This window comes from Notamacropus eugenii, chromosome 7 (assembly GCF_028372415.1).
Source record: "Notamacropus eugenii isolate mMacEug1 chromosome 7, mMacEug1.pri_v2, whole genome shotgun sequence".
Lineage (NCBI taxonomy): Eukaryota > Metazoa > Chordata > Mammalia > Diprotodontia > Macropodidae > Notamacropus > Notamacropus eugenii.
In genome coordinates, this window is record NC_092878.1 from 163,210,799 (window position 1) to 163,282,887 (window position 72,089).

General features: G+C 39.5%; 1 long non-coding RNA gene across 1 annotated transcript; it reads left to right on the forward strand.

Annotated features, from left to right (window-relative positions):
- Positions 1-20,141: 20,141 nt before the first annotated feature.
- LOC140514251 (uncharacterized) lies at positions 20,142-48,926 on the forward strand. Its single transcript, XR_011970515.1, has 3 exons — positions 20,142-20,225; positions 21,263-21,370; positions 48,442-48,926. It is a non-coding gene; the product is annotated as an uncharacterized lncRNA (long non-coding RNA).
- The last annotated feature ends 23,163 nt before the right edge of the window (positions 48,927-72,089 follow it).

The window sequence follows — 72,089 nt, forward strand, 5'->3', positions numbered from 1 at the left end:
CTGAACAGTCTAATTGCTCACCTCCGACATTGAATTCTCTCCAACTATTGTTTCTCTAACTGGACTCATTTCTCAGTGGTTAACATATTCCATCCCCCTCCTCATTTTCCCCATCTCAGAGATTCTAAACTCCTTTTTACTGATGTACAAAGTCCATTTCCATCCCCAACCATCCACTCTCTTACTTCTATCCCCTTTAACCTTTACCTACTCTCCCCCAATGTCTCTCTCCAGATTTACCTGCCCTTCCAAAGTGTTTTCCAAAACACTTGCTTCATAATTAACACATGTTTTCATCTTAAACCTTTTAATTTCTCCTTGCTCCCAACTTCTGGCACTCACTGAGCCCTGGTTATGTCTTTGTTGCCAATGCATCTCTGGCCTTCCTTTCCAGGAATGGTTAGACTGATTGAGATAGTTATAATTCTTCCTCTCTATTGCCACATCCAGAATCTCCCTTCAGCATCATTGCTTAGCAACCTCTCTTCCTTTGCTATCCACAATTTTCAAATTTATTACCCAATCCAGGTCCCGACAGCTATTACCTATTGATCTCCAGGTTATTCTTCTTTCCTCAATGAGTTCAGTGTCTGACTTACAGCCTTTTCTCCCCAACTTCTGCTCTCCTTCTAGGGGACTTCAATATTAAGCACCAAATTAATGGTCTTCCAATCTACTCACTTTTCATGACCAATCTCTCTACAGCATCTCAGCCACAAACAGAAATGCCTTTACCATTGTCTATAAGAGTTCTATTTTCATTGTTATGAACTCCACAATTCTTTATCTGGTCACAATCTTTGAATATTTCATTTCTTCCTCTGCCCCAACTGTTTTTTATCCTCACCACTCCCTTCAATCCCACCATACCTCAGTTCTTTATGAGGCCATCACCCCTGCACTGGCTACCTTCTGTTCTCATCCCTATCTCAGTATCTGGGTTCAACCCTGCACTATACTTTACACTACAGTCTCTTGTCCCTTTGTCCAATTGAACATCATGACTCATCAAATTCCAACACTAGATTTCTACCTCATCCACCTTCTTCCCTTGTAGTCACATACTGTTCAACTGGTCTAGAGGAAATCACAAAATGTGCTGACAGGTTCTGCTGCAGATTTATGTTATCTGATCTCAACTTTCTCTTACTGCAGCAGAGTGATTCTTTTATATCTCCCTAATCAATTTGCTAGTCCTTCACCACAGCTGCTATTTCAAACATTTTCATTTCCTTTTAGTTTCTTTAGAGTACCCATCCACACAGTTGAGGACCTTATATCATACTCTGCTGAATACACTGAGGCAATTTGCAGAGCATTCCCTCTTCTCCCCTTCTCCTCATATGACACCGTTGAGACCTCTTCCCCCACTATTTCATCTTTTACTCTATCTCATATGAAAAGGTGGACCTTCTCCTTGTCGCAGTAAATATCTCAGTGTGCACCCTTGATCCGCACCCCTCTCATCTTCTCCTGCATCTTTCCCTTTCCATGGTCCCCATTCTTTCTTTAACCTTTCCATATCTACTGCCTAGGGCAGATATGTGGCACAACAGATAGATTGTTGAGCCTAGAGTCAGAAAGATTCCTCTTCCTGAAATATGAAGGCAGGAGTTGAAGAGGAGAGAGGCTGTGAGCCAGTCATTGAACTAATTGAATAAAGAAGAGTGTCTTGGAGGTATGTAGACAACAGTTACCAGAATATTGATAGGGTGGTATATATATGGATGGAGTAAATTTCAAAAGGGGACTGGTGACTGAGTGGTGATGGTAGAGGGAAAACCTAGAAATGTCAATGGGGAGCAAGGAATATTGCAAATTTCCAACCTCATCCAATGAGTCAGGGGAGTGAGTGAATGTGCACTCAGTGCTGGGAAGGGAGGACAGGGAACCTGTGTCATCAGGAGGGAGCCATGTCTCAGTGAGTACAAGAAAATGGAGGGATTAGGACTGAGGGATGGGGTGAGTAGAGGATGGTGGTGATGAAATACTATTAGGGAAATTTTGTCTTGATATCAATAAAAAAGAAAACCATATTTTGAAGATGGATTGCCACCAGAACACAGGTATCATGAAAACCATTTCTAAACCTCCACAAAAATGGGTAAGAAAAGATTCGAATTCACATTGTCACCATTTGACATGTAAGTTCTCAGAGGTCCACCATTACTGGCCTCCTCATCTATAATGAAAAGAGAACCATGGAGAAGTTTGAGAAGGAGGCTGCTGAAAAGGAAAAGGGTTTCTTCAAATATGCCTAGGTCTTCAATAAGCTGCACAGTTCACCAGCCTGAACCATCCAGGTCAAATCAGTGCTGGCTATGCACCTGTTCTGCATTGCTACACTGCTCATGTTGCTTGCAAGTTGGTTGAACTGAAGGAGAAGATTGATCCTTTCTCTAGTAAGAACCTGTAAGATGGCCCTAAATTCCCCAAATTCACTGATGCTACTATCAGTGACATGGTTCCAGGCAAGCCCACATGTGTAGAGAACTTCTCTGACTATCCTCTTCTGAGTTGTTTTTGGTGTTCACAATATGAGGCAGATCACTGCAGTTGGTGTCATCAGAGCTGTTGACAAGAAGGCTGCGGGAGCTGGCAACTCCACAAAATCTGCCCAGAAGGCAAAATAATATTCTGTACAACACCTGCTACCCCACATCTGGTGGGAAAAATGGTCTCATATCTGTTTGTCTCAGCTGGTCAATTAGGTTAAATAATAAAAGGCTGGTCAATGATTGTAATGCATCATAGAACTTCAGGAGGAAAGGAAAATTTTTGTGGACCATGTATCTTGCAGCAGTTTTAAGTTATAGGTTTTTAAAATCAGTAATTTTATAATGGAAACAACTTGATCAAAAATCTGTCATAGAATTTTGAGACCATTAAAACAGCTGAATGTGAAAAAAATCAAAATCAGAACCAAAACAACTACAGCAAAAACAATAAGAAAAACTCCCCAAAAAGCAAACAAAAAAACAACAAAACGAAACTTTCTACCAGCTAGAGCAAGAGTTAGCCAGGGTTCTGTGAACTTGTCTGGTGTTGTTGTTTTAATATATTTAAAGACAAATAATTTAAATATATATATATATATATATATACACACATACTTCACTATGATTGTTTTTCATTGTAATCTGATGTATTTTATGCATACCTTTAAAAACATCATTCGAAGAAGGGGTCCATAGGCTTTAGCAGACTACCCAGGGGGTTCAGAGCACAAAAAAGGTCAAGGATCCCCTAACTAGAACATTCCCAAAATGGAATGGACTAGCTCCAGAGGTAGACACGGAGTATCTCTCACTGAAGGTCTTAGAGCGAATGCTGGATGACCCCTCTTCAGGTATGCTGTATAGGGCATTCTTGTTCAGGATGTATTGGACTGGATCCATGGGATGTCATGACTCTGTGAAGTTCCTTAAGGATTTTGCTTTTGACTCCTTTGATTTCTTGTAGAGGCAATTGCTGTGAGTGGTGCTGCTTTGTGAACCCCAAAGAGAGCATGTAAAGGTTTTGTACTGTCGCTTATTGAACACCCTGAGTTAGGAAGATTTATTCTCTAGGTTCAGCTCAGCTATAAATTGAGTGGGGCTGGACAAATCATGGAAGCACTTCTCACATCACATGGTGAAACTTTAATCTCCCTACCTGTAGCAGGAGCCCTGTGAAAAGAAACATCACAAACTCTGAAAAAGACAGGTTATATATGTGATCCAAATTACAGTAAAGTTATTTGGTTCAGTATTTTTTACAAATGGCTTTTATTCATGCCTTTTGTATTTGTGTCAGTCCTTTCAGTTCCTCAATTAGTCTCCTCATTGTGAAAAAGAAAAGTAAATAAGCAAAAGCATCTGATTGGATGGTCACATCTGATAATGGATCTACAATTTTGTCCTAATAGTCCCCCAAGTTTCCACTAGGAGGTGAGGAGGTATGTTATATGATCTGTTCTCTGGGACTGCCATTCTTTTTTTCAGCTACTCAGAGATTTCCTTCCTTTTAGTTACCTTTTCATTTAAATAGTTGAGAGTCACATGCAATCCTCTTTTGATTCTGTTGATTTCGTTCTGCATCAGCTCCTACCAATCTTCCCATATTTCCCTGAATTTCCAATACTCAATCATTTATTACTGGAATTTAATGTTCTGTTACATTTACATACCTTACTTCTAGCCATTCTCCCAATCAATGGGAATCCACTTTGTTTCAATGTAACCTAACAAGTGATTCATTCATTTCAAATAATATCCTCATTATAGGTGGCTTAGCAACACAAATTTGTGGTAGAAAGAACACATAAATCCCTGACTTTATAATTAGAAGAGAAGAAGTAAAATAGATATTTTGACCCCAACATAACTAAGAATTGGTTCATCTCTGATGGCACCCAATGGTATTTCAAATATGAAGAGATAAAGTCCACCATCAAGAGGTTAGAGTCACACTTTCCAAAGGGAAATATTTGTAATTTTTTTCTGGTCAACTTTGTATTTGAAGTTTAAAGGTATAGAAAGTCTGGAACAGACATGATCTTTTGAATCAAACATAGATCTAGAGTTGATAGGGAGCTTAGAGGCCATTTAGTCTAAATCTCATTTTGTAAATGAGAAAACTGAGATCCAGAAAGGCTAGCCAGCTTCGTAGGATCATTAAACTAGAGAGGATCTTAAAGTTCATCTAATCATCACCCTCATTTTATAAATGAGAAAACTGAGGCATAGAGAGGTTAAGAGATTTACCCAAGGTCATATTGGTCACAGGATTGAGTACTGTCATGCATACTAACAGAGTTGAGATTTGAACTCACATTTCCTGACTCCAAATACAACACTTCTTCTGTATCTGAGCTACAATTTCTACGTACGAATCACTATCCTCGTCTATATCCGTCTTCACATTGGAGTTACCAAATATCCATACTGCTATTGCCATGGTCACAGCTAGTTAACATCAGTCAGGATTTGATCCCAGGTCCTTTGTCTCCAGAGTCAGCACTCTTATTATTCCAACAATTGATTATTGTTATGTACCAGACTTGGTGTTAAGTGCTGGTGATGCAGCCTCCTCCCCTGTGCAGACTTCCTCAATACTCCTAATTGTTAATAACAATAATGTCAAGCTCTCACATAACTCTTTAAGGCTTATAAAGCTCTGTGCTTTATTGATATTTTCTCACTTGATCCTCACAATTGTCTGGTGAGGAAGGTGATATCATCCTCATTTTATGGATTAGAAAACTTAGTATTTCCCAAAATGAGCGCTCTTTATCTGGGCATAGTTATATCCCTAGTTAAAAGCTAAATTCTTTGAGAAGAGGGATTATTTTCATTTTTTTCTTCATCTCTTTGTCATACCTCCATTCCTTTGCATCTCTTGCCTCCAGCATCATAGTAGGTGCTTTCTAAGTGTCTTCTGAGTTGGATAAACAAAGACTTTGTGTAGTATTAAAGATACGATCTGACCAGGACTGAGTACACTGGGATGATCACCTTCCTTGCTGCCTCAGTCAGTCAACCAGAATTTTTTAATATTTTAACTTATTATTTATTTAACATTCTTTTCTTTTTTAAATTTTGATTTCCAAATTTTCCCCTTTCCTCTCCCCCTTTTCCCCCTTTCCCCCTTCTTCATACCCCTTAAGTATATATCAACTATACATGTGAAATTACACAAGACATATTTCCTTATTAGTCATTTTTTCAAAAGAAGCAAGAAAAATAAAGAAAATGAGAACATTATACTTCAGTTTGCACCCAGAATTCATCAGTTTCTTTCTGGAGGTGGAGAGCATTTTTTTCATTACGAATCCTTTGAAATTGTCCTTGGGTCATTGTACTGATCAGAGTAGCTCCGTCTTTCACATGGATCATCGTTACGACCTTGCTATTTACTGAGTAAATTAAATTCTCTAGTTCATGGAATGATGCTGTCACAAGTAAGACCCTGTAGAGCCTCTCTGTGATTCTGTGCCTTTTTTTGAAGGTACAAGTGAGATGTGATCCCCACATCTTGGGCTATCTGAAGAGCACAAAGGAGTCAGTATTCCTTCCCTTATTTTTTTTCAAGTTTCCTACCTCTTACTATTCAGAATCTATCTGCCTGCCTCTGAGCTAATCTTATAAGTTCTTATTCTTGTCCCATTTTCTCTGTTCTTCAGGTGTCTGAAATCCTCAGAGACAGCAGAAGGATGTCGAGTTACAAAGCAGAAACAGGTATTAATTTAATTGAGTGTCTTTGGGCTGAGGTCTGCCTTCATCTGACAATTTATTGGATGTCTGTTACTGTTCAGTCTTTTTGTCATGTCTGACTCTTCCATTTATGGTTTTCTTGGCAAAGACATTAGAATAATTTGCCAATTCCTTCTCCAGCTCATTTTATAGATGAGGAAACTGAGGCAAACAGGGTTAAATGACTTGCCCAGGTCACATAGCTAGTCTGTGTTTGAGGCCAGATTTGAACTCAGGATTCTATCAGCTGTGTCACCTAGCTGCCCCATTGGAAGCCTATCTCTTGACAATCTGATTCTAGCTATATAATCACATCTTAAGGCAACATGCAGTAGTGAATCTTGTGCTAGGCTTAGAGACAGGAGAGATCTGAGTTCAAATCCCACCTCAGGCATTTGCTACCTGTATGATCTTTCTCTGCCACAGTTTCCTCATCTATAAAATGAAGAGGTTGAACTTCACTTTTTTGGTCCCTGCTAGCTCTAAACCTATGATCAACATTTCAATCAACAAAAATCCACACAATTTTTTTCACTATCCTTTTGTATCGAATTTTTGTTTCAGCTGGATGGAAAATTAAGGGGGAAAGCATTGTATCCTCAAGATGTTTTCTGCTTCCTGTATTTTAATATCCAGATTACTAAATAATGGATGGTATTCCCAATTACCAAATCATAGGATTAGATATGAGAGCTGGAAGGGTCATTAGTCTCAAGTCATTAGTCACATCCCTTCATTTTATAGAGGAAGACACTTGGTCAAAGTCACATATTCAACAGGACATTTGGACGAGGGTCATCTGGCTCAAAATCCAGTGATCTTTCACAAAATGTGGTTGGGAGCAGAAGTAGTCAGGACAGAAATAGGGGGATTTTGATGCATTTTTGAACATTGCTTCACAGTTCAAGAATGTAGTATTTCTTTGGTGGAATACTCCCTCTGCTGAGGCACTCCTGTGCTTTGTAGACCAATCCTTGTGAGTGAATTTGTCTATACATAGTCCATAGATTGTACCACACTTGTATTTGTCCTTTGTTGCTGAAGACGACCATGCTATCAGAGAAATGATGACATGACTTGCACTTGACTTTGTTTTGAGTGAGGGAGGGCTATGCAAGGTCATCAGCCTCACTTCTCCTCAGGAGCTATCTGAATCCAGTGACCAGATATTCCTCAGGATGACCCAGGATGTAGGGGGAGACCTTGGGTCCTTTAGGTCAAGGTCTTTGCAGGTACTCACTTAGGGTGAGGTAAGGCCCATTCGTTGAATAGGCCTGTTTAAGAAGTAGCCAGGGCAGGGCCCCTTTAATGAAGCAAAGAAAAGACCTCAGGTTGGGAGGGAAACAGCAACTATTACTCTGAAGCCAGGAGGGTCCAGCAGAGAGTCTTTAGGCAGGGGCCACTGAATTCAGATGACTCTGGAGAAGAAGTGAGGCTGGTGACCTTGCACAGCCCTCCCTCACTCAGAACAAAGTCAAGTGCAAGTCATTTCTCTGATAGCATGGTCTTCTTTGGCAATGAAGGACAAACACAACCCTGTGAGTAGGGCTCAGCTCCTCCCTTCCTGTCTGTCTCCCCCTCCCCTTCCTTCTCCTCGCCAAAGGAAGGTAAATTTGGATGGCCAAAAGATGCCCAGTTGACTTCGGTTTTACTGACTAGTCTCTCTCCCCTTCCCTCCCCTCCTTTTCCTTCCCTTCCTCCCCTCCCATTCTCTTCTCCTATTGAAATGTGGAGCTCAGACACCACACTAGATGCATGCCCAAGCTCCACTTCAGGGCTGTTTTCTGGACCCTCCTGGCTTAAGAGTGATTATCAATAGTAACTGTTGCTGTTTCCCTCCCAGCCTGATTTAGTTATTTTTCTTTTCCTCATTAAAAGGGCATCTGCTGATTAGTTCTTAATCAGGACTATTTACTGAATGGGCATTGCCTCACCCTAGGTCTACAGGGGCCAAGGTCTCCCATTGCATGCTGGGCCATCTCCAGTCATCCTGATGAATATCTGGTCACTGGATTCAGATGGCTCCAGGGGAGAAGTGAGGCTGGTGACCTGCACAGCCCTCCCTTACTCAAAACAGTCAAGTGCAAGTCATGTCATCATTCCTCTAATAGCATGGTCTTCTTTGGCAAAGACGGACGAACACAACAGCAATCATGCATACTCTGGCTCTAAGATTCTGAGGCAGCTGGATGATACAGTGGCTAGAGTCAGTCAGGAGGACTTAAGTTCAAATCAAAGACCTTAGATACTTATTGACCTTGTTAATGTGAGGCAGCTAGGTGGCATAGTGGATAGAGGGCAGGGTCTAGCATCAAGAAGACTCATCTTCCTGAGTTCAATCTGGCCTTAGACACTTACCAGCTGTGTGACCCTGGGCAAGTCATTCAGCCCTGTTTGCCTCTGTTTTCTCATCCATAAAGTGATGGAAAAGGAAATGGCAAACGATTCCATTTTCTTTGCCAAGAAAACTCCAAATGGGGTCACAAAAAGTTGGACACAAGTTTAAATGGCTGAATAACAAAACAACAAAAACCTTGTCAATAAGTTAACTTACTAACCACCTATTGACGCCAGGAAAGTCACTTAACTGCTCCCTGCCTCAGTTTCCTGAACTGTAAAATAGACATCATAGTAGCTTCTACCTCCCAGGATTGTTAGGATGATTAAGTGAAATAACATTTGTAAACCATTTAGCACAGTACCTGACACATAATAGGTATTCAATAAGGGATAGTTTCCTTCTCCTCTCAAAGGAGGTCTGGTCCTCATAGAATGGTTATGCTAGTCCCATCCTTGAGCCCATATTTTAAACCTCATTTTGTTGGGATCTGCCAGAGTTTTCATTCTAACCTTTTATATTAACTTTGAACCTTAGTTTCTTCATCTGAGAAATGGAGGTGATCATAATATAATAATAGCTAACATGTATGTAGCATTTTAAGGCTTGCCCTCTGAGGTGCATGCTAGTCATCTTGCAAACCTGTTAATATGAGTATCTCGAGGGGCACCACTGTGGGAGACACAGAGAGGAGACTTCTGATCCAGAAATACCTAACTTCAAGGTCAACCTCTGATCATCAACCGTGTGATTCTAGGAAAGTCTCAGTGCTCTGGAGAGAATATGCCCTATGTTCTTCCAAACCCAGCTAAAATCTTCCCTTCTGTGGGCCATCTCCAGTCCTCTTGACTTATGTCTTGCCACTGGACTCCAATGACCCTAGAGGAGAGAGTGAGGCTGATGACTTCACACAGCTCTGCCTCACTTAAATGTGATTCACTCACACATCAAGACATCACCTTTATGACATCATTGATCCTCTTCAAGAGGTATGAAAAACAATTTGTAATAGGAGCTACCTCCTGGGGACCCAACCAGCTTCCTCCTCCTCCTCCTCCTGTCCATCTGTGTACATGGGGAGTCATATCCTTACATAGGGGTGCTCTCTCTAAAGAAGTAGAATTTTAATTACTTATACTTTGCAAGATATCTTGAGGTTTGGAGGCTGGATTTTTCTTCTTCCTTATCTACTTATTCTATTATTTTTTTTCAAAAGACTTTGGTCTTGTGTAGTTTTCATTTATGATTTCTAGAACTATGACTCTAAAAAACAGGCTTTGGAAAACCTATTATGATTCAAATGGAGCTACTTGACTATGCTTTTAAGTCCAGATCACTCTGGCTTTCATTGATTAGTCAATTACAGGTCCTTGCCCAAGTCTGTCTTGTTCATTGTTTGGGTTTTGATGAATGAATGAATGAATGAGTATAAACAGCAATTGTTTTCTCTTTTGGGCAGAAACTCTGAGAGTCTTCTGTCCCAGACCGACACTTTTGTGAAGGCAAACTAGGTCATCTTTTGCCTCAGTTCTTTGCCTTTAATCACTGAATGGGTGCTGTCTCAGACAAACTGAGAGCTGGGAAAGACTTTAGCTTAAAAAGGCCAAGGTCTCACACTGCATTCTGGGTCATTGACGATCATGTTGACCTGTGTCTTGCCGCTGGACTCTAATGACTTTGGAGGAGAGAGTGACGTTGCTGACTTTGCATAGTTCTGCCTCACTTAAATCCAATTCACTCTCAAGTCAAGGCATTCCTTTTGTAAGGTCTTTGGTCTTCTTTGAGAATGAAGAATGAACTACAGCTCAAGCCTTGCCTCCTACAGGAAATCTTTCTGAAACTCTCTTCATTTCAGTGCCCTCCCTCAGTTGAGGTATTGTAGAAGTAGAGTTCAGCTCTTCTTGAAGAGGTCACCTTGTTAATACTTAAAGAAATAGTGTTTTGAAGGCTTTTAAAGGAATTCATTGTCCTAAAGATTCCAATCCATAATTCTCCAGGGATAAGGATAGTGATGGCTCAGGAGGTGGCATGCTGCATGTCACTCTAGGACGAAGGACACATAATATTTTGGCTGTCAGAGTTATGTCACCAGCAGTGACATATAGAGGCCAGGTCTGAGAGGACATGCTTGTCACTTGAAGGGACCACAAGTCCTCTTGTTCATCCTCGTAATTTTCCACCCTACTGCTTGCTGCCTGCTCCCAAATGGACTCTTCATACTGGACCTCCAGAGGTTTGGAGAGCCTGTGAAGGGGTAAGCCACTCAGCATGGTATTTCCTGAGACCATGCCTCCTTACCTTCACACAGCCATTTTTGGACCTGTTCCCTTCCCTCCTCCTTTCCCCACCCCATTCAATCTACTCTACCTCTTGTACTTTGAACTGCATCAATCAACACACCATGGTCTCTGGCAAGGGTATGTCAGTGGACTACCTTCCCCCCCACATTATTTTATTTTTAATTCGTGGAATAAAACAAGCATTTCCATAACATAGTATAATAAAGAAGGTGATTGCACATGAAACAGAAAATCTATCATGTATACCTTGCTATTCTTTTAAGTTATACAATAAAGTTTATCATGTAAATTTCTCTTTCCCCTTTTTTCTTCCTTCCCCCTTACCTAGAGATGGCTGCCATTAGACACAAATAGGTATATAAATTATTCTCTACATACTTCTATTTATTAGTTCTTTCTCTGGATGCAGACAGTATCTTTTTTCATTTGTCCTTTACAGTTAATTTGGATATTTATAATAGTCAAAATGACTTCTTCACTCAGAGTCATTCTTAAAACAATATTGCTGTTCTGTATAGCATGTTCTCTGGTTCCATTCACTATCTCACTGACTCTCTGGATGAAACTGCTCTCCTTTCCCTTCCATGTGTTGTCTCCCCCATTAGAGGGAAGGGATTGTCTCACTATTGGCTTTTTAGCCCTAGTAAGCTTAGCACAGAGCTTAGCATAGCTTTGTTGTTGATCAGTTGTGTCTGATTCTTTGTGACCCCATTTGGGGTTTCTTGGCAAAGATTCTGGAGTGGTTTGCCATTTCCTTCTCCAGCTTCTTTTACAGAAGAATAAGCTGATCCAGGGTCGCACAGTTATTAAGTGTCTGAGGTCAGATTTGAACTTAGGAACATGAGTCTTCCTAACTCCAGTGATGGCACTCTATCCACCACCTAGTCGCTTATGCTTGGCATATAGTAAGTGCTTAATAAATGCATTTCATTCCCTAAATGAGGGCCACTCAGGAAGAGCCTGACTGACCCCAGATGGGTGAGTGGTTGCATTCCTGTGTGATCTGCCATGCCATCATCTCTTTTTCCATTTCCACCAAGAACAGACTGCCCTGGAGAGGAAGGGTGGCATTTCGGCACCCCCCCCCCCCACAAACCCCAAACAAAACAAAGTTTAAAACCACCTACCACCCTGTGTGGCGACAGCCTGCTGGAAAAAAAGAAAAAGAAAAAAAAACCTCGCTTGGAGCATTGTAACAAATTAACTCTCTGGTTTGATTTTTTTACTTTGTCTCAATTTAACAGAACCTCATAAAATTCAGACAAGCTGGCTTCAGGTTTCCCACAGAACTGAAGTGCATTGTTTTTAAAGGCATTGTAGTAATTTAGTGCCTCCCAGATGCATTTAAAATGTGTTAAGTGCCTGTAGGATTTGGCATCTCAAATATATACACCACTTTGGACGTTTTCAGCCCCAGGGTCTGTTCTGGCCCTGGTGAAGGCGACAGGCTCTGCAAAATGTTTGACCACAGTCTGGTGTTTAAAGTGCAGTCAGTCTTCATTAGAGGACTCTGTAAATACAAGTCCTTGGATCCCAGGCATGGTACTTTTCTTTCCTGCCTTCATTCTAACTGCCCAGCATGCTCCCTTGACGTTTTCTATTTCATTGAAAAGTTGACTAAGTGGCCATTGGATGCACAGCTGTAAAAAATGGTATCCTGAGAAAACAATGTAGGTGTCCTGAGAGCTGAAGACTGAGAAGTGAGAATCTGGGCTTATCCCCCTGGAAAATCTGCCATTTTTTGAGTGGGGAGAATTTTATGGCAAACCTGACAGTCTGACAGCTCTAACAGCCAGCTTCTCCTAATTGGGGATGTCCAGTGCTCTGCTCCATCATCCTGGACAATTTCCTTCTGTCAAATGACTCTTTCCAAACTGAAGGACTGAGACTCTGTTTAGAGTGCACGTCTCACCTTGCATTGAAATTATGCAGAAGGCAAGTCAGATGGTCAATCTTTAGGCAACCAATGGAGGTAGGGGGAGAAAAGAGAATGATAGGCAAGAAGTGAGAATAAAAACATGGCTTTTGGTGAGTAATATATTTAGCAGACTAGTCTTTTCTCATGACAGATATTTATCTAGCATGGAGACTTTTCTTCTTTTTAATGGATTTTTCTTTTTTCCTTCCAGATTGCATGGGGAGAACTCAAAACTACAGAGAAAGGCTAAGGAAAGGAAAAAAGAAAAACTATGAGTTTGGACAAGGTATGTGGAAGATTCTGAAATATAACAAGGACAATTCAGTTTTTTAAAGATATATATCCCTGATAACTATATTCTGGTCTCAGGCACTTGCAAGTCTCAATGAAAACATCCACATAAGAAATAGATTCTCTTAGTTGCACTCAGATACATTAAAAAATGTTGTAGAGAGAAACATGGCCATGAGTTACTATACTTTAATGAAAACGCTTGGCAGATTGTAAATTTGAAGTCTTAGTGATTAGTGATTAGCTAGCTAGTAGTAGTTAGTAGTAGTATTCATAGCAGCAGAGCAGGTGGTGATCACGAATTTGCTGGGACCAAAACAAAATACTTGGTGGCCAAACACTGATATCATCTTCCAGAACCAAGGATTACTTTCCACTGCAATGGGGGTACCAGTCGATCCCCCAAGTTCTTCCTTCTCTTTCCTTCCTCCTCAAATGACCTATCCACTTATCTGCTTTTATGTTGGATCCTCTTAGAATGCAAGGTACTTGAGAGCAAAAACTGTTTCTTTTTTGTCTTTGTAATAATCAAGCACCACTGTTGGGTCAAGGGAGAATGGGGGACTCTCTCTCTTCCTCTTGAGGGGCTGCTGACTCTGGACATATGAATGTAGAATAGATTCAGACTGAGGGGAACCTGGGCCTTAAAAAGGAAGATGGGAGTCTTGTTCTTGAAATCTGTCTCATTCCACATTCATTCTGAAACTTCATGGGAATTCATTTAAAGCTGAAGTTTGATTCATATTTACTTAGGCTCTCCCTGAAAAGAAGGGGAAAAGTATTCAATATTTTTGAATATTTTTATTGCATAGAAGACAATTCTATCTTACAGGTTAGATAGAGGACAGTTATTTACTTCCTCCACACGAAAGAGAATGCTAAAACCACAGAAGACTCAAAGGCACATATTGAGAAGGACTTTATCATGAAGCAATAACATATCTATTGGAATACTCTTTGGGTAGCTTGATATTTTAAACATTAAGAAATGAAGTATTTTGAATAACTGCTAAATTGGCATTTCACTGTTGTCTTGGCTCTTCATTGTCTCTCTTCAGGTCTGTATCTTCTGGCACCCAAAGTAAGGATTGGTTTCCTCCTCTTGTCCATGATCACCCTCTCCTCCAGACAGTGTGATAATAACCAAAGGGTGCACCACCTTTAACATACTGAGAGACTCAGGAGTTCCTAACATCTCGAACTCATGAGGTTACTTCCAGGACTGCCAATGTCCTTCTCAAGATTGCTGGTTAATCACCTATATTCAGTCAAAGAAACACAAAACAGAAGAGTTCACCAGAGGATCAAGATCCCCAAATCGTCTCAGCTACATAAGCTCCTACTCCATTGACCATGTGTGAGAAGTTGTCATTTCTTTTGGGAATGGGGAGAGAAGGAGAGGATGGTGTTGTCATTTATTCCTTTCATGTTCAGTTGTCTTTGATGCAGCCCTCTCATACTGCTGCTATCACAGGCATTTGAAGATTACTATAAATTACTGTAAATTACTATACATGGAGCATGCCTAGCTCAGGGCAGTTAGTGATTCAGGTATGGCATTAGAATTCAATGAAATACTTGCAGACAATAAAATGTAATAAAATTACTTTAACTCGGATGTCTAATGGACTCCTTCGCTCCTTAAGAGCAAAACCATTACATCCTTTATGAAATAACTATGGTTCCTATCATACTACATCATCCAAGACTAAGTATTTCAGCACTAAGCCAGCACATGTCACACATTGGAAAGGGTGAATATGTCACTAAAATGACCCAACTTCAAGGACAGTACATATGACACCAGGAGAAGTCCAAGTCCATGAAATATAAGCCAGCCAGAGCCTATTGGAGGTGGGAAAATTTCCATGAATACTTCCATCATACCTTTCTACTTCGCAAACCTGCCACAGGGCTTGGCACATAGTGATATGAGACTCACTCCATATACGAAACTCTGTGATGAGGAAGGTTGGCGCCTTCTCTGCAATCACAGTCTTAGAGGGTTGTCTAAATCCCTAAAAGGATAAATAGCAGTGTAGACGTTCCACAGCTAGTATTTATCAAATGCTAGACTTGAACTCAGGTCTTTTGGCTGAGACTAGCTATCTATTCACCATATCCTCTTGCCCCTTCCCCTGTCACATAAGAGATACTTGATGAATATTTGTGAATTGAATTAATCAGAAAGACTCTTTCCACACAGTTCCTTTAACTATTACTAATAGATCCATCATGGGATTTTGTGGTTGCTTCTGCTGTCACCCTTGTTTGTTTGTTGTTAAAGCTGTTCTCTCTTAAAGAATTGAGTTCATTTTCTTGGGTGAACATGGTATTTGGGAAACATTTCCTAGCATTCCTCCAGTGCCTCTGCTCTACTCTAAAGGGGCCAACTTCAGTGTTCAGAACACTGTTATTTTCTTTCTTGTCTCAATTTTAGCTATCATGTCAATTCCCCTGATGTTCTGAAAATCATAGGGAAAACCAAAAGATTTAAGTACCGTAATCAGCCCAGCTGTGACAAATAGAGTCCTGAGAGGTAGGAAGGCAGCTAGTTATTTCCTGGCTCCTTTGAGCCCTCAGCCCAGTCTAAGAGGTGGGAGACATTAATGAACTCTCTTACCCAGACTGCCTTTCTCCCCTTCCCTAAAGAAAGCACTAAAATCACCAGGCCCTCTAATTGCTCAGCCTTCCACTTCAGTTTAGAACTGGAAACCTGGCCAAAAAAGATAAACAGAGATCTGAGGATGTTGAAAGATGCTAAGGAAGGGGAAAACAAGTTTGCTTTTTTTTTAAGGAATATTTTTTAGTTTTCTTATTTCATCTCTTACTAGGCTCCAATTATCAATGAGAAGACCCCCTTTGCCTGAGATTCATATCTTATTACCTTTGCTTGACACATGAGACACATCTGTCATGTGATTCTCCGAGCAAGTCTGGGAGGATTATTGGATTACAGGATCCCAGTTTCGTTATTTTTCTTGAGATAGTTAGGTGGCCCATTCAATAGAATATTGGACCTGGAGTCAAGAATATTTAAGCTCAGATCTAGCCTCAGCCACTTACTAGTGTGTCAAGTCTCTCAATCTGTTGTCTGCCTCAGTTTCTTCATCTGTGAAATGAGAATGACAATAACACGTGCTTTCCAGAATTATTGTGACACTAAAATGAGATGCTATTTGTACAGCACTCTGCAAACCTTGAAGGGCTGTATAAATGCTAGCTATTATTATTGCTTATGTGACCCTTTCCTCCTTAAGCCTCAGTTTTTTCCCTAACAAAATAAGGTTAGGTAGATGATGTGTTGCTGACTTCTACTATAAAACTACTATGCTATACTTGTACCCATCATTCAAAGAACAATTTTAAGGCACATGTCCTCCCTGGGCCCTCTCCTGACGACTCCAGCCAACTTTAATATGCCTGTTACCCTGGTCCATCTTAATTCAATTCTGTCTAGTGTTAACAGTGTTTTCTGAGGCACAAACATATCAAGCACTTTCCTAGTTCATTCTAAGGATAAATTGATAAGCTATAGTGCATGAAAGAATGAATGAAAATGAATTTATGAAGTGCCTACTATATTTTGTACCAAACACTAAGGACACAAAAGTCAGAGACTGTCCCTGCCCTCAAGGAACTTATATTCTAATGAGGGGAAAATATGCAGAGGGGAATAGTGACCAGAAAGGTCACTGTGGTCCATAACATAATAGGAATGGTGAGTGAGGTCCTCTGGGGTACATTGACAGATCCCTTTAGAGAAATTAAGAAGTTGCTTTGCTTGTAGTTCTAGAACTGGCAGTGGAGTGAAACTATCAAGAAGATAGCTGGGATAGAAGGAGTGAAAGGAAGTGTGGCATGGTGGAGGCTTGCCTGAAATAGCTGGCCAGGTCATTTTTTTTCTTGTCATTCAGGACAGGGGGGGTCCCAGGCCAGAAGTTCCAGATATTTAAAAAAAAAGGCATATTTCAGGGACATATTCTCTGGTCTACTAACGACAAGGTGGTAGGTGAGAAAATAGCCACAGGATTTCATTTCTCTGGAGTTTCCATTCTACATCCAACTTTAGTGGGCAAAAAGAGTTATGGGAAGATGAAAAGAGAGAAGAACCTGAGCTCCCAAAGCAGAAAATTGTGTAAGTGATTGGAGAGGCTTGAATTAATTAAGTGGGATAGATATTGAATATGGGAAGAGAAATTTGGCTAAATTTGAGAGTAACTGAGGAAATCTGAAGTAGGTCAACGTCCAGTTCCAGCTATTGGTCTGGATTCAACTTCCAGCTTATAAGAGAAGCAAGTTTAAGGATGATTAAGGAGGATCTAAAAAGGTTGAGAAGGATAACGACATCTCATTTCCCACCCATTTGCACTCAGTTTGGACTTTTTTAACTTCTCTGGCTGCATTCATTTTCAATTTTTTATTTTTGGCTTCTTGGGCTGAACTCATTTTGGATTTCTTTGAATTCTCCTCCTTACCTCTGTGCCCAGTAAACACTGCCCTCTGCTACTTTCAGCTTTCTTCTTTGTATTGTCTTCCCTCATTCCATTGTAAGCTTCTTGAGGGGAGGGAACATATTTCTATTTGTATCCTCAATCAGCACTTAGCACAGTTCCTGGTCCATAGTAGGCTCTTTTAAAAACATTATTTTTTTACATTCTTTTCTTCCTAAATTTTGAATTCCAAATTCTCTCCCTCCCTCCCCCTCTGAGAAGGCAAACAATATATCAATTATACATGTGAAATCATGCAAAACCTATTTCCATATTAGCTGTATTTTTTTAAAAAAATAAATAAATAAGGAAAGTGTGAAAATTATAATTTAATTTGCACTGAGTTTGTAAGTTCTCTTTCTGCAGATGGATAGTATTTCTTCACCATGAGTCCTTCAGAATTGTCTTGGATCACTGTATTGATTAGAGTAGCCAAGTCTTTCACAGTTGACCAGCCTTACAACATTTCTGTTACTATGCGTAATGAACTCTGATTTCCTTTCAACTTTACATCAGCTTGACTCCAATTCTACTCTGCATCAGTTCATAGAGGTCTCTCCATGTTCTGAAACTGTCCCCTGCCTCATTTCTTATAGCACAATAGTATTTTTTCACAATCATATGCAATAACTTGTTCAGCCATTCCTTAATTGATGAACATCCCTTCAATTTCCAATTCTTTATCACTCCCAAAAGAGCTACTATGAATATTTTTGTACATATAGGTTCTTTTTCTTTGATCTCTTTGGGGCACAGATCTAGCAGTGGTATTGCTGGGTCAAAAGGTATGCACAGTTTGGTAGCCAGTTCTGGTCCAGAATTGTTGAACCAGTTCACACCTCCACCAAAAAAGCACAAAAAATGCTGGCAAGTGTATTTGCCGAGTGTCTTGCAAATCTAATTAGAACAACTTTAAAATAAAAGGGATGGTGGAGGGAGAAAACTACTTATGCATACCCACCAATGTAGATGCTATAAAAAAATAAAACCTATATAAAAGGAGAAAAGAAAAAAAGAACTGGGCCATCCACAAATTCACAGAAGACAAAATTTAAAAAATGGAACCAGGAGCAAAACCTTCAAGAGCCTCTGCACAATGAGTGACCAAGCTTTTGACAACAAGCAAGAGAACCTAGAAGTTCTCATCAGAGGGCAAATTTGGCCCCAGGAGTACTATGAGACTTGGTGGGTCCCATACTCTGAATGCATACGCATTATTCAAAACAGGTGAGATAGGAAAAAGGGAGCAAATGAGGCAGAGCTATATATTAAGAAGGCATGCTCGAGTAAGGACATCCAGGAATCAGGATGGATGTAAACATGAGCATTTGGATGAAGGTCAAAAGAGAGAGAAACAGCAGGGATTTTTGATCCTGGAGTAGACCACAAATTACCTGGACCCAAATAGGAAATAAGTGCAGAATGTGGAAGTAGATCATAAGCTGGGCATAGAGGCAGGAGAGATTTCAGTTATACAGACCTCCTGCTATTTGATTCACCTTAAAAATAATTTTATCTCTTAAATGGTTGAGAAACAAAGATGAGGAAATTCTGTTGTGGATCTGATACCATTAACAGGGCAGAGCTGGTTGCTAGGGTGAAAATGAAAAGGATGGAGGAGGAACTGCTCTCTCCCAGAATCTGTGAGAGAGAAGCTGAGGGAAGTTGGGCATAGTTTGGCATACACCTTTGATTTGGGGAATGCAGACTTCTAAGAGTTCTGTGGATAGATAGGTAGGATACCATGGGGAAAAATGTTTCAGGGAAAAGTTAGTCCAGAATAGATGGGAAATGCTCCAAGTGAAATAATGTAGACACAAGGGAAAATAATTCAAATAAGGAGGAAAAATGTGATTCATCTGAAGAGATCAATGTAGATGCACTGAGACTCATCAATCAACTTAGAAGAAAAAGCAGATGTACAGAAAATAGATGTAAGGCCACATAACAGATGATGAGTATAGGAAAATAGCACTGTCATTAAAAAAAGTGGGAGAAATATTAAATTAAATCAGAATGATCTAAGGTTATGGAGGAAAGTGAAAGACAAAATGCTGTTCTCTTTTAAAAATATACTGAGAGTAAAATGGAGGCTCAAAGAAGGCATAGAATATTTGGGGGGTGTAGGAGGATGATAACAACAGGCAAGAGGGATGTCAGAGGTCCTCAAGTCTGCCTGTGCTTTATCTGCTGAGGAGAATGGGCTTTATATTAGAATTAACAGAATACACATGACTATCGGGAAGCCGGTACCCAGAACAGGTAAGGGAATAGCAAGAGGAGACCTTAGTGGCCTCAATTACCAGGTGCCAATAAATTACATCCTCATGACCTTAAAAAGCCAACAGGTGTGATTGCTGAACCACTGTCAATGATATGTGGAGGATCATGGGAAAGAGAAGAAGTGCCATAAGATTGGAGGCAAATATCCTGATTTTCATAAATGGAAAGAGGATAAAGTCTGTAAACTCTGAGCCTCTGAGTTCAACTTCAGTTCCTAAGAAAATTCTAGAATGGATCATTAAAAATGGAAGGAAACAATCTAGAACGTGAAGTAAGGATTCCAAAGGGCTACCCTGGCTTCATTGAGAACAGAAGATTACACACCAGACGATCTTCATTCCCTTTATTGTAGGAGTACTAGACCAATAGGTGAGAATAATGCTGTAGAGACTTTGCTTTGATTTTGGTAATGCTGTTAAATAAAGAATGTCTTGCCATTCTTGTAGACAGTAATAGGATGATGTGGATTCAGAACTTGTCAGATGGCTGAACTCAAAGTGTAGTTATTAATGGTGCCACGTCTATGTGGCACAAGGTGTACAGTGGAGGGCCACGGGGATATCCAACCTGGTTGGCTCTATGCTGCCTGACATTTTTATTAATAATTTGGACAATGGTGTAGAGCACATGCTCCTCAAATTTTCACATGGCAGGCAGCTAAGGGGCAAAGTTTTAATCCTGCTTCAGATTCTGACTAGTTGAGTGACCCTGATTAAATTATTTGACCTCTATGCCAGTTTCTTCATCTGCTAAATGGGGAAAAGATGGAGATAAAGGTAACACCTATCTTCTGGGGTTATTATGTATTATGAGAACTTGAATATTATTTTTATAAGAACTTGGTCATTATGAGGTCTTGATTCTGATACTCTGGGAGGTAGGTTATACCTTTGTCTCCATCCTATCTCGATTCTCTCTCTCTCTCTCTCTCTCTCTGTACATGTATGTACACACATATGTGCAGGTGTGTGTGATTGTGTATATAGAAATATATATACATATCTTATATTAAAGTACTGTGTAAATGTTAGCCAAGAGGAAAAGGAGGAGACAGAAAATACAAAGCTCGAACAGCTTGGATATGGAGGGAGGGATACTGGAAGGCAGAGTCACAATCCAAAAGAATATAGATAGGATAGAGCACTGGGCTGCTCAGAATTCAGTAGGCACTATGCATCCTAGCATCTGAGTACAAAAATCTTCATAAATATAAGATGGAGGCATATATAGTCATCGGTTCTGAAAAAGGTCTGGGGATCTTAGGGGACTACAAGTTTCATATGTCTCAGTAGTATGACATGGCAGCCCAAATAGCTAATTTGATATTGGGCTGCATTAAGTGGACTGTGGGTTCCAGAAATAAGGGGGCAATAGTTTTAATGTTCTGTGCTCTCCTCAAACCTTAGACCTCATCTGAAGTATTGCATTCATGGCTTAATAAGAACATTGCTAAACTGGAGCCTGTCTAGAGCCAAGACACTGAAGGAAGGGTCTTGAATCCATGTCATATAAAGGTCAGTTGTAAGAGCTTAGCATGTTTAACTTGGAGAAAAGAACACTGTGTGTGTGTGTGTGTGTGTGTGTGTGTGTGTGTGTGTGGTGTGTCTGTGTAGACATGAGAGCTGTCTTCACATATTTTAAGGATTGTTAAGTGAAAGAAGGATTAGATTTATTCCATCAGGTCCCTGAGGGCAGAAGCAGGAGCAATAGATGTAAAATGTAAGGATGCACGTTTATGCTTGATGAGAGGAAAAAAATCCTAACACTATGACCTTTTCCAAAGGGCAACTGACTACCTAGAGCAGCAATGGATTCCCGTTTCTTTTAGTTCTTCAATTAAATAGTGAAAGAACATTTGTTTAAAGACCATCAATTCCAGATGGCTGCTATTCATGCGGCCATATGGGTATACCGGGGCGGGGAAGCAGAGGAGATAGAGGTTTGGCCTTGGATTCAGGGAAATCACAGTTTCTAGCCTCCATCTGGCAGGTACTGCATGACTATGAACTATCTATAGTGGGGATTCCTTTTGTGTATGACTTGAGCTGAGTCTTGCTGGTTCTCTCCCAGTTTTCAAATTTGGTGATTTTGTGCCTTGGGATTGGGGGAATGGCATTCTCCCTTTCTAAGGCATTCAGATGTCTTTACGCAAAGCTTTGGCTTATTTCAATTTCAGAGAAATTAAACAATAGTTTTGTTTATGCTAATAGCTCATTTGCTTTTCCAGATGTGTCATTTGAGGGCCAAGCAGCTGTTGGATACTACAAATCTTTAAAATCTCCGCTTTCTGTCCTAGAGGAAAGAGAAGTATAAGAATGTTTATAGCATGACAGGCAGATGTTTCAGTTAGTCTAACACTGTGAATACAGTAAACAAGAGCTTTGTTTTCATGAGTTCAAATATGGCTTCAGACACTAGCCATGTTATCCTGTGCAGGTCACTTAATACTGTTTGCCTTAGTGTCCTCATCTGTAAAATGAGCTGGAGAAAGAAATGGCAAACTACTTTGACATCTTTGCCAAGAAAACACCAAAATGGTGTTACAGAAAGTCAAACATGACTGAAACAACTGACCAAGTGATTGTTTTTAAAAATAATAAAATTTTACCTTAAACTGTGGCACCTGTGTTTTTGTAATTCTTTGACATCCTAATTTTCAGTCCTATCATCAGCTTTGTTCCATGTCAAATAATCTTGGAGAAGATGAGAATAAAAGAAATTTTTCTAATTGGCAACATGGTATAGTGGAGCTGGTCTGGAAACCGGAAGGCCTAGGTTCAAGTCTTACCTATAACATATGCTAGTTGTGTGGCTCTGAGCCCTTAGTTATAAGTATTGACTGACATTCCATCAGTATAGAGAATTTCTTACATCAATGCAACACCAGGTGCAACTCCCATCCCTATCCTTTCTCACTGGACCTCATCTTGTGTGCAAATTTAGCATGTTACTTACCTTCCCTTTCAAGAATATAAATCCTAGATTTATTGTTGTTTAGGCATTTTCAGTTGTGTCCGAGCCTTCATGACCCAATTTGGGGTTTTCTTGGCAAAGATATTGCAGTGATTTGCTATTTCCTTCTCCAGCTTGCTTTACAGATAAGGAAACTGAGGCAAAAAGGTTAAGTGAGTTGCCCAGAGTCACACAGCCAGTGTCTGAGACCAAATTTGAACTCAGGAAGATGTCTTCCTGACTCCAGGCCCAGCACTCTACCCACTGTGCCACCTAGCTGCCCTAAAATCCCAGGAGTCTGCTGTTTATCAATCCAAGGGGAATATGCCGTGGCAGCATAGAATAATGAATAGAGGTTTAGTCTTAACTTTCCTCCTTACTCCCTCTCCCTGCCAAAAAAATGAGGTGGTTTGTCGTGGGACAGATATACCGATTTCTATGGGTTGGATAGATACTATATAATGACAGTTTTTCAATGCTGTTTTACCACACACAAGTTGGATTCCTATCCTTTATAAAATATAGAAATGCTTCATTCATGCTCTTACTTCAAATTTCCTTCAGTATAAAAACCTGAAATAAAACTGTAAATGCTTCAAGCATCCAGTTTCTTTCAATGATCCAGCCAGATTGTATTTCCCAACAATCATCTAAACAATTCCTCTCTTTCCCGTTCCAAATAATCATGTAGTTTCTCAACCATGTGTTTATGTGTAATGTAATAAATAAAATTAACTTTTATTGGATGAGGAAATTCACTGAGATTTTGAGGAGAAAAAAGAATCTCAGATGCCCTGAGTTCTCCACCGAAAAACGCACTAACACGATGTCCTATTGAGTCAAACAGGGCCCTTGGGATGCAGGTCTTCCTTATCTAAGATCTAACTGAATACACAGATAGTGTTAATAAAATATCCATGATAATTTTTAATGTTTGTCTTTCTAAATTAAGAAAGGCCTAAAATCCTGGACTGAGAGGCAGGGCAGCATAAAGGACAGAGAGCTGGCCTCTGTTTCAGAGAGACTTGAGTTCAAATTCTGATTGCAACATCTACTGACTAGTGATCCTAGGCAAGGCTTACCTCTTAGTGCCTAGGCAACTCTCTGACATTATAAACTGCAAAAGACGTGCCATCTAGCTGGGGCAGTTTCTTCACTTGTTGTTCCCTATGATAATTAAAGGGCAGCTAGGTGGTGCTACAGGGGATAGAGCGCTCCATCTGGAGGCAAGTAGACCTGAGTTTAAACATGATTAGCTGTGTGACTCTGGGCAAGTCACTTCACCTTGTTTGTCTGTTTCCTTATCTCTAAAATGAGCTGGAGAAGAAAATGGCACCCTACTCTAGTATCTTTGGCAAGAAAACCCCAAATGGAGTCATGAAGAGTCACACATGACTGAAATGACTGAACAACAACAACCTAACAATAAAATCACAGATGAGACCACCAGATGTCCAAGGCTTGGGATAATCCCTCCGTCCTTTTCCTGTACTCAGACTGCATCTGGGCTATTATGTTCAGTTCTGACAATGACTGACCGCAGAAGGGAAGATATAGGGCAAACGTGATAGCTACCTTTTAGCACTTGAATGATTGTTTTATGGTAGAGCATGAGACTCATTCTGTTTGTCCCCAGAGGTCAGAACTGGGAGCAATGGACAGAAAAGGCAAAGAGACATTTAGGACTCTGACATTTCTTAAGACATCAAATATTTAGAACTATTCCAAAGTGGAGTGGCTTGGCTTGGGCTTGGGAAGTGTTCTGCTCTCCCCACATTGGAGGTCTTTAAAAAAAAAGTATGAATGACCTCATTTTAGGGATGCTTCTCTCTCTCTCTCTCTCTCTCTCTCTCTCTCTCTCTCTCTCTCTCTCTCTCTTTGTCTCTCTCTCACCTTTCCCTTTTTCCCCTCCCCTCCCTCTCCCTCTCTGTCTCCTTTCTTCTCTTTCTCTCTCTCTGTCTCTGGGGTCCTAATATTGAATGTTAACTCTAAGACATGATGGGTATCTTTGAGCTAGAAAGCTTTCAAATTATCCTTGTGTGTCTTCAGGATGTGCATCAAGTGGAAAGTTCTTTACTAGATTTATAGCTGATGTAGGCACTCGTGCCCTCCTCCAATTCAGGTACCAGCTTATCTGGCATCACAGGTACCTGAGTCAAGCCAGGGAATTGTCAGTTAGTTTTTGCCCATGAATAACAACCCCTAACAACAAAAAGGTGAGGTGATGCTGGGGTGGCTGTTACCATATCCTTAAATATTTTACACAAACTTATGTACATATACATATATGTACACATACACACACACACACACACACACTGAGCAAAGGAGGAGCTTAAAGAATTGTTATTGCCACTAGATCAGAACCAAAGTCAATAGAAGAGATTGCATGGTATTTCATTGACAAAATTTTCATTTTTAGGTCAACCTAGCAATACCCCATCTTTGCTCACATTAGTAGTCTTCTGGATGGTTTTGCTTCTGAATCTCTCCAGAGACAGGAAGTTGTGTGGCCACTGTACATGAAAAAAAAAATGGGAAAAAAACCAACCCAAGTCTGGGAAACCACAACAAGAAATCTGTTTGAATTGGGGTGAAATGTGTTTCCATTTATCTCACCATTTGTAACCATTATTTGGAGAAAACACAGATTCAGGACTTGGGGTCTTTTCTTCAGTAGGCTTCAGCTATAAAGACATGACTTGGCATTGGATTGTTGTTATACTGGGGATGTATTTCTTTGGAAATTCTGTTAGAAATAAGTTCTAGTTTGTGGAGGTTGGATTTATGATAATGGCTTCAATAAAGACCCTAGCTTCCACCTTGTATGGAATCTGTGAATCCTAATGTCCTAGGGCAGGAATCTTTAAAAGCAAAATAAACAAAGTCTGTTGAAAACATGATATAGAGTGAAAATTGTCTCAATCACATGCAACTGACCATGTCATTTTCTAGTACACTTAAGATAGAGACAAATTTTATCAGGTCCTGGGCATAGGAGTAAGTATCTTTTAGCTAGAGGTCAACATCCATGAAAGATCATAGGATTAATAATATATAACATTTCCTTTAGAGTACTCCTCTCCAATTTTACTTCTCAGTTCAGAAGTTGGTGTGTGTGTGTGTGTGTGTGTGTGTGTGTGTGTGTGTGTGTGTGTGACTATTCTAGGCTTTTATAGTATAACACTGACTATTTCTACCACTAAAGGGCTTAAGTCTCTATCAGTGTATTTCTCATTATCAGTCAGGCATTAGATTTAAATTACTTTCAGTAAAAGCATTTACTAAGATGTTATAGTAAGAATAGTTGGCATAAAACTTTCCTCCAAAAAGGTGGCACAATTTTACATATACATATATATACACACATACATACATATATACATATATATATCATGTACATATATACATACATAAAACATCTGTGGGTAGAAGGAACACAAATTTAGATCCCAAGTATTGAGTCACACATGTAGAGAGCACATTTGGTAATGAGTAACTAATAATTCCTCTTCTCATATGATCTGAGAGTTTTTAATGTACCTTTACTCTCCAGAGCACTAGGATTTTTTTTTCTGTCTTCAGAGACTCACATTGAAGTTCACTTCTGGGAGAACGTCAGATGGATTGCTCTTCTGCTAGGTTGGACTTGCTCCTTGAAGGACTTGGAATCTCTGCTAGACAGGATTATCTGCTAGAATCCTTGGTCTTGTTCCATGATGGGTAGCTATAGTCAACACCTCTAACTTCAGATGCAGCTATAACACTTCTCTGGATGGCACTGTTGTGTTTTGTGAGAAAAGAGAAAGGCTACTAACCAATTGCAGAAACCTCTCTACTGCCTAGAGTCCTTAACTCTAAGGTTTATAGCTTCCTAGGAGGGAAGTAGGAGAGCAGAGGTTAGCATCTTCTTTTGATAACAGAATTCAGAATTGGACTGCTTCATGAGTGACCTTCTTCTAATTTATAGTAAACATCCAGCATATGGTTTAAGGCTTCATCTCTGCATGCTAGTTCATGACTAGACAATAGCCAACTGCACAATAATCACCAAAAAACTATGAGATTCAAGGCATCTTATCTTTTTTAAACTAAGAGTTTCTAGTTGATCTATAGAAATGAGTGCCCTAGGGACAAGTTTATTATCCCTGTTGTGTGCTACACTATTCCCCTGGATTTTTCATATGAAAATGGACCTACTCAGAGTTCCCAAGTGGTTCAGAATATTCAATCATTTTGAGAAGCAATTGACACATATCTCATTGTCTATTTCCTAGTTCCTTGAAACTTTAGTTTTTCAGGAGGTGCTTAGTTTTTGAGATGCATGGTAGCCTTAAGTAATCTGTAGTATATTGCCAATGATGACCTATGTTTAAGAAGAACCATTAGGGACATGTCATCAGGGTGAAAAAGATAACTGGAAAATATACTGGGCCAGTCACATGGCAAGAATAATTATTGACAGTTGTTGTTGCTCAGTCATATTCAACTCTCTGTGACTCCATTTAGGGTTTTCTTGGCACAGATATTGGAGTGGTTTACCATTTCCTTCTCCAGCCCATTTTACAGATGAGAAACTGAAGTAGACAAGGTTAAGTGACTTGCCTAGAGTCACACAGCTAGTAAATGTCAGATTTGAACTCATAAAGGTGAGTCTTCCTGACTTCAGGCCAGTGCTCTGCCCACTGTACCACTAGCTGCCCAATTAATGACCAAGGGATGGTCAAAGTGCTTTATTGTGACCCATGAGAACTTGAATGATCCTTAGAAGCCACTAGTTCAATGGACTCATTGGACAGATGAGAGTGCTGAGGCCCAGAAAAGTTAATAAGTGACTTGTCCAAGGTCACACAGTGGGCATCAGAAGTGGGACTTACATACTAGTCCTCTGACTTTAATATATTCTTACAACTGTATCACACTGCTACCAAAACAAGTTTAAAAGAGCTCCAGAATGCTGTGTGAATTCTCTGGGGACAGTTGTAATGCTAATGAGATTAAAGATCTTCCCCACCCATTAACGGGCCTGCCCATTAAGGGAGATTTGTAGGAAGGCCCACACCTCTAGTTAGTGAGGCACTTGTTCTCAGAGGGTTGTGATACCCTCTGACTGAAAAATGTATAAATACTCTGAGGTGAGGTTTTACTTTGGGGCTTACTCATTGGAAATGTTTGTTTGGCCAGATGAGATTCTGGGCAGCCATTAAAAAGCCCCCGAGCTTTGAAACCCAGATGTTGGTGCTTCTCTCTCTGGTAACTATGTATATATGTAATAGTCAGACAATTGGATCTGTCTGTTGATCTGTGATTTATGTACTGCGTATGGTTAGGCATCTGGAAGCCTTGTCCGTTGATTATTATTTCTTTGTATTTTCTCTGAACTTCAGGATGCTGACTTTTTCCTCTGAACTAAGTGAATAATATATGTGCTTGATTAAAGTGATTGTTGCTCCCTCAAAAGTTGCTTTACTTTTAGAAAAGCAGATCTAAGAACCTGTATAGCAGGCCCTCCTGGGCATGTCAGGGTCCTTGCTGATGCAACAGTCTTTGAGAGAATGTAAAGAAATAACAGGATGCAAAGGAAACAAGGGCTGTGATCATCACAGTGCTGGAAGTCCCTGTGTTGGCAAAGTGACAGAACCACTCAAGACCTCCTGGTAACATTTTCTTTGTCTGTTTGGGCCATCAGACTGATATTTGGATTTAAATCTTGGAGGATTACAGCTTTGCCTCAGAAATAACCAATACATCAAAAGGAAATATCCCCCCCCCCCCCAAAAAAAATGATGGAATTTTGAATTTTTAAAACCATTTTGGAAAGCCATTTGGAATTATGCAAACAGAGTGGCTAAATACCCTTTGACTCAGAGAATCTACTCTTGGGGTATATACCCCAGTTAAGTCATTGATAAAAAGGAAGGCCTTATACACAGTAAAATTTTAAAGTGGCTCTTTCTGTTCTTATAAAGAACTAAAAACAAAATAGATGCCCATCAGCTGGGGGATGGATAAACAAAATATTGTACATGAATGTAGTGGTAAGAAATGATACAGAAAAGCATGGGAAGACTTACAGGAACTGATTCAAAGGGAAGCAAGCAGAACCGAGAAAACAATTTACACAATGATGATAACATGCTGTAAATGCAAAGAAAAATAATCACAGAATATTAGGAAATGAATATTACAGACTTACAAAGAATAAGTACGGCCACCAAAAGGAAATGTATAAAGACACTTGCTTCCAGTCCTTTTCAGCGATGGGAAGTCTGCAGGTGTGGATCACTGAACATATTGACAGATTTTCTTTGAAATGTTTTGATTGCCTTTACCTTCCTCTTTTTCTTAAAAAAATAACTTTAGTATGAAGGGTGACCCTCTGGAAGAGGAAGGAGAAGGGGGCAAGGAGAAATTTGGGTTATGTTAAAAGATGTATTTACAAAAGATTTTTTTTTAAAATTCCAAATATTTTGACCGATAAGTAGTTTTTTTCCTACATGTTTTATTATATCTTGCCATTCATGTCAGAGGGATAATGACTGGGTCCAGAATAAAACAGGAAGAACAATATGGGCTGGGATTACTTTAGGAATACTTTTTACATCTGTGATATATGATTTTAGAATCAAATTAAATTGAACAAGATCCAAAGGAGAAAGAAAAGTCCTTCAGACTTAGGCATTAACTGATCCCTAGAACCTGGGACATAGTGATTTCAGTAAAAAGTTGGGTCAAAAGTCAGGCTACAAGAACCTGAAAAGTGAGGGCATGAGTCATCAGGAGGAAATATACGATTCTTTTTAGGATGTTGGTAGTAAAAAGGAAGAAAAGACAACTAGCTGGCACAATGGATAGAGCACTGGTCCTGGAGTCAGGGAGACCTGAATGCAAATGCAACCTCGGAAACTTTATTAGCTGTGTGGCAAGTCACATAATCTATGTTTGGCTAAGTTTCCTTATCTGGAAAGTGATGAAAATACTTGTACCCAGTGCTTTTGAGAGAATTAAATGAGACAAATTGACAAAGTACTTGGCACAGTCCCTGGCACATGGTGGAAACTATATAAATAGTAGTTATCATCATCATCATTGTCATTGGCAATATAGAAAAATAGATGGAGAAGGTATCTGGGTCAAGAGAAATTTTTCTTTTAAAAATGGGAGAAACTTGATTATGTTTGTATATAATAAATGTTACACCCTTTTCCTTCCATCTTTCCCTCCCTCCCTCCTTCCTTCCTTGTTTCCTTCCATCCATCCTTTCTTCCCTTCTTCCTTTTTTCCCCTGTTCCTTTCTTCCTCTACTCTTTCCTTTTTCCCTCCCACCCTTCCTCTCTCCTTCCTTCTTTTCAAAATGTAGATAAGGAGTAGTTAATTTTTTCAGCGTAAGCATTAATAACTCAGAAATCCGTCTACAAATCAAGTTTTGATTATTGTTTTGTTTATTGTCCAGAGGTAAGAAAGTGATGGAGAATATGTTAATAAGGTAGATTAAATTTAAGTGTGTCTGTTCAACATTTCCCAGCACACCATTGCCTCAGAATCCTCAAAATCATTTTCCTTTCACCTCCAGAAGCACAACAGGAGGGAACTCAACATTGATCCAAAATTTGCCAATGCCACACATCTGTGACTATTCCTTTCTCTACCACACCAGTTCTTTTTTCCAATGGATAAGTTTCTCCTTAGGGTCTCCATTTTGGAGAAGGGTCCCAACTGACTATCTTTCTTTCTCTTCCCTTCTCTGCTTCTGGCTCTGCATTTTTTCTTGTGTTGTTTTGCTCCGTTAGAATATAAGCTCCTTGAGGGGAAGGATGGTCTTTTTGTCACCTAACACAGTGCCTGGTACATAGTAATCACTTAGTAAATGCTGGTTGCCTTGCCTTTCTGGACAGAAAAAGATTCTCCCTCTATGTCACTCTGCCTCTTTTTCTCAGATCTTTGAAGCCAGATCTGAAAGTTTCTTTCTTCTAATTTGGACACGTAGCAAGCAATCAAACAATCAACAAACACTTATTATTTTTCCTCATAGCAATCGACTAATCAGCAAGTGCCTCCTGAATCAGTCCCTATGTTAGGCATTAGATTCTGAGGATGCAGTTACAATGAAGGTGCCAATCACTACTCTCAAGATGCTTACACAAGTACCTACAAACAAACCCCCACTAACATAATGCTAAATACAGTATCTCTGTTCTTCTGACAGATTGTTTTCTATTAGAGTGACTTAAAGTTGGAAAATTCCAGCTGCCACCAGAATTTTACTTTTCAGGAGAAGTTTTAATATCAGAGATGCAAAGCAATGTCTCATCAATGCGTTGTTCTAATGATTAGCTGAAAAACTCATTCTCAGAATTCTACATGAGGCTAAACCCAGAAAACATTCATTAACAGATGCTCAGGTTTTTTCATCTTTTTGGGTTTTTTTTAAGTTGGCAGGCATTTTTTTTAGCATTAGAGATAATGACAAGATTAATGGTGTGTGGGCTCAGGCTGTTGCCTGAAGACCAGTTTGAAGAGGTCTCTGCTCCTTGTTAGTATGAAGGACGTGGATATTAACTCTCTTTTTTCAGTCACGCAAAACAATTTTCTGCATTAGCTATGTTCCAAAAAAAAATAAAACAAAACAAAACTCCAAAACACAAAACACAATAACAACCATGAAGAAAAAGAAAAAATCCAGGAAATATGCTTCAGTTGGCACTCTGAAGTCATCAGTTTCCTATGTGGGGGTGAATGACATTTCATTATGAGTCCCTTGGAATTGGGGGTTGTCATTGTGTTGATCAGAGCTACTAACTCTTTTCAAGTTGACTGTCTTTACAATACTGCTGTTACAGTATATATTGTTCTCCTGGTTCTGTTCCCTTCAATTGTAATCAGTTCACACAAGTCTTCCCATGCTTTTCTGAAATCATACCTTTTACTATTTTTCCAGCACAATAGTTTTCCATTGCACTCAAATATCCATAGCTTGTTTAACCATTCCAAATGGAAGGGCATCCTCAAAGTTTCCAATTCTTTGCCACCACAAAAAGAGCTTGTATGAATTTTTGGTACATATGGCTACTTCTCTTCTTTCTTTGATCTCTTTGTGGTCAAAGGTCATGTAGAGTTTAATAACTATTTGTACCTAGTTCCAAACTGCTTTCAAGAATAGTTGGAGAGGTGCATTAAACTACACCAACTCTCAAAGACTTTTAATCAATCGAAAGATTGATCATGGAGAATTTATTATATACAAGTTGATTCTGTTACTTCTCACAATTCCATTTCAATGAACAAACTCTTTTGAAGTGTCTATTATATGAAAGACACTATATAAGATGAAGTATTCACTACATTCAGAAACAGACCATAGGAGGTTGGGAGTTAGGAGGAAGAGACCTTGAAGGCGTTACATTTCAAACCATTTTGTACATGAGAAAATGAAGGTCAAGAAAGGGGAAGTCATTTGCCCAAGGTAACCCCGTGAACCTCCCCTTAGTTATCCCAGACTCAAATCCAGATCTTCTGACACCAAATTCTGAGATTTTTATGCTTTCCCAAAGATTCAGAATTAGAAGCATGGGATTAAAGTTGGAAGGAATCTCAGAAGTCACCCCCCCCCCCCCACTCCAAACACACATATTTTATATACGAAGAAACTGAATTTGGGAAAAGTTATGTGACTTGCCCAAAGTCATATTGGTAGTAAATGGAAGAACAATTATCTAAAAAAAAATGAGATATTTGTCAAACACTTTGCAAATCTTAAGGTGTTAGCCATTTTTATAATCACTGCAGAGGGTAAAGTCCTGACTCTGGAATCAGGAAGACCTGAGTTCAGTTCTAACCTCAAGCACTTATTAGCTTTGTGGGAACTGAGCAAGTCACTTCAACTCTCTCAGACTCTACAAAATAACACCTACCTCCCAGGCTTGTTGTGAGATTCAAATGAGATAATATTGACAAAGAACTTTGCAAAAGTTAGAGAGTTGTATAAAGGTAAGCTAGTATTAATAGACGTTATTATTTCTTAATAGCCACCATCATTCATCATTATCATCACTACTATTATACCCAGACTTCCTCTGGCATTATGGTTAATATACTTTCTGTTGAACCACTACACTTCCCTAACGTCCCTCATATTCCACAAGCATTTCATGCCTAAAATTTTATCTGTCTCTGATTACAAATTGCCTACTCTAAAATTTTTTTTTAAAAAAAGAAGCAATAGCAACTTGCTACAAAAAGTATGAAGTCATAATTAGGAAATGATACCCTAGTGGTGGCATTTCCTGTAGAACTAAAGTCAATCACTGCTGTATAGCTTCATCGCTCCGCTCAAAATCCTATGAAAGGTCTATGTATGGAGCAAAAGTCACAAATGTGACCAAGACAATATAACCACAAGCAAGGGGAAAAATATCTCCTATTTACTTTGGTTTCTCCACTCACTCACATTCTTGTAGCTTCTGCACAGAATCTGTCCCCATCATAGCCAATAAGAAAATGAGTTAGAGACAACAGTAGGCATGGAAGGTCCCTTACAGTTCAAAGGCCAACGAAAAGGATTTTCCTTCTCTTCTTGACCTTCAGTCATGAGCAAATGAGATAGAGTAGATTTGGATTGAGAGGAGAGGGGCTAGACTCTTACCTCTACTCTTTATTATTGGGATAACCTTGGAGGGGTCGATGCATTTCTCTGCGACTCATTTGTGGATAGATTACATGAACTCTCCCATGGTTCAGACCTCAGAATTTGGATTGCTCCCCCCACAAATTCTAACAGAGGCTCTGGTTCTTGATAAGATGGGCCTCTAACAAAATAATAGTGCCCAGAGATCACCCAAGTGAATATGTCAGCATTAGGGCTCATATGTTCAGAGTTTCCAATGTAGGAGTTCTTACAGTCTTTGGGTAGAGGGGACCTTGGTAGTCATGTCATTCAGATCATGGAGTGGGGGGCTTAGATTGGAACATCTTTAATGGAGCTAGTCATACATGCTTTGGCCACAGAGACATAGGCTCTGACTCTTCTCAGGTCCAAGCACTTGGACTTTGGGATGTCAGTATAATGGCTTATTGGACCCTGTGAATTTGTGATTGGTGATGATCGAGATTATATGAGGATATAGGCTCATGCTCTGGTCCCAGACGAAAGGGTTTGCACAGCTAGCAGTTCCAGTTGGTCCCTTAGTGTTTGTGATGAGACCAGGCACTGAAACTGGAAGTCATCCTCAGGAGTCTTTTAAAAGAGATGACAGTGTTTATATCTTTCTCTTCCTTTCAAATAAGACTTTAGCAATGGTCTCTTGGACTGCTAATGGGAGTAGGGAAGGAATTTCTCTTCCCCTTCATCTCTGCCTTCCCAGCAGTAGCTATGATGCATATTGCAATGTGTACATGTACTGCTTAGGTGATCCTGGGTCTAGGTCTCAAGAATCTGACTGTTCAGACTGTTCTTTCCCTGAGCAGAGGTTGCTAAATAGTGATGGTGAGGAAGCCTTGGTGGTTACTTCATCAGTTCAAGAGGTTCCTTGTCATTGAGAGGTCCAGGGGTAAAGCTATGGTATTCTCAGGGGTGGTCACCACCCCCAGGAAACTGAGGCATCCATTCTTGTCTGACCAGAAGATAATGGACTTTGAGAGAATTATTCAGACAATACAGACCAAGACGAAGAGGAAGTCTGTTTAGTAATCTCACAAATCTCCCAGGACTCCTGACCTCCTCAGAGAGTGTAATGGAGATGATGAGTTCCATGTGTTTTCTGGATCTCTTTATGTGATCCTGTGAGTTCCTTGCCTTCTTAAGGCTTCTGGGAAGTTCTCTTAAACTTGGGGTGAATGTATTGAGAGTCCTGGCTTAGAGTTTATGCTTTGTGTATTTGTCTGTATGTTCTGCTGTGTCTTTTGGTTTTATGTTTTTATTTTGTGGTGGGGGAGATAAATAGCTGTTCTATATATGTACTATATGTTGAGTAACATTTCTAGAAGAGATTCTGTTGATTCCTTTTGGGAAAACCTTAGACATGAACCAAACTTAGGCTTTACATAAAATATTTTCACCAGCTTTCTCCTGAGGGTAAAGGTATAATGAGCCAGAGAGTGTGAGAAGAAATCTAAATCCCATCTTTTAGGGCTCAGGATCCCCAAGCCTGAATGTAGGATCCACATGTCCCCAGAACTGGGGCCTCTTGTAGTAAGATCATGCCCTTCAGGCTGTAGGGTATACACAGAATCTTTGACTCTCAGAACCACTGAATCTGAGCTTTCGAGGGTATCTCAGGAGTCAGCCAGTATAACCCACATTCAGGAGAAATGTTGTTGTTATTTATCCGTCATTCTGAAAGAGAACCAATGTCTTGGCTTGGCTGTGAATTAGATTGAAGTATGCAGAACTGTGCAAGCTGTCAGTCTCACTCTCTCCTTTAGAGTCATCAGAGTCCAGTGGCGAGACAAAAGTCAGAATGACTGATGATGACCCAAGATTCCTTTTGGAAAGAAGGGAAGAGAGACAGAGAGACAGAGAGACAGAGACAGAGAGAGACAGAGACAGAGAGAGACAGGGGGGAGAGAGACAGGGGAGAGAGAGACAGAAGGGGGGAAAGAGGGAGACAGACAGAGAGACAGATAGGGAGGGAGGGAGACAGAGAGACAGAGAGGGGGAGACACACACAGACAAAGAGACAGACGGAGAAACATACAGGGGGAGAGAGAGACAGGCAGGCAGGGAGAGAAAGAGAGAGGGAGGGATGGAGGAAGGGAGGGAGGGAAGAAGGGAGGGAGGAAGGAAGGAAGGAAGGAAGACTAGGAAAAATAACAGAACCACATTGTTTGAGAGTTGGAAGGAACATCAGTGGCCATCTAACCAAATGACACAAAAAAGATATGCTATTATACAATATCTAGCAAGTAGTCGTTCTGCCTTTTCTTGAAGACCTCAAAAGAGGAGGAATCCACCAGCTTTCAAGCTTGTCCCACTTTTTCATAGCTCTAATTATCAGACAGTCTTTTCCTTTACACCAGGCTCTAAACTGAACCATCCCCGGAACTCTTCACACTGCCCTCTGTGGCCAAACAGAAGTTGAATTCCTCCCGCTCATGACAACTCTTCAAATACTTTAAGATAACTATTTTGTTGCCCCTGAGTCATTTCTTCTCAATCAATATATTGCTTAACCAGGATTTATTAATTCTCTACTCTGTACAAACTAAAAAGCTTCGTTTCCAACTATTGCTCCTCTGATGACATAGATCCAATGCCCTTCACCATCCTTGTTTCTCTCCTCTGGATGCACTGTAATTTTCCAGTTTCCTTCTTAAATTGTGATGCCCAGAGCTGAACTCAATACTTCAGACAAGAGTTAGAGGAGTGCAGATTACATAATGATTTTCACCTTCCTATTCTTAGAAGCTATATTCCCCAATGTATCCAAGGTTATCACTAACTTTTCTGGCTTCCCCATCACACTGTTGATTCGATTTGATCTTGAAGTCTGCTAAAAACCTCAGATTTTGTTTTTAAAGAGGAATAGCTATCTAATTGTAGTGAGAGCTCTTAGGCACTCCTTCAGAGCTAGGCTAGCAACATCTACCTCTCAAGGTTCTAGAAATATTCACAAGAGCTGAGTTTTCTTTTCTTTACTGTTACTTGCTTAAGGACCCTTTCTAAAGTGATGACCCTGTTGTTAACTTCCAGTGACTAATGTCCCAGTTCATTTACATACAAAGGATTATCTATTTTAAAGTTATATCAATAACAAAAGTACAAATCTGTGCCCCCTCCCCCAACAACTCAAGAATACACTGTCCCCTTTACCTTATTTTTCCCTGGGGAGAGTGGTCTCAGACTTAACAGTTTTTGTATGGCACATGTCCCACCAAGTTTATATCCAAATGTCCCATGTCTTCTGGACAAGTCATTGTCTGTTATCCAAAGGATGGATCCTGAAGCTTTCTCCTTACTCTTGGAAGCCAAAGCTGGACCAGATAGCTTCAAAACCCAGCTCTGCCTTCAGATTCATGGCTTACTCTTTAGATCTTATGAAGTTTTTAATTTTTGACCTCCTTCACCTAAAATAAAAGAACAAATGTCAAGAGAAAAAAATTGAAGCTTGTGTACATGGGACCATGTGATGTCTTCACTGCCATGAATGAAAAGCCCAAGAGACAGAAAGTTGGTGGGTAATTAATAATCAATTTATTGATTAGGCTAGCAAAGAATAAATTGATAGTCAGTGGTTTTTCTTGGTAATGAAAGACAAAATTGGTCATGGAGATTATCAAATGCTTAAATACCTTGGAAAAGTGGGTGGCCCTGACAGGCAGAGATCAACCCTGAGTGGCCAACAATCAATGAGATGTAAGACATATTAATGAGGAGGTGGATTGAAAGCCTTCAGCTCCTCTTGCTGAGAACTTACTTGATCATGAGACTCACTTGCCTCCAGTTATCTAGACAAAAGAATCCATTTCCACCTAGACTACTTAAATTGGACCCTGTGGAGGTTTACAAGGGCTTGTGCCTGATGCTCTTTAGGTTTGGAATTCCCCTAGATTAGATTCTCTTCACATTTTAATCAGAAATGAACTCTCCAGCTTGAGAGGGGTCCAACCAAAGATTGAGGAGTTTAAGCCAATCTTATTTTCAGTCCTGTCCTTCAAAAAATGGCTGAATGGCCCACGAGGGCTGGCTGGTCTTTGAATGAGGAAAAAGAAAAAACCCTCAATAGCTGGTTATTCATAGAAAAATAGTAACTTCTCTCATCATGTAGTGAGGGCTCAAGGCCTCTTCTCTCATAGTATTGCATTTTACCAGAATGCCACCGTGCTGGAAAATGGCAAAATTAGTAAGAACAAATATGTACCTTTTGAAAACACCCTCATTCCCTTTCAGTCACAGCCAGTGAAAGAAGTCTATTTACCACATGCTCAGCAGACTGAAACTAGCTACAGAATATCTATGTATGTTCCAAAATCTAGGTGAGAATTTCATTAGCCAAGCATTCTGTATGTACTCATAAAGACTTGCTCCTTGGCAAAGCCCCCATCATACTTCCTCGTTGTGTACTGGTAGGGCTGGTCTTTTTCATACCAAGACTTTATACTTATCCCTCATGAATTTGATATTATAAGAGTCAGTTCAATCCTTGTCAATTTCTTTTAGAACATATCTTTCATCCAGTGGGTAAGCTATCCATCTCAGCTTTGTGCCATCTGTGAATTTGATGAATATGCCATCTATGCATTGATCCAAATTATTTTTAAAAATGTTGAACAGCACAGGGCCAAATTCATATCCCTGGGTCACTGAAGAGAAGACCTCCTGCCATTCTGGCACTGAACCAATAACAACTCGTCTCATATTCCTGCCATCCCACCAGTTCTTAATCCATATCTGATTGCGTGATTCTAGTTCTTCTCTCTCCTTTATCTCCACAAAAAGATGTATGAGATGCTTTCCAAAATCTAAGTGAACTATATACCCACAATATTTCTCTAATTGACTAATATAATAATATAGTGTAAAAAGAAAATGAGGAAAGTCTGGTATGAACATTTCTTTTATGTACTACCCCTTTATAATCACCCTAATCCCTTTATGTTCATCAACTGTCTATGTATGGATCACTTTTAGAATTTTTCACAGGAGTCAAAATAAAGCTCACTGACTTTCTGCCAGGCCTAGAGGCCTGAGGGCTACCTGAGTCTTACCTTACCTGTCCCAGGTCTTCGGTTGGCCAAACCGGATAAACGTATGAGAGAAGAGACTTTCCGGAGTCGAACAAGGGTTAGGCTTTATTCAGGGTCCTGGTTACATGTGCAGGGGGAGCTCTTCCTTAGGAGGGAGAGAGAAATCTCCCAAGGAGGCAAAGATCTTACAGTAAGAGATTGGAAGCAGAAGTGTAAGTGGGGAGAGAGGGGGAGGGGAGAGCGAAGAGAGGAAAAACGGAGCCTTCTGTCCTGTCAGGGCCCCTCCGCGCTAAGAGCGCCTTCAGGCTTTCCTGACCCTAATTAAGCTCTCTAGCCGTGTAGTTTGCACCTGAATACCGTGCCTGTTAGGTAACAATAGGTGTGCCCAGATCTGGGACAGTCTCGAGGGCGGGGATGCTCCTCCCATCACGTTTCTCACGGGAAGAGGTGGAAATACACGAGATAGCTCAGTCTCACTCCTCGATTCCCTGGTGTTTCATGGGGGGCCTCATGAGAACTCTAAGATTTAGAAGTTCCCACCTTTACCCGCCCGAGACTGTCCACATGGAATTGAGCTTCCATCCCCAACAACTTTCCCTTTGCAGACTCTATTTTCTTTCCTTTTTTATTTTTTCCCTCTGATAAATTTGTGGTTCATTTCCCACTTCCCATTATTTTTCAAATATTACTGGATGTTACTGACAGTGACAACAATCACTTCCTGAGGATGTAGTTCATCTTGGCCAGATGGCTTGAATTAATCAAGGGCAATGAGGTACTCTTTTATTATCTTTTTACTTTATCTAGCGGGTTTACTAATCCGTTAGTCATTTTTTCGTCCTTTCATTTCCAATGGAAGGCTCATCCTTCTCAGAGAAATAAGCAAAATAAGCAGTTCTACCTTCTCTGTTAACATCATTCCCTCTCCCCAAATAAAGAGCCAATCTCTTCTTTGATTCTCCTTCTTCTCTCAACACAACTTTGAAAAATCAATCTCTCTCTCTCTGTTTCTCTGTCTCTGTCTGTCTGTCCTTAGCTTCTGCTGTCACTCTCAACTTATTCTGAGATTTAACCCTCCTGACACTATTTTTAGAAGACCATGCCACACTTTAAAATTCATCCACAATAATCTGGTCTTGTTAAACTTTTCATTTTTAATTGAAGTTGGTGGGTAAGTTCCTTGTGAATACACATCAGTCTCTTAAACAAATTCCTTTTTCCCTCTTGTAAAATTGAAAGTTGATTTGAATTTTATTTTGCTGGACTTAATCAAATGAGAGTGAATATTCTCTTTTGAAGTTACTTTCCCCTCATAAACTTCACCCACCACCCCACAACCCAGAGGAACTTGCCTAAAGGTCAAGCATTTTGGTCTTGGAATTACCTCCACCTTTAAAATCACTTTCCAGAGAAACTTGATTAACCTAAAAGGTCAAATCTTATTAATTTAAACTATTGTAGCAACTCCCATCACCTGGGAACCTTGGTCTTATGACTCAAATCACAATTGCTTGTCTTGGCTGTGGAGAAGAGGGTTTTGGAAGGGAAGGTCCAAGTGATGTAATCTCAATTTCAAGTATGTCATCCATAGCCAATCAGGAGAAGACACACCTATGTTGTTCAGGAGTTTGCTCTATCATCTTGTTAATTGTTATAAAAGACTGTGTCAGCCCTCACTTATGGTCTTTGGCCATTGAGGGGCACCATTGACCCAATTTATTGGTGACTGCTAGCCTAATAGATTTGTCATGCTCAGAACTCTATCTCTCAGTTTACCTTAATTTTCAAAAGCAACACTCTATTGGAATTGTTTCCCTCTGGGTCTTCAGAATTGCTTTTTAAAGAATCTCCTATTTGTTAGACTGTTTCAAATAGAATTTTAGGACATGAGTGCTTACCAATGTTTCCTTTGAAGATTTTTAAATCTGATTTCCTGAAAGACTATGCCCAGTCTTTCTTTCCTTCCCTCAGATTACCTGTAAAAAGGAGTGGGATATTGCCCCAAGGTTCCAATCATTTACATACCGGCAACCAGTTCGTTTCTGTTAGTGAGAATCAAGTAGAGAAAAGAATTTGCTCTTTTTTAGGGATGAAATTATTGTTAAAGCAAAACTAGAAGTTATCAGCTGCTATGCTTCTGGCAGAGAAAGAACTCTACCAGATGTCTGAATAATTGGAGTCCTCCATGGCTACATTATCATGCCTCTGTGCCAGGTTGGTGATCTGTTTTCTAAACTCTTCATCTGTTTCCTTTTTCTGTCTAGGTGGTCTGTAGTAATGTGCTAGTAAATACTGAACAACCAGTTCTGGGGGGGTGAGGGGGGGTAGAAAAAAGTACACATTTTTAAGTTGAATCTGCATTATTAACATTTTCTTTCTCTTGATTTTCTAGAAAAATCAACAGAACAATAAACAAAGCCCTGATTTGTAGCAGTTGCCAATTTTAAAATGTAAACATTGAAAATTTAACAATTGTTTCTCAGAATCTGGTTTAAGTTGGCTTCAGCATACCTATGAATACTCCAGATGACAAGATCACTATTTCTCCCTTCTTTGACCTTTGCGGAAATATTCTCCATCCTATTTCCCCCACTCTGAATCCTGGATTTCCTCACATGAATATACCTACTTAATATGCAATGCTACTTTTACCTATCTTGTTTTGCCTTTTTTTGTGTGTGTGCTCTCCCTCCCTTCCCTCCCTTTTGCCTATCTTGTTCCTTTTGGCAAAAAGGTATGGCCATCCATAGTCATAGTTTAGCCATGTGATTCATTCCACAAAGAATCAGGGATATCTATGAGGTCAAAAATGTCTCCTTGCATTAGGATTCAAGTTTTCCTTTCCTGCAAGTCACACATTTGTGTGAAGTGGGTCCACAGTATGTCTTCACCTACATTGTTGTGCCTCATAATTCTCACATGGACACATGGCTACCTGGTTCACTCATTCTAACCTATTCCCACCATGGAAAGTCTCCTAGAAGGGGACAGCAAGGAGTAACAGTCTTCTGAAGGGCTTTACCTCTCTTAAACTCCATGACAGCCCTGAATAGCCATGGTAGTCTTTATTCAGGCAATCACGAATTAGTGGAAGAGAAGACCTCTTGCCACCTATCTGCTCCTGCTGCTGGTTTCTTCAAACAGTTTCAACTGGAAAGCTACTTTCTGACCAAAAATGACCACCTGCTAAGTCTTCCTCTCTTGGCCATATTTCAGTCTCTTCACCACACCAACCTCAACCTCAGCTGCCTCAATGGCCCAAACCAGTGTCTCCTGACACTTAGCATTTCAATTACAAAGGAACTCACCAAATCTCCTTTATGAAATCAATCAGATTTATTTAATCATCCCGTGATCTCAAAATAATTTTATGATGTCTCAGTTTAAAAAAAATTCTAATCTTAAGCAGTTATATGCAAATGAACTAAGCTACCATTATGTCTGGTAGCTCTAAGTTCCCATCATACTCTGTGTCCCTGAAACCTCATTTCTTCATGCTTGTATCCTCCCAGTTTTAATAAAGTCTATTTCACTTCCCCTTTCAACCACTAAACTATTCATTATATTTATCAGTTCATTTTTTTTTATCCCAACTACACAAGCCCCATCTCACAGCTGTGCTTCTTTATACAACAATCCTAGCAGTTTCTATTAAACCCATATTGTTTCCCCACTCTTTTCAGGCATCAAACTGTTCGTCTATGACAAATAATATTTTTTACTAGTTGATTTTGATATTTTTCTTTATGGAAAGTACTTTTTCTGCCCCTTTCAGCACCAAACAACTCTATAGGAAAGGACAATACTTTAAAGAGATAATTCCATGCTTGTGTGTATCTGTTCAAGGTGAGTGGTTTCAATAATGTCTCTTTTCTTGTATTTTATCTCCAAGAATTTCTGTATCTGAGTCACTATTCTTTTTCCTTTATATTACCTATTCACTATACATGCATAACCTTCTTGCTCCTGCATCCTATTTTGTTTAAAGCCTTTTATACTAGGTATTAAAGATACCTAAGAAATACATTATAAATGACATTTTCAAAGAGTCCTTCACCTCTGCTGTGAAATCAGTCAACCCTATATTTTAAGCCGTCATTTAGAAATTCATACACCATTAATGAACCTCACCTTTTCTGCTAGCCCTTCATTTCCCAGATTTTTTTTCTTTCCATATCCTTTGCCATCACTGAACAACAGCGGAAGAAAACAGTCTGTGCCTCAATACCCTTCAGTTCTTCCCCACCCTCACAACTCACAACTATTAGCCATACTTCTAAGTTTCTTTTAGCAGTGTTACTCACACTCATAGGAATCATGAGAAGCCAGTAGTTATCTATTTTGATAAATTCTGGAAGGTTGTCTGGTTTTGAATACATGCCCTAGGAAGACAAAAGAGCTTTTTATTGCTGTAAGGTTGACATATAGCTATTTTTATACTCTTGAGTTCCAACTACTATTACTACTCTGATTTTTCTGCAGACTCTTACTAGAATATCTTACTCAGGTGGCTTCTGTTGCCTCCCTCTGTCTTTCTTTGGAGGACCAGCAGGTTCTTATAATCCAGCTTCCTTCTCTTCAGGAAGAGCCTCTAATCTGTTTTTAAAAATGTAATTGTGCATCCATCCTTTCCATCCCCTTTCTACTCTCTGACTTCTCTCTAACTCTCTGAGTTCTCTCTAACTTCCTAAAAAAAGAACAAATCCCCTTCCCTATACTCCTCTCATTGACACTTAGCTTGTATTTTCTTTAGGAAGACTTCATTGAGCCTCACAACCTGTAGAGTAGAAAGGAGTTCTTTGAATTCTTTCACTTTGTCCTCTCCAGGGACATCAACCTATACATAAAAGAGTTAAAAATCATTCAACAAGGATAGAAATACAAGTGTCACATAACTGATGCAAATCAAAGACAGAAGGACCCTATGTGGCCATCTGTTTGGCAGATGAAAAGACTGAATTGTGGGGAAGTAAAAAGATTTATGCACAAGTTTACACAAAGAGACGATACTGGAGGTAGGATTTGAATACAGATCCATTAACTCCACAGTCAATTCAATGTTAATGTTTTCAGTATTGCTTTTAAAATAAATCACTTGTGAGTATTTATACCTCAACCTTAAGCAGTACTTTTACAGCCAATGTTTACTATTAGTAACTTGTCAGTCCTATTCACATTCTTTGTCTTAGTCTCAATGACAATTTCACAGTCATACTCCACTTTCTTTTTCAACTTGTACCCATATCCCATCTTCATCTTGCTTCCCCCAACAATCCACTGTATCAATTTCTTTACCCATTAGTTGCTCCATTTAACTCTTTTTGCTGACCTTGCCTTTTCTTGCCAACTACCTTCCCCTTTTCTTTTTTAATATTCTTCATCAGATTCTCCTCTCTAATCATCCTTGGATGTACATAATTCCCCTCAATCCTTTTATATCTTCTTAATTGTCTTTGATCCTACTCCTTTATCCTGGGTATAGAATATGGACCAATATCTGGGCCGAGATGATTTTCCTTCAAAATTTCCCTCAGCTTCTCTCCAATTTATCCATATCCCCTCCCAATCCCAAGCCAACATCTTATCTTGCTCAAATACTATTCTTTCCTCATATTCCTCCCAGAACCTTCTCCCGTGGAAGTCAGAAGTAGAATCTCTCCCTCACTTTTGATGTGCTGGTAAATAGTTCATAACTGACTCTCCTCCCCCCAAAAAGTACATGGGAAATACTTTGAAGTTTAATCTGAATTATTAAGATTTTCTCTATCACTTTCTTAATTTAAAACAATGAATCAAGCCCTGATTCATAACATTTGCCAATTTCTGAGATTAAAAATGATCACACTGAAAATTTAATGATTCTCATTCTGCATAGGTATAAAGCACTTACTCTTTTGTGTTCTGGAATAGCTGCAAATTTCTATTTCTCAGAGCTAGAACTAGCTGTAGGAAAATGAAAAGCAAAAAACTTTGAGCTGCTGCTACCTGTGTGTGTTCCAATGCACACACACAATTAAACCAGTGTAATGCAGTGGGAAGAGTGTTGGATTTAGATTCTGAATACTTTGCTCTGTCACTCACTCCTTGTATAGCCTTGAGAAAGTCATCACCTTTATAGGGCTCAGGCTCATCTCTAAAATGATGATATTTGACAAAATCTCCAAGGTCCTTTCTAGCTCTCAATTTATGGTCCCATGGATAAGAGCTGTTTATGTCATGGGTGCTCAACAAATGAGTGGTGGGTGCATAACTGCCTAGGTGAAAAAGGGACCTTACACATTAAAGACTATATAGTCTGCTGTTGTACAGTAGCTTCAGTCATGTCCTATTCTTCAAGACTCCATTTTGGGGTTTTTCTTGACAAAGACACTGAAGTGGCTTGCTATTTTCTTCTCTGGGTCATTTTATAGATGAGGAAACTGAGGCAAACAGGTTTAAGTGACTTTCCCACAGCTACACAACTACCAAGTATCTGAGGCCAGATTTGAACTCCTCATTTGAAGAGGAGTCTTCCAGGCTCCTCATTCTATCCACTGAGCCACCTAACTGCTCCATAAACATCTTTAGTGAACATTAATTTCATTAAACAGAAAATTGCACCATTAGTTTTAGAGCTGGAAAGGGTTTGGTAGTCATCTATTCCAGTGTCCTATTCTTTTCAAAGAAGGAAACTGAGTCTCAGAGTGGTTAAGTGATATTTTCAAAGTCCCGCAGGTCATAAGTGGTGGATCCAGAATTCAAATTCAGGTTCTCCAGCTTCTAATCTAATGTTGTTTCCACTCCAGAGCACTGCTTCAGCTACTTTCCTTTAAATTGTACTTATTTTAGAATACTGAATAAAATTTAACCTGTAAGTTCAGAACTTGGGAATTGTTAAAGACAAAAATTATTTTATCCACTAGAATCAGTCTCCAAGCCTCTGTTTGTGAGTATGCATGCCTCTTCCAATTTCTCCACCAGAATGATCATGAAAAGATTTTTAAAGGTGAAAGAGGAAGCATTTTTTAATTTAAAAAAATCAGATATTCCTATTCGAGTATCCACAATCTTACAGCTTGATTGATTTTCTCTAAAGGTCAAGTGTAAGAGACTGTGGAAATGTTTATGAAAAACTGCTAGACAGAAGGATGTAGGAGGAGGATGGTGCTGGTGGGGGGCGGGGTTGAGTGGGAATAAGAATTATACACAGAGAGCACAGGCTTTAAGAAAGACAGACAATCTTCACAGGACTCTGAACCTCACTCCGTTGTTCTGCCAGACAAAATAAAGAAGTTCTTTTCCACCTGATCTGAAGACACACAATCCTTCAAAAGCCATAGACAAAGAAGACAAGGTACCCAATTTCCCCTGCTACTCTTTCCCTTGAGGAGCTTGTCTGGAACTCTGGCTCTTGTCTGTATATTCAGAAAAACACTCTGGTGCTCCTCTGTAGAGGCAGAAAAGCACTAACCTTTTTGTGTTCTGGAAACATGAAACAGCTCCAAATTTCTCTTTCTCCAAGCTAGAGCTACCTATAGGAAAATGAAAACTAATAGCCCAATGGCCATTCCATTGACTGGACAATGTGAAAAATCATTCGAAGTTGTCAGATATCATGATACTTCATCCAAAGGCAGCAGCATCCTTCGTAAAGCTGTGCATCTGTGGCAGCCAGGGGTCAGACAAAACAAAGAGTCATTGACCCTTCAGCAAACCCAAACTTCTTGAAAAAGACAGAGGCAATGGAAATAGAGTGGCTTAATGAAGAGTTATCAGTTTCAAGCAAGTATTATTAATTATGGGTCTGACATGTCCTAGGCACTGTTTTGGGTTCTTGTAACGCAAATAAAAAAAATGGAACAATCCATGCCTCCAAGGAAATTACAATCTAAAGAGGAGGAGAATGAAGGAGAAAACATGCACGTACATAATAATAGGCACAAGGAGGGGATAGATGGCACACCTGTGATTTCATTTGTATGGCTACTTTTGCTCACCCTTCATTCTTGAAGAGGACCAATTTCATCCAGAGGGTAATGTCTTGACTTGTGAGAGACTTGGATTTCAGTGATGCAAAACTCTGCATCAGCCTCACTCTCTCGTTAAAGCCATTGGAGCCCAGTAGCAAGACGAAGGTTAGGATGACTGGCCATTGCCCCAGATGCAGTGGGAGACTTTGGCCTTTTTAAGCTAGGTCTTTCCCAGGTCTCAGTTGGTCTGAGGCAACACCCATCTAGTGACTAAAGGCCAGGTAAGAATTAGGTCAAAGGATGACCTAGTTTGCCTTCACAAAAGTATCAGTCTGGTAGGAAGAAGACACTCAGACTTTCTAGCCAGGACAGAAACAATTGCTATTCACAATCACTCTGAGTCATCAAAACCCAAACAATGAGCAAATGAGGTTTGGTCCAGGACCTATTTATTGGCTAATCACTGAAAGCCAGTGATTTGGGTTTAAAGGTCTAGTCAAGTAGCTGCACTTGAATCCCAATGGGTTTTATCAAAGCCTGGTTTTTTAAAGCTATATTTCAACAAACTGTAAATGAAAACTACATAAGACAGAAGAGTTAATTGTCCCAGTTGAAAAAACAACAACAACCAATGACAGAGTAAGTAGAGAAGAAGAAAAATCTAGCTGCCAAACCCTGATACCTTGTGATGTATAAGTGATTAAAATTTATATTCCTTTGCACCCACATGTAAGGGTATGAGTCCCTATATGGATAGAGAGAGAAGACTTTTTAATTGGTAAAAGGAGCTCTGGTGAAGAAATTCTCTTTGCCAGTGTGGATGGATACCTTCTCTATAACTTAAGAGTCTTAGAGAATAGCCTAAGTACTAAAAGGTTAAGGGATTTACCCAGGGTGACACAGTCAGTATGTATCAGGACAGGAACCCTGTTTTAGAGGTCAGCTTTGCCTTTCACACAAAATGGATAACAGGCAGTTGGGGAAGGCAGAACTAGAAGGTAGGGAGATCAGAAAAAGTTTCATGTAGAAGATATTGTTTAAACTGAGTTTTGAAGGAAATGAGAGACTATGAGATGGGTTGGTGAAGACAATGCCTTGGTCGCATGGGATATCACCAATACCATGGCACAGAGACTCAAGATGAAGGTTGGTGTATAGATCAGCAGGTAGGATAGTACATCTGGACTATATTGTGTACGTGTACTTGTGTGTTAGTGTCTAATACTTGAGAGGTAGGAAGGGGCCAGATTTTAGATTTTGGATGTCAAATAAAGGAGTTTATGTTTGATTTTAGAAGTAAAAGAAATCAATGCATTTTATTGAGTATGGAGTTGCCATGATCAGACCTGTGCATTAGAAAGATCACTTTCCTGACCATGTGGATTGGAGTGAGAAGAGAATCCAGAGAGTCTTACAGGAGGCAACGTGAGAGGTAATGTAGAACTGAATTAGGGCAATGCAGGGCCAGTGAAGAGAAGGGGATTTTCATGAGAAATGTTGTGAAGGTACAAATGATGAAATCCGGAAACTGATGAGAAATATGTAGTGATGGAGAGTGAAGAGAGAAGGGTGACATGGAGGTCTCAAGGCAGAGTGACCATGACAATGGGGGTTAAGGGATGTAAACAGGGCATTTTCCAAAGAAGAGATTCAAGCTACCAACAATCATATAACAATGCTTCAAATATCTAATAACAAGAGAAAAGCAAATTAAAGCAGCTCTGAGGATTATACTTCACACCCATCAGATTAGCAAATACGACAAGAAAGAGGAAATGACAAGTTCTGGAGGGACCGTAGGAGGACAGGTACACCAATATATTGTTGCTGGAGTTGTGAATTATTCCAAATATTCCAAAAAGAAATTTGGAGCTCTGGTCAAAAAGTCCCTAAAGTTTGTGGTATATTCTTGAAATGAGCGATATCCCTACATGAAAAGGGGCAGAGACAGAGGGAAAGGTCTTATTTGCATAAATGTATTCATAGCAGCACTTTTCCTTTAGGTAAACTTGGAGACAAAGTACGTGACCATCAGCTGAGGAATGGCTACGTGAAATTAGTGGAATATTGCTGTACCAGAAGAAATGACCCAGAAATCCTTACATGAACTGCTGGGGAGTGGGTAGAGTTATCAGAACCAGGATAACAATTTGTACAGTAAAATAAAGGAAAACAACATTGAACTATTTAAGATACATGATCGATTAAATGACTAATCATGTCTCTAGAAGACTGGTAATGAAGCATGCCTCCCACTTCTTGGCAGAGAGATGATAGACTATGGCTGCCCATTGGGGCATACATTTCCATATACAGCCAAAATGCTGATTTTTTCCAGAAATATGCATATCTTCAAGAGAAAGCACTTTTGTTTTGGGGAATGTGGGTTAGTGATTGTGATGCAAGAAAAGAGGACAATAAATAAAAGATCAACAATGAAAAAATTGAAAACACAGAAGAGGGCAGAAAAAAATCCAGAAGAGCAACAGATGACCATGACAATGTTAGTAATATCATGCTAAATTTAATATACCCTTAAGATAATCTATGTAATCAAAGTTCCTGGTTTCATATAATCACCTTTCCCAACCTGTAATTTGTTGGAATGTTCCAGTTTTTAAAATTCATAATTTAAAAATGGACCTCATAGGAGTAGATTAATAAGAGAAATAGTGTAGAAAGCAAAGAACAGGGTCCAGTACAGAATCTTGGCAACAAATTCACTCAGGGGAGGGGGAGAGGTTGGTTCATGACTCAGCAAAGGAAAATGAGGACAAGCTGACCCAGAAGAAAGCTGCATCCTAGAAACGAGGGGAAAAGAGAAAAACCAGTAAGAGAGGATGGTTGCTAAGTGTTGAAAGCTAAAGCATGATCCAAAGGATAATTAATGAGAGAAGTCTAAAAGGTCATCAGATTCAGCTAAAGAAGTGATTACTGGTAACCTTGGAGAAACAGCTTTAGCTGAGTGGTAAGAAGTCAAATTGCAAGGGGATTAAATATCTGTGGGTGGTGGTATCAAGAAAACATATAGATAATTCTTAGGTAACTCTAAGACCTTGGAAGTGAAAGAGATGAGAGAATAAGCGATGGCAGAGTAAAAGATTTTTTTTTTAAATGGAGAAGATCTGTGAATGTGTCTAGATGATGGAAAAGGATAGAACCAGTAGAAAGAAAGAGAAAAAAATGAAAGACAGAATGATCAAGGGGGCAAAGGCCTGGAGGAGATAGGACAGGGTGACACTGAGAGCAAAGCTATCAGGAGTGGTCCCCTCTTCCTTAAGTAAAGAATTTTTCCTTAAAGTAAAGGCTAAGAAAAGGTATGATGTCAGGGCACTTCAAGTTGAGTGGAGGGAAGATTAGGTCACTTTGGACAGATGGCTTCAGTTTTCTTAGAGAATTTGGAGGTGTTGACATCTGGTGAGAGAGAAAGAGAGAGAAGCAGTGAGGCTAATACCAGTGGATGGGGATTATAGAATTCTAGATCTGGAGCAGAATGGACTGCTGAGGTCAGATAGAGCTCCTTTCATTTATAGTTGGGGAAATGGAAGTTCCAGCTTCTTGGAGCCACAGGTGAAAGCTGGATGACAGATGAATGCCAAAGGTGGATGAGCAGCCTGGAAAAGGACTCTCTGAGTCCTCACACCAGGGTGCTGGTCCTCAATATCCCATATACTTTCCAATCCAGTGACACTAGACTTCTTGCTGTTCCTTGAATAAGACCCTCCATCTCTCAAGTCTGGACATTTTCTGTGCCCAGAATGCTGTGCTTTATCATCTCTGCTTCTTAGTTTTCTTAGCTTGAAAGTTCTAGCTAAAAATCTCACTTTCTATAGGGAGCCTTTCCCAGTTCCTCTTAATTCTGGAGACTTTCCTTTGATTATCCCCACCTTGTCTTTCCATATCTTTGTCCATTGTTTTTTTTTTTTTTTTATGTTGTCTTCTCCATTACTAAGTTTATTGCAAGTATGACTTATCTTTTACCTTTCTTTGTATTTCTAGTGCTTATCACAGTACCTGGTACAGAGTAGGCACTTAATGAATGTTTACTGGCTAATTCCAAGGGGTTTCTAACTTTTCTGGAAGGCAAATTAGCAAATTAGTACTGTGGTTTGACTCTCACTTTGAAGAAATCTGGGGGTAGAGAAAAAGCCAAGCCAGTTCTCAAAAGACAAAGGGGTCAGGAGGCAGAAAAAAGAAACTGTCACCTGGTAGTCAAATACAAAAAAAATGGATGTTAGGAGAAAGTCCAGCATCCAACAAGGATGGAATTTGGTCCATATACCTAAGGTGACATCAAAGGTTGAGCTGAATGACATCAGGTGTTGCCATCCCCAGCAAAAGAGAATCTGAGGATTTGTAATTAACCATCAGAGGTGCAGAACCAGGACCTTTGATGATACTACTTTATGATTGTCCAGGTTCTTCTCTTGCTTTCCATATTCCCTAATGGAAAAGCTGGATGGAGGGGAGACCACCAAACTCTTCTTAACTAACCTCACAAACCCCACCTCCACCAGAAGCCCACAGTCACTTTTAAAATGGCTATCTCTGCAAACTATGTGGTTTTGAATATCTTTCTGAATATGTGTATTTATGTATTAATATTTAGATAAGCATTTAAATCTGTTCCAATTCTGTTTACTTGAAGACTGATTGTGAGAATTGAAACTGTGTGTGTGTGTGTGTGTGTGTGTGTGTGTGTGTGTGTGTGTGTGTGTGTGTGTGTGTAGGACCTAAAAGGGCAGCAGATTTCAAAAATTAGGGTTTTTTTCCCCATCCAAACCAAGTTAACACTCCCATGGTGAGATTTCTGACTGGGTGTTCAAGGACATGAGCATTTAGAAAGACAATAATTTATCTGAGGAACAATGTCTTGGATCCATAGTGTAGTACCTGTAAACAGCATAGTGAGATGAATAAACTTTGAAGTGTTCAGCATTTCTTCTCTTTCTCCAAAGGATGGAACCCCAGGATGGAAAAGATTCAGAATGGGAGAGAGCTGTCAGAATATACTTAATTTGTCTCAATGTGTGACTGACTGCTCAGCAGATTGCGCTCATCACTGACATCTGGTGGTCATATAAGTAAATAAAAATCCTATGCAAAATAAATATGAAATGAGGGATTGGGGGATGACACTACCAATCCCAGATATTAGCAAAGACCTATCATAGAAGGTATGATTTGAACTGAGACTTAAAGAAAGCTAGTGAGAAGGGTGAAGATGAGTAGGAAGAACAAGGCATGGTATTGGGGAATGGGATGTCATGGACAGGCTAGAGCCTATTTGCTGGAATGGAGAGTTCATGGGTGAGCGCCTTTTGTCACCAGCCGAAGAAGATGAGAAGAAGAATATGAGGAGATGGAAATTCAAAAAAAGATAATTCTATTTTGTCCTAGAGGCAACATAGAGTTACTGAATTTTCTGGAGCAAGTGAGCTACATGGTCAGATCTATGTTCATCATGCATTATTTTATATGTAATCTGTGTTAATGTCTTAGCCCAGCGATAGATTATAAACAGGGCAGCTAGGTGGTGCAATGGATAGAGCACCAGACCTAGAATCAGGAAGACCTGAATTCAAATTGGCCTCAGACACTTGCTAACTGTGTGACCCTGGGCAAGTCACTTAACCTTGTTTGCCTCAGTTTCCTCATCTGTAAAATGAGCTGTAGAATGAAATGTCAACCCACTCTGGTATCTTTTCCAAGAACACCCCACACAGGATCACAAAGAGTTGGACATGACTGAACCACAGACTACAAGCTCCTTCAGGGGAAGTTATTTTGGGGGGGCCTGATGGCTCAGAGTGAATGTAAATAGTAATTGTTTCTCTTTTGCCCAGAAGCCCTGAGGGTCTTTTCCAATGAGTTTTATCTTATCTTTTCTTTTTTTGGATTGAAAAGGCTACCTCTTGGCTTATTCTTAAAGAACCCTAATCACTGATTAGACACTGACTTGGAAAGGCCTTAGCTTAAAAGGGTCAAAGTCTCCCAGCATACCTTGGGTCATCTCCAGTTGTCCTGATCTATATCTGGCCACTGGACCCAGATGGCTCTAGAGGAGAGTGTGAGGCTGGTGACTTTGGACAACTCTTCTTCACTAAAATCCAATTGACTTGCAAGTTATGGTGTCATCTTCCTGATATCATGGTCCTCTTCAAGAATGAAGGACAAATCCCACAACCTTCAGAGGAAGTACTATATTTTATCTAAACTTTGTTTATCCTCTGGTATTTAGCATTATTCCCTGAGCCCACTAGACTCTTAATAAATGTTAGATGAATGCTGAATTAAATCAAAAGGGGATTTCATGCATTGAGGAGTGGATTGCACTGTTTTTGGTAGGGGGACTGTGTGGAAATCCCTCTAATTCCTGCACTTTGGTGGTCACCTAGTTTTTGTTGTTCACATAATTCTTTCTTTGTTATCCACATTTTTTTTCTTCTTCATCTTCCATTATTAATATCCGCAATAACATTCATGTAGGTCATTAAGGTTTGTGAAACACTTGACATTAATTCCAGCATGTAGTGTCATTCTCTGCTGTCTCTTCCATGGAAGATATTAATCAGATCTTCTTAGCACAGTGTCTTTTAGGCAGGGGGATGGGCTAATAAAGTCTAGAACTGTCCAAGGTCGAACAGTGAGCAAACTTGCTTGGAGCCCCTTAGAAATGTTACTTTACTTAAGTTACTGATAAAAAGGTTACTTTGCCAACCAGTCCCTTTGCTACTATCATGGTGAAACTTTGAGTAAAGAAAATGTGACCAGGAGATGGTGTTATCTGAGAGGGTTTGGAGGGCTAAGGTAGAAAGTAAAACAGAGAAATGTTTACTCTTCCCGTAGCTGCTGACTTTGGAATTTGGGGCATGGTTATTCTCAGAGAGGATTCTTTGAAAGGAAGGAAACATTTATGAAGCACCTTCTGTGCGCCATGTACTGTGCTAAGTGCTCATACTATCTCATTTGATCTAACAACAGCCCTGGGGGTAGGGGCTATTATGACCCCTCATTTTACAAATGAGGAAACTGAGGCAGACAGATGGCAGTTAAGTGACACCCTCAAGGTTGCATAACTAGTAAATGTCTGAGGGTAAGCCCAAGTCAATTTTTCTGTTCACCTTGCCACCTGGTTGCCTCTTTAGAAGGACTACATTTACACATCTCCCCATTGTGTGTGCACAAGTTGTGGAAATGAAGTAATACTGAGGTATAGACTTGATTCTCTCAATATCTTCCTGTCTTCAACACAGATCCTAGGTAATGAATGATGAAAAACCTGGGACTCAGTTTCCTTATCTCTGAAATAAGAGAGATTGAATTTGAAGTTTCTAAGATCCTTTCTAGCTCTAAATCTATGACCCCAAATTCAGCTGGCATCTATGAAGCTCCTACTATGTGCCAGGCACCATGACAGGCAGTGGAGATACAAAACCAAAATGAAAGTAGTCTTTGTCCTCATGGAGTTCACATTTGAAACAGCACACACACAAATGAGTAAATGTAACAACTCACTAACGAAAGCTCGAGGAACATAATATACTCATTTTCTCTCACTAAGGACCTAGCTCTGGGATGGCATGCACTGACTGGATTCAGGCCTCATAGAGTCTTAGCTTTAAAGAGTGAGGAGTCACTTTCTTCCCTCCTTGCTTTCTGACTCTTAATGCTTCTGCTCTGAAGTTCTAGGAAAAATCTCTTCAGAAAGATTAGATTTGAGGGAGCTGGAATGTTTAGAAATATAAGTAGAAGGGTAGGATATAAAAATCAAGCATATGACAGCTATTCACTTTACACAAAGAAAATTATAAAGGCACAAGACATAAATGTGCATTGATAAAGATTTAAAATATGAAATAGCACAGTGCCTGGCATATACTAGGTGCTTAATGAATACTTTTTAACTATTGACTGACTGTAATGGTAACTTATAAACCCTATCATACTCTCACAAGAGGTCAATAATTAAAACAGTTTGGGACATTGTGTGAACCTTAACTGATAGTTTCATCATTGCTCATTTCTTCTGGCACACCAGCCCATGCCTCAGGACCCTCCTTCTGCTGGTGATCAACTTCTGTGAGAAGTCTGTGACAGCAGAAGACTCTTCTGGCTATGTAGCTAGCACTGTCTGAAGGGACCCAAGAGCTCCCAAACTGCTGAATTCATGAAATCACCTCCAAGGCCAGAAACAACCATCTCAGGTTTTCAGTAACTGTTCTCAGGGTAAGAGATAGCTAGGGGCCCTAGGTCTTACCTAGGTAGCATATGTTTTTAGCCATTCAGTTCCAGGAGTCATCATTGCTACCTGGATAGGGAGGGAAAAAATCCCCTTCACTTCTGAAACATCACCCTCATCCTCAGGAAATTCCAGAGAGGTTACTTTGCCTAGAATGTAAGTACATGAAGGGGAGAAGTGGAAATAAATCTGAAAAGTTGTTGTTTGTCTTCAGTTTTCAAAGAGGACAGGGAGGAATAGGCTTGTCTTTCCCCCCTTCCCCTTTGCTACACCATTTTCCTTCCTATGCCACACCACTTTCTGGTATGCCCTCTTTCCTTTTTCCTGTTAATATAAAAGTGTAAAGTTCTGTAAAGACTGGGAACTCTTTTGGTTCCCTATATATGTTCACTTCTCTTGTAATAAACATTGGTTTTCACATAAGTTTCATGACTTTGTGATTTTCTGTTGACAGGTGATGAGTTGAACACCAAAGGTATATGAGCAACCTTGAAAAAGCTTGGCAAAATGATATCTCAAGGTTGTTTTAATCTGCATTTCTCTAATCAATAATGATTTAAAGCATTTTTCGTAACTACATCCAGAGAAAGAACTAATAAACAGAAGTATGTGTGTATATATGTACATATACATATTTGTATATGTACATATCTGTGTATGTAAATACACACATATACACATGCACACAAATATATACATACATACATATGTATATACATACATACATACATACATACATACACTTATTTGTGTCTAATGGCAGTCGTCTCTAGGACTGGAGAGGGAGGGAGAAAAGAAAAATAAGCTTATATGTTAACTTCATAATATATTTAAAGGAATAGCAAATTGTACATAATAGATTTATAGTTTCATGTGTGATCACCTTTTTTTATATATACTGTGTTATGGAAATGCTTGCTTTCCCCATATATTAAAAAAATTAAATTAGAAAAAAAGAAAAGAAAAGGATTTGACAAGCTCTCACACCACAGACACTAGTTCTCCCTTGACACTCCACATACCCTTAAATGTAAAAGAGAGGAATCTGTAATTAATTCTAGGAGAAATAGAGAGCTACTGAAGATTGCTGAGGAGGGCAGCGATATATTCAGACGTCTCAACTTACCTCAGCATTAAAAGCTCTAGGATTTTATTAGCCTGGTATGTTTTAAAGTCTCCAACTTCAGCCCTCCAGCCTCCAAAGCGTATTGAAATCTCTCAATTTCAGTGAGTTAAGAGACAGTCTTTGAGAATTGCTGTGGCTATTCTAGCTAAATTAGGATCTACCTCCCTAAGCTTATTGAGGAGGAGCCTTGAATAACAATTTGTTACTGGGCTAGCACTGGAAGATTCTTTAGCTTGGTAAAATTTTCCAGAGCTTGCCATCTTGTTGGCCTTGTCTTTGAGAACTCAACATTAATTCCCATTTTAACAATAAAAAAAGTTAGACTCAGAGCGATGTTGCCCAGTGTTACCCAGGATACATATTGGTTATAGGACCTTCAAATCTAGCTCTCTCACTTTTAAAATTTATGCAGTTTTATTCTGAATTTAATGAAGACCTAATAAATTGAGCAGCTGGTCCATATACAAAATAGACCAGATAGATACGGAGTTTCCATAAGAAACTGAATCTCTATTATGTTTTTTTCTTCTTTTTGAAGTATGTAACAAATTCAACAGGTACTTTCTAAGATGTCCTTCCTGTTCATCTATAATTCCTTCTCAGTTTTCTTCTATTCATTTCTATTTGACAATATAGACAATCATATTACTAACACCCCCTTTAAAGAAAAGTAAAACCCTTGTAACAAATGCATAGTTAACAAAGCAAATCCACAGATTTGTCATAATTTCTCTGTCAAGGGAAGGGAGCATACTTCATCGTAGGTCCTCTGGAGACAAGGTGGATCATTGCATTGATAACATTTCTTAAGTATTCATTTGTTTTTCTTCTTCATAATGTTGTAATTGCATAAATGACTCTTCTGGATCATCTTTCTTCTTCATTCTGCATTACTTGAAATCAGCAGTGGCAAACACTAATATGATTTGATAGCCAGAAAGATCATTTTTTCACACATAGCCCCTCTGTGGAACAAAATTATTTTCAGCAATAATCATGAAATGAAACAAATAAGAATAGCTCGAAAAGAAATGCAGATACTTTTTTTGATGAACTTTGCATACTAGATAATGCTAAAATTAAAATAGAACAAATACTTGTCATGTAAAAATGAAAAAGCAATGGAATGATATTTTAAAATAACACTAATGAAATATCCCATGGTTGTTTTCCCCAACACAGCTCTTCTTAAGTTACTAGGAACTGTATGTTATCAGGTTCTGGAAAATCTTGAAGTTAAATCTTCTACTGTAGTGACTCCTTCTGGGGAGTTTCCTCTGTTCCACCCCCACCCCCACCTCAAGTCTCTGGGAGAACCCTTGGCTCTTCTCTGCTGCCAGAACCTTATGTCAGTCTTGAGGCAAAGGCACATTGCATCTTAAATTCTTTCTCCCACCCTAGATGCCCGGGGATTGGACATCTCAATCTCAGTAATTAAGTTCTGCTACTTTCACCAGATATCTGCTGCAAAAGTTATTGCTTTCTTAGGAGATGTCATTCTCAATGCACTGCTTTATTGACTGTACCTGAACCAACCACCATTTCTCCTTTGGTACACCACTGAACACAAGCCTTCCCAGGTTCCTCTGAAATTGTTCCTTTTATCACTTCTTATAATGCACTAGTAGGCTGTCATATTTATACAACCTTGATGTATTTAACTAGCACCCAGTTGATGAGTACCCTAATTACTTGCTACAAAAAATGAGAGGTGATATAAATATCATATCTATATACATACCACATACATGCATATATACATATGTGTGCATATATGTGCACATATCTTGTCTGTCTTTATTTGAATGAATAGATGTAGTGTCAGTATTTCTGGGTGAAAAGGCATGAAGTATATAGTTTAGTGACTTACTTGAGTCTAGTTCCAAGTTACTTTCCAGAAAGACTGAATCAATTCATAGCTCCACTAATAATGCATGAATGCCCCTTTCTTCTCATACTCCTCCAACAACTATTCTTTTCTTTTTCTTTTGTTTTATTCATCTTTGCCCATATAATGAACACGAGGTGAAACTTAGAGTTACTTTACTTTGTACTTTTCTTATTATTAGGGATTAGGTGAATTTTTTTCTGTGGTTATTGATAACTTGAATTTTTTTGGGAGGAGAACTTCCTGTTCATTGATTGTTCATTCATTGAGGAATGGCTGTTGTTCATATATATTTGTATCTGTTCCTTATATACGCTGGGTAGCAGAACTTTATCAGATAGACATGGGACAGCTAGATGGCACAGCAGATAGTGTGTCAGATCTGGGGTCAGAAAATTCTCCCTTCCTGAGTTCAAATCAGGCCTCAGACATTAGTGACCCTTGGCAATCACTTAACCTTGTGTGGTTTTTTTTTTTTTGGTTTTTTTGTTTTGTTTTGTTTTGTTTTGTTTCCTCATCTGTAAAAGGAGCTGAAGAAGGAAATGGCAAACCACTCCAATATCTTTGCCAAGAAAATCCCAAATAGGGTCAGAAAGAGTCAGATGTGGCTTTAAAGACTGAACAATATCAGATAAACATTATGCATATTTTCCCCAATTAACTGTTGTCCTCCTATTTTAAACTTCACATATTATTCTATATGTAGCTTTTTAACTTGTCATAATCAAAATTGTCATCTTTATCTTTTGTGATCCTCTAAGTCTCTTTTTTGGTGATGAATTCTTCCTGAATCTAGAGTTGCAAAATATTTCCTTCTCTCCTTTAATTTGCCTATGAGATGATCTTTTATATTTAAGACATATAATCATGTGGAAATTATCTTGTCTACAACGTGAGATATTGGTCTATACTTTTATACTCAACTACTTATCAGTTTTCCCAACAGTTATTGACACATAATGGGTACTTAGAGTCTTAGTAGGTGTCTTTGAGTCTATTGAATATTATATTAACATGTTCATTATCTTCTGTACATTGTATACCTTATACTGATCAACTTTCTATTTTTTTTTTACTATTAGTAAATAATTAGGAAGATTTTTGCATTCTATATACTTTTAGTTTTGAAACTACTATATTCTTATTTTCTTTACTCCCTTCTAATGATTTCCCTGGAGATCACTGACCATCTGTTCCTCCAGATGAGTTTTATTATTTTCATCCCTTGCTCCAAAAAGTAATTTTTTGTTAATTTGTATGTTTAAGGTAACTGAATAAGTAAATTAACTCATTTATTGTATTTTTATTATATTGGCATGACCTAATGTATTAGCAACCACACTAGCACACAGGGTGGGCTGCTAGCACAGGTTCTTTGATCTCCTTTTCTAAAGGAAAGACAGCTTCAAAGGGGTCAACAATCTTATTTTAATTAAACAATGCAGACAGATAAGGAGAAAGAAGTGAGTATCCAAGAAAGAATCCAATAGACAGGACTCCCACTGTCTAAACAGAGTAATAGATACCTAATTACCAGACCAGGGAGCACCAACATCTGAGTTCATAAAGGTGGGGGGTAAGAGTGGTCCTGAACAATGGCTACTCAGAGTCTCGTAATGTCAAATCACAAAGACACATTCTTCCCATGAGTGCCCCAAAACAAAATACAAACCTAACAGTATATATAGTTTTCAACTAATAGACTCTGAGCCAGAAGGCATAACAACCACTGTGGCTCAGTGCCTGATTGGCTCAGAACCAAAAAGTGTGAAAGTCTTCCTGCAAGTTCCTCCCACAAGGCATGGGCTCTATGTGACTCAGAATGTGTCAAAGTTTTGAAATGAGTTGAAGGTCAAAGTGGGAAGACATCCATGATTGAAATACCTGTGTATCTTTAGACCTGGGAACATGACTCCTGTTCTAAGGGAAAAAAGGAACACATGTGGTCACATATGGCTATTAATGGACAGGGAAGATCTTATATTCCATTAACCCTACACCTAGTCATGAGCAAATACTATTTCTACATTATTTATGTCTTTATTTCTATAAAGAGTGTTTTCAAGTTGCATATAATGTAACTTTTGCATGTTTTGTAGGTGGACTCCCAAATATTTTACACATTTTGTAACTATTTTGATTGGATGATCTTTCCATCTCTTTTCTTTAAGTTTAGTTGATGGTACACTGAAAGCGGATATTTGGGGAGGTTATTTTATAGCCCATTTAGTTGAAGTTCAAGTTGTCTCAATTTATTTTAGTTGAATTTAGGGTTATCATTCTCTAAATAAAGCATCATAGCTGCAAAAATGGATAACTTTGTTTCTTCCTTTCCCAGTCTTATTCATTCTAATTCTTTTCTTTTTATTGCTATAGCTAGCTTTTCTAGCATGTATATTAAATAATAATGGTGATAATGGAATAATTTCTTTATCCTGTTCTTATTAGAAAGAACTCTGGCATTTCTCCATGGACCTACTTTCAAATAGTTATTATTTACCATATTAAGGAAAGGTCCATGAATTCCTATGTTTTTATTGGTCTTAACAGAAATGGATGTTGTATTTTATCAAAAACATTTCCAATATCTATTGATATAATCAAAATAATTTTTACTATTATTGTTAATAATATAACTTAATATACAAATATTAAAAGTTTTCTTTTTATTGAACCCACTGGGTCATAGTTTATACTCTTTTAAAGTAAATTTTTATGGTCTTTGTGCTAATACATTATTAAATAGTTTTGCATTAGCATTCATTAGGGATATTGGTCTATGGTTTTGTTTCTATGCTTTGTCTCTTTCTGGTTTAATTGTCATAACCTTATTTGTTTCATAGAAAGAGTTTAGTAGGTTTTCCTCTTTTCCTACTTCGCAAACAGTCTATGTAATATTAAATTTAATTGTTATTTGGTGTTTGATAGAATTCACTTATAAAGCCATCTGCTCCTGGGGCTTCTTTTTTTTCCTTTGGGTGTGTCTTCATGGCTTGTTCAACGTCTTTCTTTTTTCCATTGAAATTAGGTTATTGAATGTCTCTATTTCCTGATATGTTAATTTGCATATTTTATTTTTTATAAGTATTAATTCATTTGATCAAAGCTGCCCATTTTGATGATATTTAATCTAGCAAAAATATTTTCTGATCATTTTCTTTATTTCTTCTTTATTTGTTATGAATTCTCATTTCATTTTTGATAATGGTAATTTGGTTTTCTATGTTCTTTTTAAAAATGATATTAATTAGCTCTTTGGCTAGTTTAAAAAACAGTTGATGGTTTTATTTATTAAGGGATTTCTTCTCTTTCAGTTTTCTAAGTATATTCTATAATTTTCAATATTTTGGAGAGTCTTTAATGGGAGTATTTTTTATTTGTCACTTTTATAGCTCTTTTTTCTTTGTTTTATGCCCAATTCATTGACCTTCTTTCTCTCTCTTTTGTTGATATAGTGCTTAGTGATAAAACATTTCTTCTAAGAGTTGTCTTGGCTGCATTTTAGAAGTTTTGGTATATTGTTTCATTGTTGCCATTTACTTTGATGGAGTTCTCTATTGTTTCTATCCTCTGTTCTTTGACACATGTATTCTTTAGGAATAAATTATTCAGTTTCTAATTAATTTTTCATCTCTTCTTTGAAGATCCTTTGTTGAATATAATTTTAGTTGAATTTGCTAAAAAATGTGCTTTTGTACAATTTTTGTGAAGTTTTTTATATCCTAATACATGGAAATTTTCACAAATTGTCATATAGAACAGGCACACACTCACATACATAAACACAATTTTTTATTCCTTTTCTTGCTTGTATCATTGGACTTGTTAGTCTATAAAGCATACACCAAAATCCTTAAAGGCCTAAAGATTTATTGCCTATTGACTATAATACCTCTGGGGGGAAAATGGAACTTCAATGAAAGAGAGTACTTCCAAGCATTCTTGTTGAAAAGACCAGAGCTGAATAGAAAATTTGACTTTGAAATGCAAGAATCAAGAGAAGCATGAAAAAGTAAACAGGAAAGAGAAACCATAAGGAATTTATTAAAGTTGAACTATCTACACTCATACATGGAAAAATGATTTTTGGTAACTCATGAGACCTTTCTCAGTATTAGGATAGTTGGAAGGACATGTGTGTATGTGTATATTTGTGTGTGTGGGGGTGGGGTGGGAGAGGGGCACAGGGTGAGCTGAATACGAAGGGATGATATCTAAAAAAGAAAATTAAGGGCTGAGAGGACTGTACTAGGAGAAAGAGAAAGGGAGAGATAGAATGCAGTAAATCATCTCATATAAGAGGCAAAAAAAAGCTTTTACAATGGAGGGGAAGAAGGGGAAGATGAGAGGGAATAAGTGAGCCTTCCTTTCATCAGATTTGGCTTCAGGAAGGAATAACATATGCACTCAATTGGATAATGAAGTTTATCTTAACCTACAGGAAAACAGGGGCAGGGGAAGGGGATAAGAGAGGGAGGATAATAGAAGGGACAGTAGATTGAGGGAAGGGGTACTTGGAAGCAAACACTTTGGTAGAGGGATGAATCAAAGGAGAAAGTTGAATAAATGAAGGGTGGGACAGGATAGAGGGAAATATATTTAATCTTTCACAACATCACTATTATGGAGGTGTTTTGCATGACCACACATGTATAACCTTTATCGAATTGCTTGCCTTCTCAATGAAGGGGGGTGGGTAGGGAGGAAGGGAGAGAATGTGGAACTCAAAGCTTTAAAAAGGAATGTTAGAGGTTGTTTTTATATATAACTAAGAAATAAGATATAGAAGCAATGGGGTATAAAAATCTATCTTAACCCACAGGAAAATAGAAGGGAAGGGGATAAAGGGGTGGGGTGGGGTGAGAGAAGGGAGGACAGATTGAAGGAAAGGACAATCAGAACAGACATTGTCCTGAGGTGGGGGTAGATGGGAGATGGGGAGAAAATTTGAAATTCAAAATTTTCTGGAAGTGAATGTTGAAAACTGAAAATAAATTTATATGGAAAAAAGATTTACTGCCTCTTTACCCTCTAAATTGATTAATTTCTTCTTTATTTAGATGGTATTACATTTGGTGAATGGGTTTCAAATACTGGTATGAATTTATTTTTTATAGTTTCTTTATGCTTAGTTTCCCTCTTTAATCTCTTTTAATCATGAGTGAATTTAAAGTTATCTTGCTTGAGATAATGTGCCAGGCCTAGAGGCCTGAGGGCTACCCAAGTCTTACCTTACCTATCGCAGGTCTTCGGCTGGCCAAACCGGATAAACGTATGAGAGAAGAGACTTTCCAGAGTCGAACAAGGGTTAGGCTTTATTCAGGGTCTTGGTTACATGTGCAGGGGGAACTCTTCCTTAGGAGAGAGAGAGAAATCTCCCAAGGAGGCAAAGATCTTACAGTAAGAGAATGAAAGCAGAAGTGGAAGTGGGGAGAGAGGGGAGAGGGAAGAGCAAAGAGAGAAGGAAGAGGGGCCTTCTGTCCTGTCCGCGCTCCTCCCGCGCTAAGAGCGCCTTCAGGCTTTCCTGACCCTACTTAAGCTCTCCTGCTGCATCGTTTGCACCTCAATACCATGCCTGTTAGATAACAATAGGTGTGCCCAGATCTGGGCCAATCTCGAGGGCGGGGATGCTCTCTCCCATCACGTTTCCCACAGGAAGAGGCGGAAATGCACGAGATATCCTGGTCTCACACCTCAATTCCCTGGTGTTCCCTGGGGGCCCTCATGAGAACTCTAAGGTTTAGAAGTTCTCACCTTTACCCGCCCGAGACTGTCCACATGGAACTGAGCTTACACCCCGAACAATAATGATTGTTAGCCCCCTTTTTTTGTAAGCCTGAAGCATAATAAATTCTGCTTTAGCATTTTAATGCTATGTGCTATGTGTTTGGTAAAATAACACATTGCTGGGTCCTGCCTTCTCATCCATCCTGATATCCTTTTCTGTTTAATGGGTGATTTCTTCTCATTCACATTCATGGTGATTATTGTTAATTATATGTTTGTTGCAATTTATACTCTTAAAGTTTTTCCTCTCCTGATCCTGCCCCTCTCATATACCTCTTTTAAAGAACATTGTTATTTCCTCTTCCCCTGGTTCAGCTTCTTATTTTTGGGTGTTCTTCCCTTTACCCAAAGCCGAGTCATATATCTTTCATTTCTTTTAATCCTCCTCCCACTAGCTACCCTTGAGGAGAGGAATTTATTTTTCTTCTGCCTCATCCCTTCCTTATTCTGCCCTTAATCTTAAACCAAACTTTCCTTTCTCTATTCTTGCCAGTCTCCCTGTTGACTTTAATGTCATGACTTTAACACACTAAGTGAGGGTACGTAGGGAAGGTGGTCTGTCAGTCAGTCAACAAACATTAATTAAGCACTTGTGCTATTGCAGTAATTCTAAGGACACACACACACACACACATGCACAGACACAGAAACATGGTTCTTGCCCTCAAGGAGCTTCCATTCTAATTAAGGAGACAAAATACTCCCCAAAATTATGTTCATACAAAATATAGACAATATAAATAAGAGAGAATCTCAGAGAACTGGTGCTTGCAGTGTGTGTGTGTGTGTGTGTGTGTGTGTGTGTGTGTGTGTGTGTATTTAGGGGCATGGCAGTAAGAAAATATTAAATGGGGTGGCATTTTGGTTGAAATTTGTAAACAGCCAAGGAAACTGCAGAAGTCAGGAAATGGAGATGAAGAGGGATTATTCCAGGCATGATGGGCAGCCAAAAAAAAAAAAAAAAAAGACGCAAAATCAGAAGATGGAATTTTTTGTTCAAGGAACAGCAAGAGGGCCAATGTCATCATATCATAAACTACATGGACGCAAGTAGTGTTAGAAGATTAGAAAGGTAGGAAGGGGTCAAATTTTAAAAGGTTTTAAAGCTAGATGATTTAATATTTGATCCTGGAGGTAATGGGGAGCCATTATGGTTTAATGAATAAGGGCATGATATGGTCTATGTTTTATTTATTTATTTTTTATTATTATTTTTTTTTTTATTAAACTTTTAGCATTTATTTTCACAAAATTTTGGGTTACAAATTTTCTCCCCTTTTCTCCCCTCCCCCCCCAAACCCAAGCATTCTAATTGCCCCTGTGACCAATCTGCTCTCTCTTCTATCCTCCCTCTCTGCCCTTGTCTCCGTCTTCTCTTTTGTCCTGTAGGGCCAGATAGCTTTCTTTACCCCTTAACCTGTATTTCTTATTTCCTAGTGGTAAGAACATTACAGTTGATCCTAACACTTTGAGTTCCAACTTCTTTAGCTCCCTCCCTCCCCACCCCTTCCCTTTGGAAGGCAAGCAATTCAATAAAGGCCAAATCTGTGTAGTTTTGCAAATGACTTCCATACTAGTTGTGTGCCAAGCCTAGAGGCCTGTATTGGGCTACCCGAGTCTTTCTTACCTCACCTCCCGAGGTCTTCGGCTGGCCACGCCGGATGCACATATGAGAGAAAGGACGTTCCAGAGTCAAACAGGGGTTGAGCTTTATTACAGGGTTTCGGTTACAAGTGCAGGGGCTCTTCTTTCTTAGGACGAAGAGGGGGAGATTTCCTAAGAAGGCTAAGCTTAAGGGAATGGAAGTAGAAGTACAAGCGGGGGAGAGAGGGGGAGGGGAGAGGGGAAAGAAAAGAAGCGGAGCCCTACTTTTCTCTTTGGCTCCACACGTGCTAAGAGCTTTCTGGCTTCCTCAATCCTACTTAATCTTCAGCCACACAGTTTGCATCTCAATACCATGCTGTTAGGTAACTAGGTGTGCTCCAATCCGGGACGACCTCGAGGGCAGGGAGACTCCACCCATCAGGTATCTCCGGGGGAGAGGCGGAAATACCCGAGCTAGCCGAGCTAGCTCGGTCTGACCTTCTCGAACCCCCGCTGTTCATGGAGGGCCTCGTAAGACTCTAAGATTTAGAAGTCCCACTTTTACCTGCCCGAGACTGTCCACACGGAATTGAGCTTCCAGTCCCAACAGTTGTGTTGTATAGGACTAACTATATTTCCCTCCATCCTATCCTGTCCCCCATTACTTCTATTCTCTTATGATCCTTTCCCTCCCCATGAGTGTAGACCTCGGATTGCATTCTCCTCCCCATGCCCTCCCCTCTATCCTCCACCCCCACCCTGCTTGTGCCCTTGTCCCCCACTCTCCTGTATTATGAGATAGGTTTTCCTATCAAAATGAGTGTGCATTTTATTCTTTCCTTTAGTGGAAAGTGATGAGAGTATACCTCATGTTTTTCTCTTGCCTCCCCTCTTTATCCCTCCACTAATAAGTCTTTTGCTTGCCTCTTTTATGAGAGATAATTTGCCCCATTCAATTTCTCCCTTTCTCCTCCCAATATTTCTCTCTCACTGCTTGATTTCATTTTTTTTTTAAGATATGATCCCATCCTCTTCAATTCACTCTGTGCACTCTGTCTCTATGTATGTGTGCGTGTGTGCATGTGTGTGTGTGTGCCTGGGGCGACCCCCGGGCCTTTGCCTTCTACTTACCTATCCCCGGTCTTCGGACGTCTCCGGCCCCTCTCCTGGTTGGGGGAGGGGAATTCCCTCTCCCTGTTGGGGGAGGGGAATAAACAGGCAGAGCACCCGAAAGGAGTTGCAGCCAGCAAGCTTTATTGCATTTCTTCTCCTCCAGCTCTCGTGGTCATCCCCTTTTATTATCCCCTGTCTCCTCCCCCGTACCTCCCATGGGCAGGCGAGCTCCTCCCAAGTGCCTCCCCGTGGGTGGAGCCAGCCTGTTACCAGGGCCATCCCAGTACCCCACAAGGGGGCAGGTTCGGACCCTCAGGCGTCTCACGGTCCTCACGGGGGACCCCGGTACAGAGCTATCCCCCAACATGTGTGTACTCCCACCCAGTACCCAGATACTGAAATGTTTCAAGAGTTACAAATATTGTCTTTCCATGTAGAAATGTAAACAGTTCAACTTTAATAAGTCCCTTATGACTTCTCTTTGCTGTTCACCTTTTCATGGTTCTCTTCATTCTTGTGTTTGAAAGTCAAATTTTCTTTTCAGCTCTGGTCTTTTCATCAAGAAAATTTGAAAATCCTCTATTTCATTGAAACACCATTTTTTCTCCTGAAGTGTTATACTCAGTTTTGTTGGGTAGGTGATTCTTGGTTTTAGTCCTAGTTCCTTTGACTTCTGGAATATCCTATTCCATTGCCTTCGGTCCCTTAATGTAGAGGGTGCTAGATCTTGTGTTATCCTGATTGTATTTCCACAATACTTGAATTGTTTCTTTCTAGCTGCTTGCAATATTTTCTCTTTCACCTGGGAATTCTGGAATTTGGCCACAATGTTCCTAGGAGTTTCTCTTTTTGGATCTCTTTCAGGCAGTGTTCTGTGGATTCCTTGAATATTTATTTTGCCCTCTGGTTCTAGAATCTCAGGGCAGTTTTCCTTGATAATTTCATTGAAGATGATGTCTAGGCTCTTCTTTTGATCATGGTTTTCAGGCAGTCCCAAAATTTTTACATTGTCTCTCCTGAATCTATTTTCCAGGTCAGTAGTTTTTCCAATGAGATATTTTACATTATCTTCCATTTTTCCAATCTTCTCGCTATGTTCTGTGATATCTGTCTTTCTCACAAAGTCCTTAGCGTCCATCTGTGCCATTCTAGTTTTGAAAGAACTATTTTCTTCAGTGAGCTTTTGAATCTCCTTTTCCATTTGGCTAATTCTGCTTTTGAAAGCATTCTTCTCCTCATTGGCTTTTTGAACCTCTTTTGCCAATTGAGTTAGGCTAGTTTTCAAGGTGTTAATTTCTTCAACATTTTTTTGGTTCTCCTTTAGCAGGGAGCTGATCTGCTTTTCATGCTTCTCTTTCATCCCTCTCATTTCTCTTCCCAGTTTTTCCTCCACCCCTCTAACTTGATTTTCAAAATTCTTTTTGAGCTCTTCCATGGCCTGAGCCCATTGGGTGGGCTGGGACACAGAATCCTTGATTTCTGTGTCTTTGCCTGATGGTAAGCATTGTTCTTCCTCATCAGAAAGGAAGGGAGGAAATGTCTGTTCTCCAAGAAAGTAGCCTTCAATAGTTTTATTTCTTTTCCCTTTTCTGGGCATTCTCCCCAGCCAGTGACTTGACCTGTGAATATTTTCCTCACACCCACCTCGCCTCCTGGTCCTCCCAGCCAGCCTTTGGGGACTGAAATTCAAATGCTGCTTCCCGTCTTAGGGCTTTTGGCAGGGGCAGGGCTGCTATTCAGTGTGAGAATTAAGTTCAGGTGGTCAGGTCAGGGCAGGGCCGCCTCTCAGGCTCTGTTCCCTCAGGGGGTTTATGTACAGACCTTCCACAATGGATCCAGGCTCCCGCCTGCTTGGGGAGCCCCTGTCTGCAGCCGCCTCTCAGCTTCTATCTCCCGGGGGGGCCCAAGCCATGGGGGCACTCCACTTCCCTCTCGACCCGCCAAAGAGACTCTCTCACCAACCCCCATCACCTGTGGGTGGAGGGGCTTGTGCCGCCACTGGAGATCCCGTCCCTGAAGCCTGCTCGGATCTGTACCTCTCGGAGCCGCGTCCGTCACAGGTCTGGGCTGGGCTCCGCGTCTGCAGCACGACGGACCTTTTGCGAGAGGTTTGCAGGTCCCTCTGTGGGTGGAGGGACCCGCGTGGCCACTGGAGATCCTGTCCCTGTAGCCCACTTGGATCTTTTCCTCACGGTGTCATGGCTGCTGCAGGGCTGCCCTCTGCTCCCAGTCCCTGCACCCAGTCCGCAGTGCGAAGGACCCCCCGCGAGAGGTTTGCAGGTCTCTCCGGAACAGAAATCTCCCTCACTCCAATATTCCGTGGCTTCTGGGTGCAGAATTCACCCTGAGTTGGTCCCCTCTAGCCGTTCTGTGGGTTGTGGGTTCAGAGCTATGTGTATGTGCGTCTTTCTACTCTGCCATCTTGGCTCTGCCCCAGAATGAGAATGATATGGTTTATGTTTTAGAAAGATCCTTTTGGCAACTGAGTGAAAATAGACTTGAGTGAGAAGAGACTTGAGGCAAGGAGACCAAAGAGAAAACTACTGCAATAATCCAGGTGATAAGATTGGGCACTGCCATGGGGACAGTTTCAGATGAGAAAAAGAGAGAGTATGTGAGAGATGTTGTGTAGGTAGAATTGACAGGGTTATATGCTGAGATAAGAAAGAGGGAGCACTTGAAGATGATATCTAAGCTTCAAATCTGGATGACCAGGAGGATGGTGATATCATTGACAGGACTAGGGACATTAAAGGTGAGAGGAGGTAAAGTGTTTAGTTCACTTCTGAAAATATTGAGCTTAAGATGTCTCATAGTTGGAGTTGTAAGACTGAAGGTTGAGAGAGATTATGTTGTTATTGTTCAGTTGGGTCTGACTATTCATGATCCTATGGACTGCATTGTAATACTGTCCATGGGATTTTCTTTGCAAAGATACTGGATTGGTTTGCTATTTCTTTCTCTAGCGGATTAGGCAAAGAGACATTAAGTGACTTGCCCAGGGTCCCACTGGTAGTAAGTGTCTGAGACCGAATTTGAACTCATGTCTCCCTGACTCTAGACCCAATGCTCTATTCACCTAGCTGCTTCCAAAGGAGAGGTTAAAGCTCAATGAATAGATCTGACAATCATCTGTACAGAGATGATCATTGAATCCATAGAAGTTCATGAGATCACCAAACAAGACAGTATACACAAAGTTTAATATATAGGAAGGATAATATAAAAGGAAATAGCCAAGGGTAGAGCTTTGGAGGCACCTGCAACTAGTGGGAGAGACTCAAATGAAGACAGAATAAAGTAGAATGAGAAGCCCTGGGTGGAAAGTATGAGAACAAGGAGAAAATAGGGTCAAGAAAACCTAGAAAAGAGAGTATCAAAGAGAAGAAGGTGATGGATAGCATGAAAGGCTGAAGAAAACTTAAGAAGGATACATGAATATCAAGAAAAAGATTTGGAAATTAAGAAGTCATTACTGACTTTAGAGAGAATAGTTTAAGTTGAATGATGAAGCCATATTGTCAAGAGTTTAGAAAAGGGTGAGGGGAGAAGAAGCAGATCTATTGTAGAAAGCCTTGTAGACCCATTTAGATACAAAAGGAAGAAAGATATAGGATGATAAGTGGTAGAAAGAAGGTACTTAGAATAGTGCCTGATACATAACAGACACTTAATGAATGCTTATTGATTGATATTAGCATTAAGTTGGAATTTTTTAAAAGGATGAAGGAGATAGAGGTATGTTGTAAACAGCAGAGTCATAGCAATTAGATAGGAAGAGACCCAAGATTAGAGAGAGTGGGGATAATAGATATAGAAATGTGCTAGAGAAGACAGTATGAGATGTACTCAGGCATGGAGAGAAATGTGATTTGACAAAGAGAAGGGGGAATTTATTCATGTGAAAATAGTGGAGGAAGACATCTTAGTAGTTTGGGATGAGGAGGAGGGGAGAAAGAGAGCCCTAGGTGAACTGCCTCAGTTTTTTTTTTTTTTTTAGTGTTAATATGAGAAAGGTTCTCAACTGAGAAGAGTGAGGGAACCATGGTATATTTGACCAATGGGACATTTAAGAAGGGATGAAAAAGTTTGGAATGCCCTCTGTGATGAGTAAGATAGTGAACTGGTCAGGAAGGTACAAAAATTTTGTCTTGTTGCATTAATGACTCAGTTGACATTGTTCATTGACTCAGCACAGATTTGCTGTGGACCCAGGCAGGATGGCTTTTTGATCTTCTCCAGAAATGTTCAGCAGCACATGAATAGGAACAAAATTGGCAGATGGTGGAAACAATCCAAGAATGAGTTTTGGAAAGGCAAAATTAGTGATGGAATAAAGGGGCAACCAACCTGAGTGTAGGGAAGACTGTTGAGTCAAATGGATTTAGCGATATAGAGAGGAAGAAAGGAGAGTATAAGCAGTGCAAAGAAGATTGCCTGGAGGAAAAATAAAAACTGAGTTTTTATAATAAAAGCTGATAGATTGGAGGTCATAGTGAGAAAGAAGATTACAGACCCTAAGACAGAGAGAAAGATGGAATTTTAAAAAAAGCTTATTATCAGATAAAAGAATTTCAGGGTTCACTAACATGGAAATAGAACATTTACAGGTGATGGCAAGATCAAGTATATGACTGTATTCGTATACAGCTGAGGTGGAATGGAGGGATAAGTCATGGAAAATGAGTAGATTGAGGAACTGAGAAATGTTTGAGGGAATCTCAATATGTATTTTGAATTTCCTTAGTAAAGGGCAGTAGTCAGTGTGGGGAGGAAGACTGTGAGTCAGGCACTGAGTTCAATGAAGAAATAGCATATACTGGGGTTGGTAGAGAATAGCTAAGAGAATCTTGATTGGATGATGAATTTGGAATCAATGAAACTGAACGGAGGGGAGATTCGTGAGTGATAGTAGTAGAGGGTGAGTCTAGATGTGGCAATGGAGAGTAACGAGTATTACAATCTCCTCACTTAGATCAGTGAATTAGGAATGAGTTAGGAATGAGTGAAAAAGTAGTTAGGAGGGAGGCAGGTCTCAGTGAGAATCAGAAAATAGAGAGTGAGAAAAGAAGTTTTTTACCCCAGTTAGTAGTATCTTTTTTACAAATACATGTAAAATAGTTTTCAACATTAATTTTTGTAAGATTTTGAGTTTTTCTCCCACCCTTATGCTACCCAAGACAGCAAGCAATTTGATATAAGCTTTACATGTACAATGATATTAAACATATTTCCTCATTAGTCATGTTGTGAAAAAAGAATCAAAAAAAGGGAAAAAAGACATGAAAAAAAGTGAAAATAGTGTGCTTTTGATCAGCATTCAGACTCCATAGTTCTTTCTCTGCCTGTGGATAGCATTCTCTGTCATGAATATTTCAGAATTGTCTTAGATCCTTGTGTTGCTGAGAAGAGCAAAGTCTATCAAAGTTGGTCGTTGCACAATGTTACTGTTACTGTGTATGATGTCCTCCTGGTTCCTTCGAATGAAGACCATGTAGTGGTATTGCTAGATCAAAGGATATGTACAGTTTTATGGTCCTTTAGGCATAGTTACAAATTACTCTCCAGAATGGTTAGGTCTCTTCATAACTCCACCAACGATGCATTAGTATTCTAATTTTCCCATGTCTTTTCCAACGTTTATCATTTTCCTTTTCTGCCATACTGGTGAACTTCATAGGTGAGAGGTGGTACTTCAAAGTGGTTTTAATTTGCATTTCTCTAATCAATAGTGATTTAGAGTGTTTTTCATATGACTATAGATAGCTTTAATTTCTTTATCCGAAAACTGCCTGTTCATGTCCTTTGATCTTTATCAATTGGGGAATGACTTGAATTCTTATAAATTTGGCTTGGTTCTCTATATATTTGAGAAATGAGACTTTTATCAGAAACACTGACTGTAAAAAAA